Source organism: Heterodontus francisci, chromosome 4 (genome assembly GCF_036365525.1).
Source record: "Heterodontus francisci isolate sHetFra1 chromosome 4, sHetFra1.hap1, whole genome shotgun sequence".
Lineage (NCBI taxonomy): Eukaryota > Metazoa > Chordata > Chondrichthyes > Heterodontiformes > Heterodontidae > Heterodontus > Heterodontus francisci.
The window spans coordinates 173,968,046-174,027,096 of NC_090374.1; the positions used below are offsets into that span (position 1 = coordinate 173,968,046).

The 59,051-nt window shown below is 43.5% G+C and overlaps 1 protein-coding gene across 1 annotated transcript; it reads left to right on the forward strand.

Annotated features, from left to right (window-relative positions):
* The first annotated feature begins 1,435 nt into the window (after window positions 1–1,435).
* On the forward strand, window positions 1,436–34,052 carry LOC137368751 (cilia- and flagella-associated protein 95-like). Its single transcript, XM_068028942.1, has 6 exons — window positions 1,436–2,932; window positions 7,034–7,148; window positions 19,810–19,928; window positions 24,225–24,293; window positions 28,019–28,079; window positions 32,877–34,052. Exons 1-6 carry the CDS (start codon window positions 2,838–2,840, stop codon window positions 33,054–33,056), a joined length of 639 nt encoding a protein of 212 aa, XP_067885043.1. The 5' UTR covers window positions 1,436–2,837; the 3' UTR covers window positions 33,057–34,052.
* The last annotated feature ends 24,999 nt before the right edge of the window (window positions 34,053–59,051 follow it).

Sequence of the window (59,051 nt, forward strand, 5' to 3'; positions counted from 1 at the left end):
CAGCCCTGCTGGTTTAGGAAAGGCCTCGAAATTGAAAAATATAGCAGGTACTCTCCAATCCCCTCAAAGTCAGTCCTCACACACAGGCACATAAATTGAGACCAGCCCAACCATATCCTACCCTGCACAGTGGCGCAGTGGTTAGCACCGCAGCCTCACAGCTCCAGGGACCTGGGTTCGATTCCGGGTACTGCCTGTGTGGAGTTTGCAAGTTCTCCCTGTGTCTGCGTGGGTTTTCTCCGGGTGCTCCGGTTTCCTCCCACAAGCCAAAAGACTTGCAGGTTGATAGGTAAATTGGCCATTATAAATTGTCACTAGTATAGGTAGGTGGTAGGGAAATATAGGGACAGGTGGGGATGTTTGGTAGGAATATGGGATTAGTGTAGGATTAGTATAGGTGGGTGGTTGATGTTCGGCACGGACTCGGTGGGCCGAAGGGCCTGTTTCAGTGCTGTATCTCTAATCTAATCTAATCTAATCATCCCAGTGACATGCCAGTGAGTCCATAACGCAACAGGAATTTAGTTACCAGGCTGAAAAAGTAGAAGGCAGGGGGTGACCTGATAGAGGTGTTAAAATTATGAGTTCAATAGGTTCGAGAAGATGTTCCCACTTTTGGGGGAGTCCAAAACTTGAGGCCATAAATACAAGATAGTCTCTAATAAATCAATAGAGAATTCAGGAGAACCTTCTTTACCCAAACAGTAGTGAGAAGGTGGAACTTGCTCCCACATGGAGTAGTTGAAGCGAATAGCACAGATGTATTTAAGGGGGCATCAGAATAGGGGGGGGGGGGCCATTCAGCCTCTCAAGCCTGTTCCAATTCAATGAGATCATGGCAGATCTGTATCTTAAATTGCTTTATTATAGTTTTAAGACATTTAATATTAAAAAAGATGGATTTTTACTGTGGGAAAACTTTACTTTTCTACAAATGGAGGTACCCACCTTTGTGCTCATTTTATGAGAAAATTGTAATTTTAAAAAGTAACTATATTTGTTGTTTTATGCAAATAAAACACTTCTTATTGCTTTCAGACGTTTGATTATATTACTATGATAAACCTTAACTATTGTTTTTCTACAAACAGTGAAGTCAGAGCTTTATTTATATATAAAATGTTAATTTGTGTAACTTGCAGCCAACTTTCCAATTTTGGGGAAATAATCCGTCAGCGGAGGGATTCCGTTTATAGAGAGCCAGTGTGCACCGCCCCAAGCGTCCATAGCAACGGATTTAAAGTAAATGCAATGTGCGCAGGGTTTTGTTATTTTAACACAAGGCAACCTTTGTTTCAGTCACATGTGTTGCTTGTGATTAAACCCAGCCGTCGCCGTCGGAAGTGCAATGTAAAGTCGGTGCTACTTTCCAGGGCGGGCTGGTTCCTCACTTGACCCGAAGCAACGCGGCTCCTTAAAAGGGAAAGCGAGCCAGAAACAACTAAGATAGGAGACAATTGAGAGAGAGAAATAGGAGACAACCGAGAGAGAAACAATTGAGAGAGAGAACTGAGAGATAGGAGACAACTGAAAGAAATAGATAAGAGACAACTGAGAGAGAGAGACAGGACACAACTGAAAGAGATGAGAGACAACTGAGAGAGAGATATGAGATAACTGAGAGAGAAATAGGGCACAACTGAGAGAGATAAAAGACAACTGAGAGAGACGTGTGGGGGACAACCAAGCGAGTGGGATAGACATCAAACAGAGATAGAACTTAAAGAGATAGACAACTGGGAGAGAGATAAGAGGTAACTGAATGTTAGGAGACAACTGGGGGAGAGATAGACAACTGAAAGAGATAAGAGAGAACTGAGAGAGATAGAAGACAACTGAGCGATAGAGACCAAGCAAAATTGGAGAGCTACAGATAATACACAGAGGGTGAGAGAAGGAGGCATAGAGATAGAGACAACTGACAGGAGGAGAGAAGGAGGGGATAGAACTATGACTGAGATGTAGAAGGAGAAATAGAGATGACTGACAGAGATAATGATAGGGACAATTGACAGAGGGTGATAAAAAGGAGAGGTAGCAATAAGTAATAGACAGATAAAAGGATAGGAAGCGGTACCTTTCAGAAAGAGATAAAAAGTGAGTTGGAGCCATCTATCAGAGGGAGATAACAGGAGATAGATAGAAAAAGGCAACAGCTAGATACAACAACTGAGGGAGATAGCTTCAGAGAAAGAGGTAGCCAACATAAAGTCAACTAAAAGAAAGTAAGGACAGCCAAAAACAGAAAGCGACTCTAACACAAATGAACTGAGAGATGTTAACTGAATGAGAGTGAGAGACAGAGAGAAGGCAAAATATAACAACAGACAGGAAAGCAAGGGCAACAGATTATATTGACAGCCAGAGTGGTAAAGATACCCAACAGAGTAAGGAGAGAGGGAAAGGTAGCTAACATATTAGGCAGAGGAGGCACCTAATACAAAAAACCAGAACAAGAGCAAAGGGCAAGAAGAAGAGAGAGAGAAATAAGAGATATAGACAATTAAGAGAGAGAGAAGAGAGACCAAAAAGCAAAAATAGGGGAGACTGAGACAACTGTGAAAGAGATAGGAGACAGCTAAGAGGAGAGAGATAGGAGAGGCCAAAAACTGAGAGAGGGATAGGAGAGACTGTGACAGAGTTGAGAAAGGGGACATTTAGATAAAGGGGAAGGAATTATTGAGATAGGCAAATTACAGTGAGAGTGAGGTGAGGCAGAGAGGTGCAGGACAATAAAATAGTAGATCAGTGGATAGCATTTGATGTGAGTGAAGTGGACTGATAAAAGATAGTAAAGCAGACCAGTGTGGACAAACAGTTGGAAAAGTTGGAGGAAGATGGATTTTGAAATTAATTATCCAGATCGTAAAGGTTCTCTTAGTCTCCGCTCAACTCATAAGACGTACGGCAGGCCTGTGTTGGTCTGCAACTGGTGAGAGATCAATACCGAGATAAGTTTTATTAAACTGAAAATAGCTTTTTTCTATGTAAAAACTCTAGCCAGAATTTTACGCCACCCCAACAAGCCGGTTGGTAGCGGGGGTGGGGGGGTGGCATAAAATGGAGTGGGAGGCTCCAAGAGGCTTTCCCGATCCACTCCCGCCTCTGCCCCCTTATGTTGGGGAGGTGGGTGCGGTGTGGTGAAAAACAGCCCGCCCGCCCTGGGCCAATCAGACCCTTAAGTGGCCACTTAACGGCCACTTCAGGGCCTTCACCCACCTCCATGCGGATTTTACACATGGCAAGCGGGCGTCCTGGATTCAAGAAAAGCTGCCTGTGAAAACCAGGCAGCTGTGATCATCCTGTGGGGGTGGCCCTGCTCACCGGGCGCAGGGTACCCGATGGAGGGCCGCCTCCGCTACCCCAACTGTCCCCAGCACCCAACACGCCCCCCTTCCCCACAACCGACGATCCTTGCCTCGCCGGGGCCCAACCAATTAACCCGGCAAGGCAACCAAAACCTGCCAGTCTTCCTGGCGCCATGTCTTCGGCTAGGCTGCAGTCCCAGCAGTGGCCACCGCTCCCGGTGGCGCTGCTGGGACTAAGAGCTGCCGGCCCGTTGATTGGTCGGTAGCTAAATGAGGCGGGATTTCCTCCCTCAAGCGAGTGGAAGCCCCGTCTCGGAACAATTAAAGCCTGGGGACCCGTAAAATGCGGGTCGGATTCCCGGGCGAGGCAGAAGCGGGTTCACCACTGACTTTTCAGTCGGTCGCGGCTCCTGTCCGCTCAACGTGAAATCCCAGCCTCTATTAACCTCAATAGCAATTTCTTGCTAAATCAGCATTGAGTGTTCTGGGATGTTGTAGCTCTTTTCCCTCCGTCAATGCTTACAGTGATCCCAGGGGCAAGAGGAGAGGCAAGCTGTATTTATAAATGAAGACATTAAAGGTTTGGAGAAGAAAGAGAAAGAGGGTGATGGAGAAAAGGCTGGGTGCTTTTTTTATATATTCATTCATGGGAAGTGAGCGTTGCTGGCTAGGCCAACATTTATTGCCTATCCCTAATTGCCGAGTAGATGGTGGTGAGCTGCCTTCTTGAACTGCTGCAGTCCATGTGGGGTAGGTAAAGCCACAGTGCTGTTAGGAAGCGAGTTCCAGGATTTTGACCCAGCAACAGTGAAGGAACGGCGATATAGTTCCAAGTTGGGATGGTGTGTGGCTTGGAGGGAAACTTGCAGGTGATGGTGTTCCCATGCATCTGCCGCCCTTGTCCTTCCAGGTGGTAGAGGTCGCGGGTTTGGAAGGTGCTGTCAAAGGAGCCTTGGTACGTCGCTGCAGTGCATCTTGTAGATGGTACACACTGCTGCCACTGTGCGTCGGTGGTGGAGGGAATGTTTGTGGATAGGGTGCCAATCAAATGGGCTGCTTTGCCCTGCATGGTGTCGAACTTCTTGAATGTTGTTGGAGCTGCATCCATCCAGGCAAATGGAGAGTATTCCATCACACTCCTGGACTGGCTTTGGGGAATCAGAAGGTGAGTTACTCGCCTCAGGATTCCTAGCCTCTGACCTGCTCTTGTAGCCACGGTATTTATATGGCTGGTCCAGATCACTTTCTCGTCAATGGAAACCCCCAGGATGTTGATAGTGGGGGATTCAGCGATGGTAATGCCGTTGAATGTCAAGGGGAGATGGTTAGATTCTCTCTTGTTGGAGATGTCCATTGTCTGAAACATGTGTGGCGCGAATGTTACTTGCCACTTATCAGCCCAAGCCTGGATATTCTCCCAGTCTTGCTGCATTTCTACACGGACTGCTTCAGTATCTGAGGAGTCGCGAACGGTGCTGATCATTGTGCAATCATCAGCGAACATCCCCACTTATGACCTTATGATGGAAGGAGGGTCATTGATAAAGCAGCTGAAGATGGTTGGGCCTAGGACACTACTCTGAGGAACTCCTGCAGTGATGTCCTGGAGCTCAGATGATTGACCTCCAACAACCACAACCATCTTCCTTTGCGCTAGGTATGACTCCAACCAGCGGAGGGTTTTCTCCCTGATTCCCATTGACTCCAGTTTTGCTAGGGCTCCTTGATGCCATACTTGGTCAAATGCTGCCTTGATGTCAAGGGCAGTCACTCTCACCTCACCTCTGGAGTTCAGCTCTTTTGTCCATGTTTGAACCAAGGCTGTAATGAGGTCAGAGCTGAATTGCCCTGGCAGAACCCAAACTGAGTGTCAGTGAGAAAGTTGTTGCTGAGCAAGTGCCGCTTGATAGCACTGTTGACAACACCTTCCATTACTGTTAACGTTGCTTGTCTGTAACCAGAGTTTCTGTTTATTGGGCCATAATTTTCTGTCAAAGTAATGGTGAGGCTAATGCTCAAATGCCACAGAAACGTTAGGTGAAACTAGCCATGCAATTTGCATGGTTCCACTGTTAGCTTTGCGAAAATGGCATCTCGTTGTCTGCCTCAGCATTAACTTGGATTGAATGGCGGGAAGTTGCTATAATTGTACACTAGATGCGAGTGAATGGCAGAGCAGGCTCAAAGGGCCAAATGGCCTACTCCTGTTTCTTATGTTCTTAGGAATAAAGAGATGGCAATCAAGGGGTTCAAAGAGAGAGGGTAGATAGTTTACCTTGGCTGCTCTGGTGAGGTTGTTCAGCTTTTTCCTGCAGTTTCCTGGGCCTCTTTGCCATAGCCACCTCTCTCCACAAAATGCATCTCACGTTCTTGGCAGTCTTCAGTGCCCAATCACAAAGAGAATGTCCCACCTTCTCTTGCACTGTTAAAAGTGGGGAAGAAAGACTTGTATTTATATAGCACCTTTCATAACCTCAGGACATCCCAAAGCATTTTACAAGCAATGCAATACTCTTGAAGGGTAGTCACTGTTGTAATGTGGGAAATACAGCAGCCAATTTGCACAAAGCAAGATCCTACAAACAGCAATGGGATAATGACCAGATAATCTTTTTAGATGTTGGTTGAAGGATGAATATTGGTTCACGAGAACTCTTCTGTTCCTTATTGAAATAGTACCATGGGACATTTCAGGTCTAACAGATAGTTTATAGTCTTATCTGAAAGGTGATGCTCCCTCATTACTGCATTGACAGGGCCAGCCCAAATTTTGTTCTCAAATCTCTGGAGTTGGACTCAAACCCACAACCTTCCGACTCAGAGGTGAATGTTCTACCACTGAACCACAGGACAGGTCTGGCTCCCTGAGGTTTGCTGTGCTTTTCTTCAATGTGACTGCTATCTTTCTGGCCCAGGTTAACCACTTGCTCCAGTGCTGACACTGTTGGCCCTTTGATCAGTTGATGTTTGACCCCAGTGCTGCATCTCAGCTGCTGCTCACTGCACCCTCTGCTGCCCCTGTTCAGGGCTTGTGGTCGTGTGCTTTTCGAAACTGTGTAAACCTAACCATACTGTGATTCGGTATCCACCCTGATAAAACCTGTCTTTTAAATAAACACCATGAGTCATAGAATCAGACAGCAAAGAAGGAGGCCATTCAGCCCATCATGTATGTCTGTGCTGACTTTCAGAAATAACTATTCAATTCGTCCCACCCCACCCCCACCCCCGTCTTTCCCCACTGCCCTGCAATTTTTTTTCCCTTCAAGTATTTGTCCAATTCTCTTTTGACAGCTATTATTGAAATTGCTTCCACTGCCCTTTCAGGCAGCACATTCTAGATCATAACAACTTGCTGTGCAAAAAAAAATTCTCATCTGACCCCTGGGTTTCTTGGCAATTACCTTAAATCTGTGTCCTCTGGTTACTGACCCCCCCCCCTGCCACTGGAAACAGTTTTTCCTTATTTACTCTATCACAAACCTTCATGATTTTTAACACCTCTATTAGATCTCCCCTTAACCTTCCCTGATCTAAGGAGAACAATCCCAGCTTCTCCAATCATTCCACACAACCGAAGTCTGACATCCCTGGTACCACTCTCATAAATCTCCTTTCCACTTTCTCTAAAGCCTTGGCAGCCTTCTGAAGGTCTGGGTACCCAGAATTGGACACAGTACTCCACCTGGGGCCTAACTAGTGATTTCATATATTTTTCTTTGCAGGTATCAGCACAGAGAGGCAGAACCTAAGGATTATGATGTAGACACAATTCCAGAGGGACAAACGAAGAACTTACACCGCTCAACGTATAAACGGTTTTTAAGTCTTCCCGAAGGAGTAAGCAATTAATTTGAATTATTAAATGAGCAAATGGTTTCTATTTTGAAATTTATATTTAATTTTACCATTGGACAGAAAGGACCTGGAGCTATTGCTGAATTAAATTAGATTTTGACATAGCCCACTATATTTGATGGATTGGACAAAAGTCTGAATTGATTGATGAGCTAGCAGGAGACTCCTGGTTACAAACCAGTCTACTCAAGCTGATTGAAAAGGTTTCCCCAATTTAGCAATAACCTTGAAGTTGCAATGAAACTAATATTGATGCAGAACGTGGATTATTAGAGAGTAAATTGCTGCTTTGAAGATAACTTCACCTCCAATTTTCCCTTCCGTGGCTTAGTGGGTAGCACGTCATCCACTTGCAGAGTTAAAATCGGGCCTCGACGATCGTGGGTTCTTTTCTAGAGACTCGAGCATATAAACCAGCTGACATTCCCAGGGCAGTACCAAGGGGGTGCTACACTGTTCGAGGTACCATTCTTCAGAGGAGATGCTCAACCAAGGTCCTGTCTGTGATGTCCTTGAGACTTGAGTGAAGTTTAGCCACGTTTGGTATAGGGATATTGAGGCAAAGATAGAAAGACAAAGACTACAGCAGTTGACAATAAAGGCTTCTCCTTTTATTCTGTCTTTGTTTCACTTTTTCACTTTGCTGGCATGTGTGCTTTACAGCAGCCTCTAAAATACAAAATACACAATGTACTTGTAATTTCAAAATACTACAACACCACGTTCCTCCCCTTCTTAGTAAATGAAAGACATAGCATGTTTCAATGGTTTGTTGCTAAAAACGTAAACGATAAACTCAAACACAATAGTTCATTTCATAACATAGTCACTCAGGTATGGTGGCCGTTTTCTCTCATGAGTAGGATATCGTCTGACATCAGATGTGGTCTCATTTTACTCATGTTCTTTATCTGAGGTGTTGATGTCGGAATTGGATTCAATGCTTGTTTTCAGTGCTTTGAAGAATGACATGTTTCTTGTGATGTTTTGTATATCGCGCTTTGCAGTGATCATTGATCATTTTGTGTTGGTCACAACAAATGGTTGGATGTCCTTAGGAGCTGTTTGCTTTCCAATATGACAATCATGTTTCACAAGTACTTTATCTTCTCGCTTAAGCGGTGTAGCTCTAAATTTCATGTTTTGCTCTGCATGTACTTTCATTTGATCTTCCTGTTCTCGATCGCGTTTGTGTACATGTTGATCAGCTCCACAGGGTACCTCAGGAAGACGTGTGCACATAGCATGTGCACAGATGCGTGTAACTGCAGGTTTTCCAGTAGTCGAGTGGGGAGTCGCTCTGTAATTATGAAGAAAGTGATATAGCTCTTGCTCCGATGACTTGATTTCAGCTGTAGCTGTACGTATGACCTTTTTCAAGGTTTGCATAAATCTCTCGACTTCACCATTAGCTCTTGACTAACGGGGGTGTGATTTTCCTATGAGTGAACCATAGGTCGTTTGCAAGTTTACTGAACTCATCACTGTTGAATGGGGGTCCATTGTCACTTCTTACAATTTGAGGGATTCCAAACAAAGCAAAGATCTGGTCAACCTTTTGGATGACTTCTATCGTTGAAGTTGACATAACTAATTCTACAATTAGGAATCTGCTGCAGTCATCAGCGACAACAGGCAGGTGTTCATCTGTGAAATCAATGCTGACTTCAATCCATGGTCCTGGAGGTAGTTCAGACATCATGAGAGGATCATGAAGATTTGACATTTTGGTTGCTTGACAATGGCAAACTCTGACTGATTTTGTGCTCTACCATATGGTCAAATTCTGGGAACCATACCTTTTCCCTAAGGAGTTGTTTGGTTTTGACAATTCCCTCGTGTCCTTCATGTGCTATATCGACAACAAATTCCCTCTATGTGTGTGGAATGACAATACATTTGTTGCATAATACGAGATCTGATGTGGTTGTAACGATTAGCTCATTTCGAACATTGTGAAGACCTTGTAATGTGTGAGCGATTTCATTTGTAGATTCTTTCTCGATCATGTCTTTCCTGTTTTGTGATTCTGTAGCCTCCATTGCCTCTATTGCAAAGTTTCATCCTGTTTGTTTTTGCTGCTTTGATGTTGGCTAGTTTTTGCTACTTTGGCACCGTATTTAGGCTTTCGTAGTTAAGATGTTGTTCAGCAACCTTTTCTCACGACCATTAGGACTGACTATTGGCAGCAGATGTTGCGAAAGGTAGTCTACTGGGTTGAGCTTGCCTGGCTGATACTCAACTTGGAACTCGTACTCTTGCAGTTTGAGTATCCAACGTTCTATTCAAGTGGGTGGTTTGCTATGTGGACTGTTGAACAAGCTCACTAGTGGTCTATGATCGGTCATTCCTTTAAATTCACTTCCATATAGGTAGAGATGAAAGTGTAAGATACCCCATTTGATTGAGAATGCTTCTCTCTCTGTTTGTGAATAACATTGCTTTATGGGTGTCAACAATCTGCTTGCCATCGCAATGATTGATGTGTTACCTGTCTTGCCTTTCTGTACAAGAACTGCACCTAAGCCAAGTAGGCTTGCATCCACGATTAGCTGGGTGGTTTCTCAGGGCTGAAATAGGCATTTGTGCAGTTTGCTGACAAGTGTCGTTTGATCTCATGTACCATCTGTTTATGTGATTTAGTCCATTCCCAATTAGTGGTCTCTTTAGTCAGATCATGTAGGGGGGCAGATAGCGCAGCAAGCTCAGGAATGAAACGACTACAGTACGTGACGAGTCCTAGCAGATTCCGGACTTCTTGCACATTTATAAGATCTGCAGTGTTTGCAATGGCTTCAACGTTCCATGGATTTGGTGATACTCGTTCACCATTGAACACATGACCGAAGAATTCAATTCTGTTTTCATTAAACAAGCACTTGTCTTTGTTCAAGGTAAGGTTACATGCTCTGAGATGTTGTAGGCATGCACGTAGGCGTGTCTCGAATTCCTTTTTGGTGTGTCCATAAATGAGAATGTCATCACTGCCTCTACATTGGGGAGACCAAACACAGATTGCGTGACCGCTTTGTGGGACACCTCCGCTCAGTCCGCAAGCATGACCCCGAGCTTCCGGTTGCTTGCCATTTCAACACTCCCCCTTGCTCTCATGCCCACATTTCTGTCCTTGGCCTGCTGCAGTGTTCCAGTGTACATCAATGCAAGCTCGAGGAACACCACTTCATTTTCTGATTGGGCACTCTACAGCCTTCCGAACTCAACATTGAGTTCAATAAATTCAGAACGTGATTCGTCTTTTTTATGATATTATATTTTATTTTATTTTATTATTTTTAACCATGTGCCTGCCTTAAACTTGTTTTTTCATGTTTGTGCTTTCAGACAGAGCTGTTAATTATTCTGCCATTAACACTCTCTCTGGAGTAATGCTTTGTCTTTCACCACAACCATTAACACTCCTTTTGCCTTTGTCCCATGACATCTTTTGTCATTTAATCTCTTCTGCCCTCTGCCCGATCACACACCTTCCTTTTTGTTCCCTTCCCCCACTCCCCTCCCCTTCGCTTGTTAAAACCTAATTCTTTTCTAACCTTTGCCAGTTCTGATGAAAGGTCACAGACCTCAAACGTTAACTCTGCTTCTCTCTCCACAGATGCTGCCTGACCTGCTGAGTATTTCCAGCACTTTCTGGTTTTATTTCAGATTTCCAGCATCTGCAGTATTTTGCTTTTATTTTATGTCATCACTGATGTTTAGCGTGCCTTCAAGTTCTTGAAGTGCAGTTGAATCATGTGCTGAAATACCTCAGCTGCTGAGCTGACTCCAAAGTTGAGCCTCTTGTATCGAAAAAGACCAATGTGAGTAAAGAATACAGTAAAATATCTCGATTCTTCTGCAAGCTTGATTTGATGGTAGCCTGCATTGAGGTCAAGTTTAGTGAAGTGTTTAGCACCATTCACTTTCTCTATGATATCATCAATTTTGATGTCAAGTGCCTTTCTCATCATATGGCTTGGTTTGGTGATCGCATATAAATGCAGATTCTAATCTGGTTCTCACTCTTGGGTTTCTTGATGACTTCTATGGTTGAGACCCAAGGAGTAGGCTCATCCCCAACTTTCTCAATAATGTCACGGTCAAGTAGGCGTTGAAGTTGCTTCTCTGTTTGTTTCCTGACATGAAATGGTGTTCGTCGCTGTGGTTGCGCAACTGGAGACACATTAAGATCTACCTGCAGCTTGCATGTAACACCTTGCTGTTTGCCAATACAGTGAAGCGATCAGCAAACAGTTTGAGAACATTTTTGTTATGCGAAGGAATCGCGTATGTGACTGCAATCATTTGCAGATCTGTTGCTGTGTGGAAACTGATATGCATGTCATATTCTCCAGATATGACATAGAATAGAGCTTTCCTTCTAGTGTCATTGAATGAGACTGGCGTTTCAAATGTTCCAAGGATTTTCGGCGGTTTGTGACTGTTGCAAGGGAAAATTTCCGTATTCCCTGTTTTGCAGAGAATGGGGCAATCCTGAAGTTGGTTGAATGTTTTGTCTCCCATGACATTGACAGATACGCCTGTGTCTATGAGAGCATCTATGTCCAAGCAGCCAGTGGTCACTGTCATATGTGGCTGTTTGCTGTGTCTGAGAGAGAGGACAAAAGTATGTTCGGGGTCATCTGTCTTTTCAGTGGCTACATTGTCTCGCCCTTTTTCTGTGGTATGCATACGTGGCACCCTTCTGTTGGTATTAGTCTTAGTTTTTGCTGATGAGTGACAAACATGAGAAAAGTGGTTGGGTTTTCCACAGGCATTATACTGTTTACCAGTAGCAGGACACTGTCTGATGTGGGTAAACACAACTACAGTGGGAATATTCTTAGAATAAGTCACAGCTGTGTTTGTGAGATGGCTGTTGTTGCTTTGCAAGTGGTTTCCTGGCACGTGAGCGTTGAGGAGTGGTCACAGAAGTTGAGATTGGAGAGTGGTAGTTATTGTTAGCCTCAACTTCAGTAGCTCTGGACTCTGAGAAGAGTGATAGTGATCTTGCTAACTCCAGCAGCCTTTGACAGCTTTCTGTCTTTCTCGAGTGCTTTTTGGCATAATTGACTGGAGAGACAGCCTTCGATTATTTGTGTTTTAATTTCCTGTTTGACATGTTCAGCATCATCAGAGTCACATTTGGTTGCTAGTTGCCTCAAACGCATGCAATATTGGTCAATTGCCTCGGTTGCTTCTTGCTTAGTGCATCAGAAGGCAAAGATTTTGTATACAGTGTTTTTCTAGGACGCATAATAGTTTGTTCGTGCATTTTGTTTGCTGACTCGTAGTCATTTCACTCAGGCATAAGTGTCTCAAGGATTTCCTCTAATTCTTCACTTCCATAGTGTAGAAGCAAGGCCTTTTTCCTTGTGTCGTCTGTGATTGCGAAACCTGCCATCACGTCTTGAAACATCACAGCCACTTTTGCCAATGTGGGGATACATATGATGGCTCTGAAAGCACATCAAAAGGTGGTAGATTGGGCATAGACAACGCCATATTGATCAGCAATGCAGTGATAAAGGATCCGGGATCTGCTCCTTTCAGAGGAAACTTCTCTGCAGTGATCTGAGATTATATATTTTTTGATTGGATGGTTATTTTGGAGAGATCAGTATGCGAGTATGCATTGTACAAGCTTCCTGTGCATCACTTTAACAGAATTGCCAAGTTAAAATGCTGGGGTGTATTTTACAGACACCCCCCCTCCAATGTCGGGGGTCATGGCCGGGGTGGGGGCTAGAAAATGCCTCTGGGAGAGACCGGCCATGGGCTCAATGCAGGGAAGGACCGGCCCCATATTGCCAGCAGCAGCGAGGCCTCATGGCAGTATGCCCCCCGTGGCGGGATCAAAAGTTGATTATGTTAATTTATGTAAAGTAATGAATTAAATACTTATCAGCTCCTGCCGTCAGTCCTGGTGCGATATTTGTGCTGGCAGCCAGCACTCCATCCGGAGATCCAATGCTGGTGGGGAGGGGGGAGCAGGTAAGTATTTCAGTGCGGGGGTGGGGGGAGTGGGGTTACAACATTCCGATTGGCGTAGGGGATGGTGGGAAGGGGTTGAAGTGAAAAGTTCATAAACTTCGGGAGGGGAAAGGGCAGGTACACAAGCTAAGTATTTTGTGGAGGGAGAGGGCAAGGAATGAACTGCATGGTCATTGGGCAGGGGGTGGGAGAGGGGCGAGAAACATGAAGTTAATGTTTTTAATAAAAGTTAAAAGGCCTATATCTTTAAATATGTAAACTAAACTGAAGGGCTCGAAGCCCTTTAAAACTACCATTGGCGCCTGCACAATGACGCCTGACGCAGTTGCCGGGGACGGACCATCCGCCCCCTCCATTTCATCAGTTGAGGGGGGGGAGCGGTCCGCCCCGGCCATTTAAACGAGCTGCCCAGTTTAATATCATGGTGACTCTGCGACGAGCGGTCCGCATGGGCGGACTGCCATTTTGAAAGCTCACAACCAAGATCATTGGCAAGCTTATAAAATCCAGCCCGCTGTCTGTGAAAGTAGACAAAAACCTTCCAAAATTTTCATACCTTAAAGCCATGTTTCCATTTTTTTTTCATCCTTTTTCTGTTTACCACGTTGCCATTGTGATGTGCTTGGGTGAGTGAGGTTTAGCCGAGTTTGGTATAGGGTATGAAGCAACAATAGAGAGACAAAGACTGCAGCAGCTGAACATAAAGACTTCTCCTTTTATTCTGTCTTAGATTCACTTTCACTTTTCTAGCATGTGTGTTCTGCAGCAGCCTCTAGTATACATAATGCACAATGCAATTGCAGTTTCAAAACACTAACACTACACCATCTACCCTCTCAGGTAAAAGTTAAAGATTCCATAGCCATGATTTCAAAGAAGAATTTACCCATATTGGCTCCTGGTTCAGTAACACCTCAGATTTGAAATTATCATCCTTGTGTTCAAGTCCCTCTGTGACTTTGCCCTTCCGCACCTCAGGAACCTCCTCCAGCCCTAATCGCCTCTGAGATTTCTGGCCTCTTGAGCACCCAGATTTTAATCACCCCACCACTGGCAACCGTGCCTTCAGTTGCCTGAGCCCTAAGATCTGCAATTCCCTCCCTAAGCTTCTCTGACCTTCTACCTCTCTCTCCTCCTTTAAGATGCTCCTTAAATCCTACCTTTCTGACCAAGTTTTTGACCACCTGTCCTAATATCTCCTTATGTGGCTTGGTGTCAAACTTTGTTTGCTAACACTCCTATGAAGCACCTTGGGACATTAGACCGCATTGAAGGTGCTTTATAAATGCAGGTTGTTGTCTATGTAGATTGTGTGAGCAATGCCAGAAATAGAGACAGGGCAGTATTTTGTCCTGGTCTTGGAGACAGGAATGGAGGTGGTGGGGTGGGGAGGGGGTGGGGGGCAGAGGTGGCAAGCAAAATGGCAAAGAGTGCCATTCCTGATGTTTCCCGGGCCCCCTGCCATTTTGTCCAGGGCAGGGAAGTCCGAGGATGGCCTTCCCACCCCAGGCAAATTGAGGCCCTTAAGTGGTCAATGGGTTATCTTTAAGGAAGAGATGCTTCGGGTTAAGGTTCGGTACATTTCAACAAGAGCAAAAGGTAAACGAACCAAAAACAGGGCTCCTTGGATGATGAGGGAGATAAAGATTATGATGAAATAAAAAAAGAGGGTGTATGATGCATGCCAAGTGAATTCTTCAAATGAGAAGCAGGCCAAATACAAAAACTGAGAGGGGAGGTGAAGTGGAAAATAAACCTGGCAAAGAGACAATATGAGAATAGAATGGCAGTTAACATAAAGGGGAGCCCAAAAATCTACTACCAGCATATAAATAGTAAGCAGGCAGAAGGAAGTGGTGTGGGGCCTATTAGGGACAAAGACAGAGGCAGAGAGCAAGACTAGAATACTTTGTCACGAAGGTGCTTCAATTATTAATTTTTTGAGGACTCATGTTTAAAAGATTGTGAAAATTGGTTCATTTGAGGAGATGACTGGATTTGTTTTTTTTTATAAGGGTTACTGGAAGGGCACTTGTTAAAGGCAGGTTCCTTTAACACCCTAAGCTCAGGAAATATTGGTCTTTGTCACACCAGACAGTCTTTTCCAATGCCAAGTGATGCCATTCGGGCTAAAAGATGCCCCAGGAACTTTCCAGAGACTAATGAGTGGTAGCCAGTGTTCCTAACTATGTGGTTTACCTTGACAATGTGCTGGTATACAGTGACACTTGGAAGGACCACTTGGAACAACTCGAAACTCTGTTTAGAAAATTGCAGTCAGCTGATTTGGTGATAAAGCTTGCCAAAAGTGAATTCGCAAAAGCACAGGTAACCTACCAAGGGTATATAGTAGGGCAAGGACAAGTGTTGCCAAGAACAGCCAAAGTACAAGCATTGGTGGAGTTCCCTGCTCCTAAGACTAAACAAGAAATCATGAGGTTTTTGGGGATGTGTGGTTTCTACTGCAAGTTTGTACCAAATTCCAACATTATAGCAGCTCCACTGATGGCTTGCTACAAAAGAAAGCCAAGGTAGTGTGGTCAGGAGGATGCCAAGCATCTTTTGAGAGGCGGAAAGCAATTTTGATCAATGAACTAGTGTTGGCTGCCCCAAATTTCACTAAGCCCTTCAAGGTAACAATTGAATCTAGTAAACTGGGGGTAGGTGTAGTCTGTTACTAGAAGATGAATCGGTCATAGAAAGGCCAGTGGGATACTTTTCCAAAAAGCTAAATTAATACCAAAAGAGATATGTTACAGTGGAAAAATAAACCCTGGACTTACTACTTAAATGTTTTGAAGTATGTGTTCACCACGACTACAGAGAGACACAGGTATATTCTGATCATAACCCCCTAGCCTATGTGGAAAAATTCAAAAACCAGAATGCCAGACTATTTCGATGGAGTTTACTATAGCAGCCTTATCACTTAAAGATTATCCACATTGTGGGGAAAAACAATATAATTGCTGATGTTTTGTCCAGAAGTTAACTTTGCTCTGAGTTATCTGAGTACAAAGATGGTACAAGGCATAACTGTAATAGTTACAGATAAAGAGTGAATGAGAATGAGTGTGTAAATGTGTTTTAATTTTTTAATATATTTTTTTCCCCACACTTCATAATGAAATGCATTTAAAAATTGTGTTTCATTCCTCTAAGGGTGGAGGTGGCATGAAGGTGCTTCCATTATTAATTTTTTTGAGGACTTGTGTTTAAAAGGTTGTGAAAATTGGTTCATTTGAAAGACTGAGGAGATGACTGGATTTGTTTTTTTTTAAAGGGGTTACTGGAAGGACACTTGGGAATTTAAAAAAACACTCTGAAAAAGACAATGAAGTGCTAAATAAACATAAGGAGGCTTGCTGGTTATTGGAGGTGTTTACAGAGAAGTCACATGCCTAGGTTTATGGTTGTCAGGAGTTTTGGCTTTCTGATTTGGGCTTGGATGCTCAGTTGGTGTATCTTGATACAGAAACTTCCAAGCCTGTTTGTGAAGAAGACACTGAGACTAGGATGTTTTGGTGGAGATTGTTTATTGCTTGTCACAGAGCTTACCTCTGCACTCATAACAACACCCGCAGCCAGTGCTGGCTGGCTCTTTATATATACACACTTGAGTACAATTAACTAATTAACGCCCAACACCTGTTCACCTTATTATCTTGAACTACCAGGTATTTATCATCCATTAACAGAACCACAGACCCTAACATATCTGAGAATCCAGTGTGATAACTGAAACCACTGATGCAGTAATTCTGCTGAAAAGCCTGCAAATCTACTCCTTGACATCTCCTGAATGGAGCTGCTCCAGAAAGATCCCAGTGACAGTCGTCTACATGTACCCCGATGCCAGACCAAATGCCATCTGGAACATTGCATATCTTATCCTTTTTCTTCAAGAATTGACAATATCTTGGCCAAAGTATTTCTTTTAAGCTTTTAAACTAATAAAGAGCCATTTTTCAAATTTTTCTGTATTTTTCCTTTAACTGGTATGTGTGTGTGTGTGTGTGTGTTAGGTTATTTTAGAAGGATAGATATTTATACTTTCATATTTCAAACTGTGTGTTAATAAGCTTTGCATCTGTATTTAATAAGTCTTGTTTTATAAAAAAACAATAATTTTGTTCTTTATTAAAGAAACCTAGTTGACAGATTTTATTCTGAAACTAAAAAAGATAAACGTATATAATTGGCTGTATCGATAACTGGGTAAAACATTTAAATATATGTTGTGACCAGTGGAGTAGTGGAACTAGAGAAACACAGTGCATTCCTCCAACCTCGGTCTAACAACCTAATGAATGCTTTGTATCAGTGCTTACTAAGGAAGAGGAATCTGACAAAATATCGGTAGGAGCGAAGAGAGTAGAGGCAATAGACAGGGTAAAGGTTTAAAGGGGGAGGTACTGGAAAGGCTGGCTATCCTTAGGATAGATAAGTCACCTGGTCCGGATGGCTTGCATCCCAGGTTGCTAAAGGAAGTGGGGGTGGAGATAACGGAAGGGCTTGCCATAATCTTCCAAACTTCCTGAGATATGAGGGTGGTACCAGAGGATTGGAAAGTGGCAAATGTGACACGCTTATTTAAGAAAGGGTGTACGGACTGTCCTACCAACTACAGGCCAGTTAGTTTAGCTTCAGTGGTGGGTAAGGGAAAAAAATCACCAGGCACTTGGAATGGTTGGAGTTAATTAAGGATAGCCAGCATGGATCTGTAAAAGGCAGATCATGCTTGACTAATCTAATTCAATTTTTTGATGAAGTAAAAGATATGGTTGATGATGGGAACGCGATCGATGTTGTTTATATGGATTTTAAGAAAGCATTTGATAAAGTACCACATAAAAGGCTAGTTAATAAAATTGAGGCTCATGGAGTAGGAGAATCAGTGTCCAATTGGATAAAAAATTGGCTTAAGGACAGAAAACAGTGAGTTATAGTAAATGGTTTTCAGACTGGAGGATAGTAAACAGTGGTGTTCCCCAAGGGTCAGTGCTGGGACCTGCTTTTTTGCTATATATAAATGAGTTGGATCTTGGAATATAGAGCAGAATTTCAAAATTTGCCAATGATACCAAACTTGGTAATCAGTGAGGATGATATGAACTGCCGGCAACAGGACACAGATAGGCTAGCTGAATGGGCAGACAAGTGGCAGATGGAATTTAATACCAACAAGTGTGAGATGATGCACTTTGGCAGAAGGGATAGGAGTGAGGCAATATAGACTTAATAGCGCAGTTCTAAAGAGTGTGCAGGAACAGAGGGACTGGGGGTGCATGTGCATCGATCTTTGAAGGTGGCAGGACATATTGAGAGAGTGGTTAGCAAAGCATATGGGATCTTGAGCTTCATAAATAGAGGCATTGAGTATAAAAGCAGGGAAGTTATGCTGAACCTTTATAAAGCTCTGGTTAGGCCCCATCTGGAGTACTGCACCCAGTTCTGGTCACCACACTTTGGGAAGGATGTGAGGGTCCTTGAGCTAATGCAGAGGACATTTACCAGAATGGTGCCAGGGAAGAGGGATTTTAGTTACAAGCTTAGGTTGAAATAGCTGGGGTTGTTCTCACTGGAGCAAAGGAGATGGAGGGGAGATCTGATAGAGGTGTACTAGATTATGTCAGACTTAGATAAGGTAGACAAGGAAAAACTGTTCCCATTAACTGATGGGAAGGACTAGTGGACACAGAATGAAGGTTTTGGGCAAGAGATGCAGCGGGAATGTGAGAAAGAACTTTTTTACGCAGCGTGTGGTAATGACCTGGAAGTCGCTGCCCACGAGTGTGGTGGAAGTGGAGACAATCAATGATTTCAAAAGGAAATGGAATGGTCATTTGATGGAAATAAACTTGCAGGGCTACGGGATCGAGCAGGGGAGTGGGACTGATGGGATTGCTCCATGGAGAGCCGGCATGGATTCGATAGGCTGAATGGCCTCCTTCTGTGCCATAAATTACTCTATGACATTAATCCTATGTTTTTTCTGGCTTCTTATTTGTTGGGTTGAATTGGACATTGTACCTCAGGAAGGATCTATTGGCCTTGGAGGGGGTGCAGCACAGATTCGCCAAATGACACTGGTATTAAACGGGTTAAATTATGAGGACAGATTGCATAGACTAGGCTTGTATTCCCTTGAGTATAGAAGATTAAGGGATGATCTGATTAAGATCATAAGTGATATGATAGGGTAGATTGAGAGAAACGATTTCCACTGGTGGGGGGAGTCCAGAACAAGGGGGCGTAACCTTAAAATTAGAGATATGCCATTCAGGGGTAATATCAGGAAATACTTCTTCATGCAAGGGGCAGTGGAAATCCAGAACTCTCTTCCCTCAAAAAGCTGTTGAGGCTGGGGATCAGTTGAAAATTTTAAAACTGCAGTCGATAGATTTTTGTTGGATAAAGATTTTAACGGTTAGGGAACCAAGGTGGGTAGATGGAGTTAAGATACAGATCAGCCATGACCCAATAAAATGGCAGAACAGGCTTAAGGGGCTGAATGGCCTCCTCCTGTTCCTATATTCCATACTGTTGATCAGCATTAACACCAAAGTTGGGGATTAGTGGAGATTTGTTGGGGATGTTCAATGTTGGGAAGAGGCATGTGAAATTAATAGCTGACTGTTTTTTGTTACAGGATTGGAGTACCACAACAGAGTCATATATGTCTCAAATTAACTTAAAGGATGATTATCAACTAAGGGAAAGAAAACCACTAATGGCTCAGAAAACTTTGACAAAGGAATTTTTCAAGAGGTATGTCATTAAGACAATGCAAAAGGTTTGCTTGATTTTTAATAAGAAATTGTTGAAAACTTTGAGTGTGATTATCTACATTGGTAAATTAAAAACTCTGCCAGGCTATTTATTTGCTTTACGAAACCTGTCCTATTATCTTTCTGTTTGGCTGGGTGTCAAATTTTGTTTGATAATCACTCCCCTGAAACTCCTTGGGACGTTTTTCTATGTTAAAGGTGAGATATAAATGCAAGTTGTTGTTATGGTAGCACATCTATCGTATGAGCTGTAGTAGCAGTTGTATCAGTAGGTGGCAGTGTGGTTAGAGGTTTCAATGCCAGTCATTTACTCAATTAGCTTGAAGTGATTGTATTGCCCAAGAGAGTTCCAAACTACCTCTCCTTGTGTGTAGATGTGTTTCTTAATTTCACATGTTAAAGGTCTACTCTAATTTTTAAACTGTCACCTAGTCTGAGATTCCCCAACCAACGGAAATAATTTCCCTCTATCTACCCTATCAGTTCCCCATAATATCTTGAAAACGTCAATCAAATCACCCCTTACCATTCTAAATTTCAGGAAATACAATCCCAGTTTGTGTAATCTCTCCTCATAATTTAGCCCTTCAGTGTCTAGATATCATTCTGGTAAACCTACACTCCCTCCAAGGCCAACAAACCCTTCCTAAGGTGTAGTGTGCAGAACTGCTCCCAGTACTCCAGGTGTGGTCTAACCAGGGCAATTGTACAGCTGAAGCATGACTTCTACACCCTTGTATTCTAAGTACCAGCCCTAGCTTTCTGTGGCAGGTTTAATGGGTAATTAATGCATAAATGCAGCAATTTCTTGAAACCCACTGGGACACTGAGGGTGAGCTACTGTTTTTGCAAGGTAAATGCCAGAGCAGTGAAGATCAGCAAGGAACGTATGGTGATTCAGCACTCATGGGGAATCTCTCCTTCACCACCAGTTACTGAAGGTTTGCACATTAATAATGGCCACGCCATTAAACTCACCATTATTCTGACAGTTAAATCTGGCCCAATATCCAGTTCAGACCGAAAGGAAGTCCTATTGTTACATCTCTGGATTGTGAATATTGTGTAATTATGTACTTTGCAGTGTATAGAAACAGAAGGAAGCCATTCAGCCCTTTCAGTCTGTTCCACCACAGTTAGATCATAGCTGATCTGTATCTTAACTCCATGCATCTACTTTGGCTCTGTAATCTTCAATAGTAACACATATATTCGCACCACACAGGCAATGGCCATCTGCAACAAGAGAGAGTCTAACCATGCCTTCTTGACATTCAGGGGCATTAGTATTGCTGAAACCCCTCCCCTCCCCCCCCCCCCACCCCCTCCATCAACATCCTGGGGGTCACCATTGACCAGAAACTTAACTGGAGAGCCATATAAATACTGTGGCTGCAAGAGCAGGTCAGAGCCTGGGAATTCTGCGACGGGTAACCCAGCTGCTGACTCCCCAAAGCCTGTCCACCATCTGCAAAGGACAAGTCAGGGTGTGATGAAATATTCCCAACTTGTCTGGATAAGTGCAGCTCCAACAAGAAGCTCTTCCCCATCCAAGACAAAGCAGTCCACTTAATCGGTACCCCGTCCACCAGCTTAAAAATTCACTCCCTCCACCACCTGTGCACAGTGGCAGCACTGTGTACCATCTACAAGATGCATTGCAACAAATTGCCAAGGCACCTTCAATAGCACCTTCTAAACCCATGAACTCTACCACCTAGAAGAACAAAGGCAGCAGACCCATGGGAACACCACCATCTGCAAGTTTCCCTACAAGTCACACACCCTTCTGACTTGGAATTATATCACTGTTCCTTCACCGTCGCTTAGTCAAAATCCTGGAACTTCTTCCCTAACAGCACAGTGGGTGTACCTACACCACATGAACTGCAGCGGTTTAAGAAGGTGGCTCACCAGCACCTTCTCAAGGGATGGGCAATAAATGCTGGCATTGCTAGCAATGCCACATCAAATAATGAATATAAAAAAAATCCTTCAGGCTCAAACCCGAACATGGGATAGAGTTTCTGCTTTGGGTGAAATCAGAGATCTGGGCACAAATTGCATTGTGTTTTCCAAAGTGAAGTTAAGGTTTAAGTTTCTGTTCAAACTCATTTTCATAATCACGCATGTAAAATCTTACATGAACCAGCACAACTGGGCAGAGTAATAGAAGATAATTGTTTATTTTTTTCCTTTTGCTTTGTGAAATATTTCATGATATGTTTAAGAATGATAACCTGGAATAGTTTTATTAATACAGCTGAAAACAGGCTTATCGCAAAAATAAGCATTTTTAAGCCGAGTGGCCAGTCCATTACCTGTGAGTAATCTGATTTAAAATCACTGAAAATGGCTTTAAAAAAAAACTACATTGAACTATTTACTAGTTTCATTGGTGTACACTAGTCAGTTTCTCAGTAAATTAACCATTTTTTTTAATATTCAAAAGTTTTAAAAACGTGCCTACTACTGTCTGTGCATCCAAAACAGCCAGCTCAATTTGAAGAACTTCCTCAATGAGTAGCTTTTTAAAAAAATTCTTTCATGGGATGTGGGCGTCGCTGGCAAGGCCAGCATTTGTTGTGCATCCCTAATTGCCCTTGACAACTGAGTGGGTTGCTAGGTCATTTCAGAGGGGAGTTAAGACTCAACCACATTGCTATGGGTCTGGAGTCACATGTAGGCCAGACCAGGTAAGGACGGCAGATTTCCTTCCCTAAAGGACATTGTGAACCAGATGGGTTTTTACGACGACTGATATTTTACTATTAGTGAGACTAGCTTTCAATTCCAGATTTTTAATGAATTAATTACATTTAATTAGTTAATTGAACTTATTACTTAATTGAATGTAAGTTCCACCAGCTGCAGGATTTGAACCTGTATCCTCAGGGCACTGGCCCGGACCTCTGGATTACTAGTTGAGTGACATTACCACTACTCCACTGTCTCCCCGTAAACTTGCCAACCTTATTATCTCGATCTAGGATGTCATGGCCAGTTTTGTGGGTGGGGCCATCTTCCAGCAGCGCAGTTTTTAAACCAGGAAAATCGACCGCGGAAACTCGATTTACACTGGACATAATTTGCACTTGAAATTCCTTGCTCTTTTACACTCTTTTGTCTGATTTCAGACAAATTGCACTGATAAAACCAATACAAACTAGCAGAAACTGCTCGTGGGAATTACTGCTATCACTGTAATTTGGAGGGTGTTTGTAAGCTGAGCAACATTTCCTGGATGTACTGTTTAGATTTAGGTTCTGAATTCCTTTGTCAGCTAGTTGTGATATTTCCGCTGTGAGTGTTGCTGGAGTTATGTGATTGGGTGTTTTGATTTTCCTGCCAGCATGAAACTAACTGCTGGTGGAAATGTTTGTGTCATTGTGGTGGATAATTTGGCAGAGATTGCCGGAAGAATTTTTAATAAAAATCATGTTAAAAGGTCCATTCTATTAGTCCCATTTGGAAGACTCCCTCCCAACTCACCTTTCCCCCCCATAAAAACATCTGTTGAGGGCTACAAACATTTTATAAAACTGAGTAATTATATTAATGTGGAGAAACATTTATGTATAATAAAAACTTGCATTTGTATAGCATATTTAATGAAGTAAAATATACCAAGGTGCTTCAGAGGAGTGTAATCAGGCAAAATTTGGCACTGAGTCATATAAAGAGGTATTTGGGCAAGTGACCAAAAGCTTGGTCAAGGTGTTAGGTTTTAATGTGTGTCTCAAAGGAGGAAAGAGAAGTCAAGAGGTGGAGAAATTGAAGGAGGGAATTCCAGAGCTTAGAACTCAGGCAGCTGAAGGCATTGCCATCAATGGTGGTGCGATTAAAATCGGAAATGCTCAAGAGGCCAGAATTGGAGGAGCTCAGAGATCTTGGAGGGGGTTGTAAGGCTATGGAGGAGGTTACAGAGGTAGGGAGGGGAGAAGGCTGCAGAGGGATTTGCGTATGAAAGTTGATTAATTGTCATGCAGTTGAATTCTGGCATCCACTGTATAACAGAATTGGTTCAGAACATTGTACTGCTGGTTGCAGAGCAATCCCACCAATGCCGAGCAACGTAGTTAGACATGTAACCAATTAATTATCAGAGTAGAATGCATCCCCAGGTGATGTGGGGCTCGGTAAATGTGCCATGCAACAATGTGACTCTGAAGTGCCTGTAAATATTTGACCAGCAGTGGTTGTTGCTAGTGATGGTGTGCATAACGTGTAGTACAATATTTCTGTTAAACTGTACAATTTGCTTTTCAACTTGCAGAACTTCTGATTGCCCTGAAACAAAGCATAATGAAGTTCTACCAAGACATCCTCCAGAGCACTCAAAAATGTAAGTATTTCACTTCATGAGTAAGAAGTACGTGTGCAAGCCCGTTGGCAAAGATGCTGATAATTATTTGACGTAAAGGAAAATGAAGCAGTCCATGCCCACATGGACAACAGTCAGGCTTGGGCTAATAAGTGGCAAGTAATATTTGTGCCACACAAGTACTAGGCAATGACCATCTCCAACAAGAGAGAATCTAATCATCTTCCCTTGATGTTTGATTGCATTACCATCACTGAATCCCCCACCATCAACATCCTGGGGGTTACCATTGACCAGAAACTGAAGTGGACCAGCCACATAAATACTGTGGCTTCAGGAGCAGGTCAAAGGCTGAGAATTCTGCAACGAGTAACTGACTTCCTGTCTCCCCAAAGCCTGTCCACCATAAACAAGGCACAAGTCAGGAGTGTGATAGAATACTATCCACTTGCCCAGATGAATGCAGCTCCATCAACACTCAAGAAGCTCGATACCATACAGGACAAAGCAGCCAGCTTAATTGGCACAAAAACAAGAAATGCCGGATTCACTCAGCAGGTCTGGCAGCATCTGTGGAAAGAGAAGCAGAGTTAACGTTTCGGGTCAGTGACCCTTCTTCGGAACTTTTTGTTTCAGATTTCCAGCATCCGCAGTATTTTGCTTTTATTTTAGAGCTTAATTGGCACCCCATTCACCACCTTAAATATTCACTCCCTTCACCACCGACGAACAGTAGCAGCAGTGTGTTCTATCTACAAGATACACTGCAGCAACTCATCAAGACTCCGTTGACAACAACTTCCAAACCTGCAATCTCTACCACCTAGAAGGACAAGGACAATAGATGCATGGAAACACTATGACCTGCAGGTTTCCCTCAAAATCACACACTGACTTGAACTGCCTTGCCATTCCTTTGCTGACATTGGGTCATAATTCCGGAGCTCCTTAACATCACTGTGGGTGTACCTACACCACATGGACTGCAGCAGTTCAAGAAAGCAGCTCACCACCACCTTCTCAAGGGCAATTAGGGATGGGACAAATGCTGGCCTTTCCAGTGATGTCCACATCCCATGAATGAATAATAAAAAACCCCCCACAAATCCTTACCCATTGTCAGCATGTCATAATGTTTCAATGTATGCTGGTGAGGTACCAGTTGAGCCAAATAGCCTCTTTCTGTGCTGGACATGCTATGTAATTCAATCAGTATAAAATTCTATGTAAATGAACCTCCTCTGCATTGATTGTGTCAAGTCACTGGGATTTCCTTTAGTTTCATATCAGGTTAAAATTAAGAAAGAACACAACTCTGAACTACAGCAATCAATATGAATATAACCGTTATTAATATATACATTTCAATATCATGTTTTAAAAAAAAATATGATCCTTATGTCTAATTCATAATTTATTTAGACTGCAGGTTGCAGGTTGCACCATCCTGTAATGCAGACACTGCGCAGGGAATCTCTCCCAGGCTCTTGAACCTGCCTGGATGACTCACACATCATATTTATTTGCCCCTTGATCCTCTTTTTTATCCATTTCTTGTCCTTGCTATTTCTGTGCTGTAAAATTCAGTCAGCCTAACTGGTCTATGCCTGTGTTCATGCTCCACATGAGCCTCCTCCCACCTACTTTATCTCCCCTTATCAACATAAACTCCGATTCCTTTCTCCTTCATCTGTTTATCTAGCTTCCCCTTAACATGTCCCAAGAGCAGAAAACTTTTTTAAATTCATTCATAGTACACGGCTGTTGCTAGTAAGGCCCAGCATTTATTGCCCATCCCTAATTGTCCTTGAGAAGGTGGTGGTGAGCTGCCTTTTTGAATAGAACTGCATGTCTTGCTAGGCCATCTCAGAGGGCAGTTAAAAGTCAACCACATTGCTGTGAGTCTGGAATCACATGTAGGCCAGACCAGGCAAGGACGGCAGACTTCCTTCTCTAAAGGACATTAGTGAACCAGATGGTTTTTTTTACAACAATTGACAATGGTTTCATGGTTACCATCAGTGAGACGAGCTTTTCTAATTTCAGATTTATGAATTGAATTTAAATTCCACCAGCTGCTATGGTCCACAGCACCTCATGGATGCCCAGTTTTGAGCTGCCAGACCTGTTCTGAATCTATCCCATTTAGCAGTGCCACACAACACGATGGAGGGTATCCTCAGTGTGAAGATGGATCTTCATTTTCACAAAGATTGTGCTGTGGTCACTCCTACCAATACTGTGTTGGACAGATGCATCTGCAACAAATAGATTAGTGAGGACAAGGTTTAGTAAGATTTTGCCTCTTGTTGATTCCCTCACCACCTGCCACAGGCGCAGTCTGGCAGATATGTCCTTCAGGACTCGGCCCATTCGATCAGTATGGGTGCTACTGAGCCACTCTTGGTAATAGACATTGAGGGAAGGTACCTCTTTCATGATATGATCCTTAAAGATTGTAGCTATTTGCTCATTTCAGTGGGAAGTGATAGCCCCAAGACAGAAGGCTTGCTGGCTGGATCAGATACAATAATACAGCAGTGAATTGGAACCCTAGTTCAGTTCTGACAAACAAAGATGTTAAGTGTGGGAGGAGATATGGATCAAAGTTATTAAAACAATCCAGCTGTTCACTGTGTTTAGTTCTGGGCAACGGCATTTTCTATTTTATTTCAGATTCCCAGCATCTGCAGTAATTTTTATTTCAGGAACTCAGGCAGTAGACATGATCTCAGCTTCCTGTAATTAGGAGGCCGATTCATTTGGTAGTTAGATAGAGAAGGACAATTCCTTCTGGTGGGGGGAGTCCAGAACAAGGAGGCAGAACCTTAAAATTGGAGCCAGGTCATTCAGGGGTGATGAGAAGAAGTACTTCTTCACACAAAGAGTATTGGAAATCTGGAACTCTCTGCCCTAAAAGCTGTTCAAATCTGAGATTGCCAGATTTTTATCAGGTAACGGTATTAAAGGATTTGGGACCAAGGCAGGTAAATAGAGTTGAGGTGCAGATCAGCCATAGTCTAACTGAACGGCAGAACAGGCTCAAGGGGCTGAATGGTCTCCTCCTGTTCTCATGTTCCGCTGTCCCATTATACCTCCATCTCTGCAGGAATGACCTCTTCCTCACTCATCCCATTGAGAGCAGAGCAGAGATTCGGAACACACCACATGGGAATCAATTGGTTTTAAGGTGTGTACTGGAGCAACCAAGTCATGCAACATAATGTTGCAATGCAGCAACAACAACGTGTATTTATATAGCACCTTTAACATAATAAAACGTCAAAAGGTGCTCTGCAGGAGCAATTATAGAACAAAGTATGACATAGAGCCATGAAAGGAGATATTAGGTCAGATGACCAAAGCTTGGTCAAAGAGGTAGGTTTTAAGGGGTGTCTTAAAGGTAGAAACAAGGTGGAGAGGTGTAGGGAGAGTATTCCAGAGCTTGGGGCCAATGCAACTGAAGGAACGGTCACCACTGGTGGTTTAAAATCAGGGATGCACAAGAGACCAGAATTAGGAGAGGGCAGATATCTTGGAGGTTTGTGGAGCTAGATGAGATTGTAGAGATAGGGAGGGCCGAGGCCAGGGAGGGATTTGAAAATAAGGATGAAGATTTTATAATGAAGAAGCACCTATGAAGAAGCACAAATTACAAAGTTTCAGATTTTTTCTTTTGAAGATGCTAGTTATCATACAGTTTTCCTATAAATGTGCTTGTTGTGATCCATCTTTATCTCCTTCAGGTATCTAGAGACAACTTACAATTATGATTACATGCCTCCGTACCATTATATTCCAAATCCTGTAAGTTTGACTGCTTGAATCTACTTCTGCTAACTTTTTGCTGTAAATAATAACTTTAAGAAAATTTTCATGCAATGGCTTGCTAAATGTAGGACTTTTTCCCCATGTGCTCCACTGATGGTTTATCTTGGCATCCATTAGGGCTACCGTGCTTAATAGCTAGCAGACATTGGCTCATCATCATCATCAGACCACTATGACACAAGTGATTAGGCCCCTCTGTAATCTTTTCCATTACAGTGCTGCCAAATGGAACTTTTTATGCTTAAAAGCCAAAAAATAAGAAACTACAGTGGAGTATATATTTTTCTGATTATATTTCTATGAATATGGTTGATCTTATTGCATGAGTGCTGTTTTGGGTAGACAGGATGTTTCATTCGCATAAAATTTGCAATTTTCAGCTCTTCCAGTTTTGTTGTAATTTTTGTGCTACCTGTAAAATGCACAGCCATAACCTGGAAGGCATTGACTTGTTTTTATCAACTTTCCCAGTACAATCAATGAATCAATGAAACACGAGGAGCCCGGAACATGGTGAACTTCAATTGTCAGTCTTGGCTCAGTGGGTAGCACTTCAACCTCAGAAACAAAAGGTTTGTGGGTTTGAGTCCCACACAAGAGACTTGAATACAAAATCCAGGCTGACACTCCCAGTGCAGGACTGAGGGAAATGCCATCTTTCAGATGAAGTGTTAAACCGAGGCCCCATCTGCTCTCTCGGGTGGATGTAAAAGATCCTTTGATACTATTTCAAAGAAGAGCAGGGGAGTTTACCTGAGCTAATATTTATACTTCAACTAACATCACTGAAACAGATTATCTGGTCAATTTATCTCCTTGCTGCTTGTGGAAGCTTGCTGTGCCCATATTTGCTGTTGCATTTCCTAGATTACACAGTGGCTATACACTTAAAAAAAAAACTTCATTGGCTTTTAAGTGCAGGGATGTATTGATGTCACGAAAGGCGCTATATAAATGCAAGTCTGTCTTCCTTCTCTGTACCGCCCCTTAATGATAAACTCACATCCAGCCAGTATGCTTTGCCAGTAATGATTGAGCTAATTCCCAGATTGAGGTTAAAAATGATGCATGCTGCCATGCAAACTTGCTCTGGTAGAGTTACTGGTGCAATATCAATGAACTATTAGTTACAGGTGGAGTCAAAGTTCCTCCACCTCTGTTTTCTCCCCTGTGAGCCCCTCCCTCATCTTTAATTTCCCCGAGTCCCACCCTCGGTTTCTCCTCTTGGCCCCTTGGTTCTCGGGACGTCTCGCACAACAGCTGCTGGTGTGAAACCACGAGTAAAAAATACTCAACAGTTGGATCCATGAGGTAAATGCAATGACATTACATGATCAGAACGTCATGTGATCGAACCTCCAGGAATGCCTCCAACCTGAATTGGCATAGGAGCAGGAGGAGGCCATTCAGCCCCTCGCGCCTGTTCCACCACTCAGTGAGATCAGGGTTGGTCTGTACTTTAGCTCCATTTATTCACCCCAGTTCTGTAATCCCTATTACCATAGCAAAAACGTATCAATCTCAATTTTGAAATTTTCAATTGACCCCCCACATGACCTCCTAGTCTACGCACCTGTCCTCATAATTTAACCTTTTTAGCCCCAGTCTAATGTTGGTCAGGTTCTAGGATAGCAAAGGGAATTGCCATGTTATTATAATTGTTGAGGGGGTCAGTTAGCTAGAGTGCGATGCGGAAAGACGCCAACAGTGCAGGTTCAATCCCCATACTGGCTGTGGTAGTTCATGGAGGCCTGCCTCCTTGCCTTGTCCCACACTTGCTGGGTGGTGACCCTCAAGCTATACATTACCAACTGTCTCTCTCTAATGGGGAGTGATGCCTATGGTCCTTTGGGACTACAGTCAGAACATTAATAATTGTTGACATATTTTTATAGGTATGAATGAGGTCAGAACAGTCAATTAGCCAGCTTCCAAAGTTATTATTTTGTATGAAATTGGCAAGTACCCTGAGGCTACCGAACATACAAAATTAACGGGCAGGAAACTACCTGCTGGTCCAGCAAGCCTGCCCCACACTTTATTATGGCTGCAGCATCCTGACTAAATACTTCCAACTAACCCTACCCTCCTCTTCACATCCATGGAATCTCCTGGGAGACTGAGAAAGCAGAGAAAACCCAGGAGAAGAAATTACTGTGGAAAATTCCTCTCTGACCCACTCAGGCGATTGAAATCAGCCCAGGAGGTCACATTGAATCGTACAGCATAGAAAAAGGCCATATGGCCCATCGTGTCTGTGCAGGCTGCCTGTAAAAGCTATCCAATTAGTCCCATTCTGTCCCCATAGCCCTGCAATTGTTTTTCTTTTTGAAGTATTTATCCAATTCCCTTTTGAAAGTTACTATTGAATCTGCTTCCACTGTCCCTTCAGACAGCACATTCTAGCTCATCACAACTAGCTGGGTAAAAAAAAATTCTCCTCATCTCCACCTTTGGTTAATTGTGCCAGTTATCTTAAATCTGAATCCTCTAGTTGCCGCCCCTTCTGCTATGCACCAAGTGTTCTCCAAAAAGACACTTAACTTCTACATGATGTGATTTCTGTCCCAGTCAAGAACCAGCACCCTCATGAAGGCAGAGAGTCAGTGTACCGGTCAGTATTGAAAGTCTAGGGGGGTACTTAAAAAAGCAATTAGGAGAGCGAAGAGGGGACATGAAAAAACACTGGCGGGCAAGATAAAGGAAAATTCTAAGGCGTTTTATGTATATTAAGGGCAAGAGGATAACCAGGGAAAGAGTAGGGTCCATTAGGGACCAAAGTGGCAATCTGTGTGTGGAGCTGGAGGACATAGGGGAGGTTTTAAATGATTACTTTTCATCTGTGTTCACTATGGAGAAGGACGATGTAGGTGTAGAGATCAGGGAGGGGTATTGTGATATACTTGATCAAATCAGAATCGAAAAGGAGGAAGTATTAGCTGTTTTAGCGGGCTTAAAAATGGATAAATCCCCAGTCCGAGATGAGATGTATCCCAGGCTGTTATGTGAGGCAAAGGAGGAGATAGCAGGGCCTCTGACACAAATTTTCAAATCTTCACTGGCCCCAGGAGAGGTACCAGAGGACTGGAGGACAGCGAATGTGGTAGGTACCATTATTCAAGAAGGGTAGCAGGGATAAACCAGGTAATTACAGGCCAGTAAGTCTAACATCAGTGGTAGGGAAAATATTGGAAAAAATTCTGAGGGACAGGACTAAATCTCCACTTGGAGAGGCAGGGATTAATCAGGGATAGTCAGCATGGATTTGTCAGGGGGAGATCGTGTCTAACTAACTTGATTGAATTTTTTGAGGCGGTGACAAAATGTGTAGATGAGGGTAAAGCAGTTGATGTAGTCTACATGGACTTCAGTAAGGCTTTTGATAAGGTCCCGCAAGGGAGATTGGTTAAGAAAGTAAGAGCCCATGGGATCCAGGAAAAATTGGCAAATTGGATCCAAAACTGGCTTAGTGGCAGGAGGCAGAGGGTGATGGTTGAGGGTTGTTTTTGCGAGTGGAAGCCTGTGACCAGTGGTGTACCACAGGGATTGGTGCTGGGACCCTTGCAGTTTGTAGTGTACATTAATGATTTAGATGTGAATATAGGAGGTATGATCAGTAAGTTCACAAATGACACGAAAATTGGTGGTGTCGTAAATAGTGAGGAGGAAAGCCTTAGATTATAGGATGATACAGATAGGTTGGTAAGATGGGCGGAGCTGTGGCAAATGGAATTTAATCCTGAGAAGTGTGAGGTCATGCATTTTGGGAGGACTAACAAGGCAAGGGAATATACACTGGATGGTAAGGACCCTAGGAAGTACAGAGGGTCAGAGAGACCTTGGTGTATTTGTCCATAGATCACTGAAGGCAGCAGCACAGGTAGATAAGGTGGTTAGGAAAGCATATGGGATACTCGCCTTTATTAACCAAGGCATAGAATATAAGTGCAGGGAGGTTATAATGGAGCTGCATAAAATGGTAGTTAGGCCACAGCTGGAGTACAGTGTACAGTTCTGGGCACCACACTATAGGAAAGATGTGATTGCACTGGAGAGGGTGCAGTGGAGATTCACCAGGATGTTGCCTGTGCTGGAGCATTTCAGCCATGAAGAGAGACTGAAAAGGCTAGGGTTGTTTTCCTTACAGCAGAGAAGACTGAGGGGAGATATGATTGAGGTATACAAAATTATGAGGGGCAGTGATAGGTTAGATAGGAAGAAACTTTTTCCCTTAGTGGAGGGGTCAATAACCAGGGGGCATAGATTTAAGGGAAGGGGCATGAGGTTTAGAGGGGATTTGAGGAAAACAATTTTCACCCAGAGGGTGGTTGGAATCTGGAACGCACTGCCTGAAGAGGTGGTAGAGGCAGGAACCCTCACAACATTTAAGACTTATTTAGATGAGCACTTGAAATGCCATAGCACACATGGCTATGGGCCAAGTGCTGGAAAATGGGATTAGAATAGTTAGGTGCTTGATGGCCGGCACAGACACGATGGGCCGAAGGGCCTGTTTCTGTGCTGTATGACTCTGTGACTCTATGTACCAGCTGGCAACACATTCTAGAGGCAACATCAGGTGGACCTATATAACTCCATGGGCCTCAGGCATTCCTGGCAACAGGAGCAATTTCCCAAGCACGACATTGGGAGTCGCCCCTTGGATTTTGAGTCTACATCCTGGATGTGTGTGTTTTAGTAAAATTGAAATGTAGAAAAGAAGAGTAATAACCTTGAATTTTCCTTTCTTCTCCCTTCTCTCCTCCCCAATAGCCTGAGGTTCCTAAGGAAGATGGTGATTACAGACTATGCCAGTCACAGTTTGTTGACACGGATGATCACCGTCGCCATGGCCGAAACACCTGGATGGATGAGAGCGGTATATATGCCAATTCTGAACTCAAGAAAGTCCTCTTCCCGCCGAGCAATCCAATAGCCACTCGCCTGAAGTAAACCTGCAATCTTCACTGTGGAGAGCAAACATATTTACAGAGGAGCTTTCGTTTTTTTTTTGCTTTTTGTGTGAGAGTGTGCTTCCGATTATTCACATTTTTTTCTAATACATTTGCTCATGTACTATGATTGTTTGTTGAGAATAGCAATTAAGACATAACCTACTGCTTCGCAAGTAGTTTTTGAAAAAGAAAACACTCTTAAAATGGGAATGAATCAAACTCAATGTGATTTCCTCTTCCTCCATTTGGCTTTATGACTACGAAAGCACAAGTTGTATAAGTTGGCTGACAAACTAACATTTACCTGGCTGAACTTGTTAAAAATCAAGTCGAAATCACCGTCAAAAATTATAAATGTTCTGGAACATTTGTTGCTTCAGTTGCCGCTAATAATTAAACAAAGGTCCGCTTGTAGTTTGGAGCAATGCGTTATAAATAGAGAAGTACAATAGGTACACACAAAATGATATCTTTGCAATTAGCACTTCCGAATCAATAGCTGTGCAATGATTGATCGGTCTGTGTGTTCAGAAGATATACTGTCTGTCATTTTTTAAAAATCATTTAACATTTTGATGCATACTGTATAAAAAAATATGGACCACGAAGGGGGTTTATGTTCTATTTGACTTAATTAAGGGCAAATCTGAATGTAGGACACTTCAATTTATAGAAATATTGTGAAAACATTGGCAGACATGTTACGAAGTCACGTAATCCAAGTTAATCCCAGTGCCAATCATATGCCTGAGAATGTATAATCAGGTGAGTAACCGATCATGGGTCTGTTTCTCTCCCAACGTTAGGACATGGACATGCTGCAGCAAGGTAAATGTTTCAGCATTCTCCTGGCTGGCCTGCCATCTTCCTCTGCCTGCCTCTGTAAACATGAGCTCATCCAAAACTCCACTGCCCGTATCCCAATTCACACCAAGTCCCATTCGCCCATCACCCCCTATGTTTGCTGACCTACATTGGCTCCTGGTTAAGCAACGCCTCCATTTTAAAATTCTCATCCTTATTTTCAAATCCCTCCCTGGTTTCGTCCCTAATGATCTCTGTAACCTCCTCCAACCCCACAACCCTCAGTGCTGCTGCCTCTTGCACATCCCAGATTTTAACCGTTGCACCATTGGCGGCCATGCCTTCAGTTATCTGGGTCCTAAGCTCTGGAATTCCCTCCCTAAACCTCTCTACCTCTCTCTCTTCTTTTAAGACACTCCTTAAAACCTACCTCTTTAACCAAGCCTTCAGTCTCCTTATGTGGCTCGGTGTCAAATTTGTTTGATAATCGCTCCTTTTTACTATGTTAAAGCTGCTATATAAATATAAGTTGTTGCTTAGTGCAGTACTCATTCATTACAGCTTTTCATTGCATTGTTTTTATTGTACTTACTGTGCTGGTTTCTGTTAGGGAGCTTCCAGACCCACAGCGATGGGATCACCAACTCTGTCTTGGCATCTTAACTCACCCAGTCATCAACCCACAGCCACCCATTCTCAAGAAATTAGTTAGCTGGGTTGGCACCAGATGTATCAGTGACCACTAGTGAGAATAAAGCCCCAAGAGTGGAAGTGCAGGAGATTATTGTTCTGTCCCAGATGCTGAGGAGCCCAGGGACACAGACAATGGGGTGAATTTTACAGACCGCACCCCCTCCCCCCCCCCACCACCCGATGTCAGGAGCTGTGGCGGGGGTGGTCGGGGGGGGCGGATAATGCTTCCGGGAGAGGCTCACCACCAGTTTCGATGCCAGGAAGACCCAGTCCCCTATTGCCAGCGGCGGCGAGGCCTCATAGAAGCCACCCCGCCAGTCGGCGGTGGGATCAAAATTTGACTATGTTAATTTATTAAAGGTAATGAATTAATTCCTTACCCACTCCCGCCGTCGGTCCCAGTGCTATATTCGTCCCACTGGCCATGCAATCCCGTGTCTTTGGATCTCCGTCCGGGGATCCGAGGCGGAACACTGGTGGGGGAGGGGGGGAGTAGATAAGTTTTCAGGGCTGGGTGGGAGTAGGGTCAAATGTATCTGTTTGGTCTGGGCATGGTGGGAAGGGGTAAAGGTTAAAGTTTTTGAACTTTGGGGAGGCAAGTTCACGAGCACAAGTTAAGTTCTTTTACGGGGGAGAGGGCAAGTGATGAATCTGATGGTCATCGGGGGTGGACAGTGGGAGAGGGTCAGGATAACTTTATTTAATTTTTCAAAGTCATTTCTCTTTAAAAACTCAAATTGTAATGGAGGGCTGAAAACCTTTTAAAAATAGCGTCGGCACCTGCGCAGTGGCGCGTGACACCATTGCCAGGTCCGGACCACCCACAATTCCACGTCATTGGGGGGTGGGGGGGTAGAGGGCGGTCTGCCCCGGCCATTTAAATGAGCGTTCAATATTGCAACGGCTCCGCAACGAGTGGTCGGCACAGGTGGACCGCCAGGTAGCGGACATGTAAAATTCAGCCCAATGTTCCCACTAAACTGCGCGTGTGCATTGTCACACAGCAGTCTGGAAGATACCACACAGGCCATGTTTCATTTAAAGGGACCACGCATTGAAAAAACTGGCCGCACAGAGGCCTTAGGGGCCCAGTCTTCGAAGGAATGGTGATTCAACAGCATTGATCACGTGTGGAGACAGTTTCCACTGGCTGTGGTCATTTTTTCTCTGGAAAAGAGAAGAATAAGAGGTGACCTGATAGAGGTCTTTAAAATTATGAAGCGGTTTGATAGGGTAGAACGAAGAGAAGACGTTTTCACTTGTGGCAGAGACCAGAACTAGAGGACATCCATAGATGAGTCACTAACAGTGAATTCAGGAGAAACTTCTTTGCCCAGAGAGTGGGAATTATAGGTTAGGAACTAGAGTAAGTAGAATCATAGAATGTTATAGCATGGAACAAGGCCATTTGGCCTATCGTGCCTGTACCGCCTGTTTGAAAGAGCCTCCAATTAATTGTCCTCTCCTACTCTTTCCCCATAGCCCTGTAACTTTTTTCTCTTTGGGTATTTATCCAATTCTACTTCCACCACTCTTTCATGCAGTGCATTCCAGATCATCATAACTCGCTGTGCCAAATAAAAAGGTCCCAATGTTACTAATCATCTTAAATCTTGGTTGTCTGGTTACAGACCCTTCTGCCACTGGAGACAGTTTCTCCCTATTTACTCTACCCAAACCCTACATGATTTTTAACACCTCTATTAAATCTCTTCTCTAAGGAGAACAATGCCAGCTTCTCCAGTCTCTCCTGGGGTGGGACTTAAAGGGGCTGGCTAATTTTTTGGGGAAGGGAATTCAGGGGCAGATCTTTCCGTGTGAAGGATTTGAGTTGGTAGCCTTTAAGAACACATTCTCCTCTGCTTACCAGTCCAAACAATTGGTGTCTCAGAGGGTAATCTAGGTAATTTTGTCTGTAATGCACCGGTCCATAACACTATCTGTGTGTCAAAGGCTCCTGGACTACACTAATCTTGAGCCTTGCATAGCAAAGCAAAATATTCTCCATTTCCTCAGTGGAAAACTTACTTCATTTCTTTGGTAACCACATCATTGGAAAGAAATAGATTTTCAAGGAATGGATCTGCATCTTTATTTTATTAAGGTTAACTGTAGTATTTTTGCACCATGTCTAGTTGAAATTTTCATTTTGAAAACATAACTAATATCAACTGTTTTCTATTTTGTCTTTCCACAGGGGTTTTCCCACTTGTTCGTCCAATTCACCCCCAATTTCCTTCACCCCATCGTTGGCTGTCGTGTCTTCAGCTACCTGGGCCCTAAACTCTGAAATTCCCTCCCTAAACCTCTCTGCCTTTCCAACTATCTCTCTCCTCCTTTAAGTCGCTCCTTAAAATCTACCTCTTTGACCAAGCTTTTGGTAACCTCTCCGACTATCTCCTGATAAGGCTCTGTGTAATTTTGAATGATAATGCTTGTGCGAAGCACCTTGGGAAGTTTTACTGTTAAAGGTACTATATAAATACAAATTGCTGTTGTCTGCTTAGCTTTGGCACAAGAGCCATTGAAATAAGGGAAAAAGAGCATTATAATGTTTGTCCCATTTTTATTGTGTTTCCATGCCTCTTTGGCAGAAATCCTGGCGGGTGAGGGAGAGAGCATCCATGAGAACTCACCCACAATATTTCCTCAACTTCACATCTTTGCTTGCCGTTCATAGTCCCTCGAATCAGCATGAATTGGTATGGAATTTGCTGGAATGGGGCATTGTTGGTTAGACAACCTTTCCTCAACAACAACAGCATCTTGCATTTATATAGGATTGTTTCCAAGAGGAGCACCGCAAATCCAGCAACTTGTGGGTATTCGTACGTCATGGGGAATCTCTCCCACGCTACAAGTTGCTGGACGATTTACACATTAATCACGATGAGTGCTATTAAACTCACCCATTATTTTGGTAGCAAATTCTGGGCTAAAGAAGTCCTACCATGGCTTATATGGAATGAAGATAGGTCACTTCTTCCATAAACCATCTGTAATGTGCCAGGCAAGATTTAGATGGTGTTAAAAATTTTAGGTCGATGACTTTTCATCAGAACTGGAAAATGGTCATTGACCTGAAACATTGGGCTGAATTTTCAAGGTTGCCCGAAGTCAGGATGGAGGCAGGGGTGGTGGAGCTGGGGGTGGGGAGGGAGCGGGTGGGGTGCAATAATACTGACGCCAGGAGGCATGTCAATTTCCCAGTACTGTTGGGACGGTCTTCACCTGAACTGTGCTGAGACCAGTGTTCTGACGAGTTGTATGTCTAGGGCTTTGAATTAAATAGTTGGCGGGGTAGGATCAAGTGAGGGGAGATGTGGTAAATTAAGGGGAAAAGACAAGGCAATAATGGAGGGTAGCGACATGTAAAGGCCTGCTACCTGACCCGAACCCAACGGGACCCGACGACATGTGTCGGGTTGGGCCGCTCTTCCGGCTCCGGCTATCGGGCTCGGGTCGGGCCGGGTCGGGTCTGGGTTGGGCCAGGTCCGGGTCGGGCCAGGTCCAGGTTGGACACACACAGTACTACCTTTTGCACTGCTGGGACCAAAAGGGAAGTTGAATAAGCGTCAAAATTTGAAAAGCCTGCCTGAACTGGGAGTCCGGGACATCAAGGAGGGAATCATGCATCTGGACTCCACAGACTCTGAGTCTGCACAGTGAGCGTCTCTATGACGTCATCGCGCTGATGCTGCAGCTTCCTTCCATTCCATCCATCCAAACGTTGTAAGTACAGTGAGTGCACTATGGATGTAAAACGAATGCTGTCAACTGGAGAAAGTGAACATTCCGGTGGTCGGGTTGGGTCGGGCTCGGGTCGGGGTGGACGCGGGTCGGATCGGGCGCAGGAGAAAATGGAAGGTCTCGGGCCGGGTCGGGCTCGTGTCCGATGTGGTTCTGTTGGGTTCGGGATGTGTTTTTTCCCCCAGACCCGAGTAGGCCTTTAGCAACATGGCTAATGATAACCAGAGTGTGGCAGGAAGGGATAGAGCATACAAACGTAAGAGTGCACCAGCAGATAAGGCCAGAGTTTGCACAAATAATAAAAAGACAGAACAGAAGGCTCTGTATCTGAATGAATGCAGCATTCATAACAAAACTGATGAATTGTTAGCACAAATAGAAATAAATATCTATGGCCTGATAGCCCTTATAGTGATATGGTTGGAAGGTGACCATGGCTGAGACCTGAATATTCAAGGGTATTTGACAGTCCAGAAGGACGGGAAGCCAATCAAAGCTGGTGGGGTAGCTTTGTTAATTAAGGGTGACATTAGTACATTAGTGAGAGATGATCTTAGTTCAAAAGATCACAATGTAGAATCAGTTTGAGTAGAGATAAGAATAGCAAAGGAAAGAAGTCACTTGTGGGAGTAGTTTATAGGTCCCCTAACAGTAGCTACAAAGTAGGACAGAGTATACAGGAAGAAATAGTGGGGAATTGTAAGAAAACTACTGCAATAATAATGAGTGATTTTAATCTATGTATAAATTGGACAAATCAGATTGGCAAATGTAGCCTGGAAGATGAGTTCATAGAGTGTATTCAGGACAATTTCTTAGAGCGGTACATTCTAGTGCCAACCAGGGAGCAGACCATTCTAGACCTTGTAATGTTCAATGAGACACGATTAATTAATGACCTCATAGAAAAGGAGCCTCTAGGCAACAGTGATCATAACATGATAGAATTTCACATTTAGTTTGAGGTTGAGAAGTGTGGGTCTATGACTAGTGTTTTAAAATTAAATAAAGGCAATTACAAAGGATATGAAGATGGAGTTGGTCAAAGTGAACTGGGAAATTAGGTTAAAAGATGGGACAGTATAGAAGCAGTGGAAGACATCTAAGGAGATATTTCATATCTCTCAGCAGATATATTACACTGAGTAAGAAATACTAGGAGAAGGATGCACCGTCCGTGGCTAACTATGGAAGTTAAAGATAGTATCAAATTGAAAGAAAAAGCATACAATTCTGCAAAGATTAGCGGTAGATCAGAAGATTGGGCAGATTTTAAAAACCAGGAAAGAATGACTGCAAAAAAGGGAGAAATTAGAGTATAAGAGAAAGCTAGCTAGAAATACAAAACAGATAGTAAGAGTTTCTACATGTATTAAAAAAGGAAAAGAGTAATCAAGTGAGCATTGGTCCTCTAGAGAGTGAGTCTGGGGAATTAATAATGAGTAACATGTGTCATGCAGGCCCCCACCTGCCAAGCATGAGGCATATTAATTTCGCCACATGGACATTAAATTTCAAACTGTTGTTGAAGTGAAGAAAGGACTTGCTTTAGAAAATTGCCAGATCTTGGCTGGAAAGACATTTGTATATTAGCAGACAGTGTTTGGAAGGACAAAGCAGCCATTCCCTGACACATTCAACCTACAATGGACCATTGGCTGGAAAGATATTTGCATATTAACAGACAGTGTGTGGAAAGGCCAAAGGATCATTCCCTGACACAATGAACTTTTGATCACCAGACGTTGAAGTTGGGGGAGCTCGCATTACAGGTTGACTGCTAAGATGGCTGATTACAAAACAGATATGGTCAAACCAGCTAATCATAAGACTAACCTGCTGGACAACCTGAGAAAGTCTGTTTGCTCCTGGACAGAGAAGATCTCTCCTGTCTGCTCCCATCTCTTTCTCACAAGCTTCTGAATCCACTGAAGACACATGAACCCCAAGAGAGAAAAGGCTTCTACAGCAAACAAGGTTTAAGAAGAATACTGGGCCCCAACGAAAAGCAAGATCTACCTACAATAAAGGACTCTACAGTGAGCTTGAAGAACCTTGTAGGCGTCAACCGAATTAGAGTTTAAGTTTAAGATGAATAAATTTCAACTTTTCTTCTTTAAACCTAAGAAAGCCTGTTTGTGATGGTTTCTTTGCCTTATAATTGGAAAGTGGTGATCAAGGATTGACCAAGGGGGAGCTAAAAACACGGTGTGTTTAAAATCAAACCCTGTTACAGTAAGACCAGGTGAAGACTGAAAGGGAACCCTAGACACCTGTCTCACCTGGTCATGACACAAGGAAATGGCAGAAGTGTTAAACAGGTATTTTGTGTCTGTCCTCACTGTCAAAGACACAAAAAACATTCCAAGAATATTTGAAAAACAAGAGGTAACAGGGACATACGAACATACAAATTAGGAGCAGGAATAGGCCACTCAGCCCCTCGAGCCTGCTCTGCCGTTCAATAAGTTCATGGCTGAACTGCTTATTTCACCTTACCACCTACCCCCGATAACCTTTCACCCCCTTGCTTATCGAGAATCTATCTACCTCTGCCTTTAAAATATTCAAAGACACTGCTTCCACCACCTTTCGAGGAAGAGAGTTCCAAAGATTTATGACCCTCTGAGAAAATATTTCTCCTCATCTCTGCCTTAAATGGGCGACCCCTTATTTTTAAACAGTGACCCCTAGTTCTAGATTCTCTCAGAAGAGGAAACATCCTTCCGATATCCACCCTGCCAAGATCCCAGGATCTTATAAGTTTCAATCAAGTCGCCTCTTACTCTTCTAAACTCCAGCCGATACAAGCCTAGCCTGTCCAATCTTTCCTCATAAGACAACCCACCCATTCCAGGTATTAATCTAGTAAACCTTCCTTGAACTGCTTCCAATGCATTTACATCTTAAATAAGGAGACCAGTACTGTACACAGTACTCCAGATGTGGTCTCACCAATGCCCTGTATAACTGAAGCATAACCACCCTACCTTTGTATTCAATTCCCCTTGCAATAAACAATAACATTCTTTTAGCTTTCTTAATTACTTTCTGTACCCGCATACTAACCTTATGCGAGTCATGCACTAGTACACCCAGATCCCTCTGCATCTCAGAGCTCTGCAATATAAAAGAAAGAAGAACTTAAAACAATCACAATCACCAGGGAAAAGATACTGGGAAAATTATTAGGGCTAAAGGCTGACAAGTCCCCAGAACCTGATGGCCTACATCCTAGGGTCTTAAAAGTGGCTGCAGAGATAGTAGATGCATTAATGTGATCTTCCAAAATTCCCTAGTTTCTGGAAAGATCTCAGTGGATTGGAAAGTAGCTAATGTAACACCTCTATTCAAGAAAGGAGGGAGACAGAATGCAGGAAACTATAGGCCAATTAGCCTAACATCTGTCATGGGGAAATGCTCGAATCGTTATGAGGGAGGTTATAGCAGGACATTTAGAAAATCATAATGCGATCAGGTAGCATCAATTTGGTTTTGTGAAAGGGAAATTGTGTTTGACTAATTTATTGGAGCTCTTTCAGGAAGTAACAAGCAACATGGATAAAGGGGAACCTGTAGATGTGGTGTGTACTTGGATTTCCAACAGGCATTTGATAAGGTGCCACATCAAAGGTTACTACAAAAAATAAATGTTCATGGTGTAGGGGATAACATATTAGCATGGATAGAGGATTGGTTAGCTAACAGGAAGCAGAGAGTAAGGATAAATGGGTCAGTTTTGTGTTGGCAGGATGTGACTAGTGGAGTGCCACAGGGATCAGTGATGGGGTCTCAACTATGTGCAATCTATATCAATGACTTTGATGAAGGGACTGAATGTCTGGTAGTTAAATTTGCAGATGACACAAAGATAGGTAGGAAGGTAAGTTGTCAAGAGGACATAGAGTCTACAAAGGGATATAGATAGGTTAAGTGAGTGGACAAAAATTTGGCAGATGGAATATAATGTGGGAAAATGTGAACATGTACACTTTGGTAGGAAGAATGGAAAAGCAGAATATTATTTAAATGGAGAGAGACTGCAGAACTCTGTGGTACAGAGGGATCTGGGTGTCCTGGTACACGATTCACAAAAAGTTAGTATGCATGTACAACAAGTGACTAGGAAGGCAAATGGAATGTTGTCATTTATTGCAAGGATACTAGAATATAAAAGTAGGGAAGTTTGCTACAGGGCCTTAGTTATACTGCATCTGGAGTACAGTGGACAGTTTTGGTTACCTTACTTAAGAACAGATAAAATTGCATTAGAAGCAGTTCAGAGAAGGTTCACTCGACTGATTCCTGGGATAAAGGGGTTATCTTATGAGGAAAGATTGAACAGGTTGGGCCTTTACCCATTGAAGATTAGTAGAATAAGAAATGATCTTACTGAAACATGTAAGATCCTGAGGGGACTTGGCAGGGTGGATGCTGGAAGGATATTTCCACTTATGAGTGAGACGAGAACTAGGGGACACTGTTTAAAAAATAAAGTGTCTCCCATTTAAGATGGAGAAGAGAAATTTTTTCTTTCCGAGTGTCTTTAGTCTGTGGAATTCGCTTCCTCAGAGAGCAGTAGAGGCTGGGTCATTGAAAATATTCAAAGCTAAGTTGGATAGATTCTGGATAGACAAGGCAGTCAAGTGTTATGGGAGACAGGCAGGAAAAGATCAGCCATGATATTATCAAAAGGCGGAGTAGGGTCGAGAGGCCGAATGGCCTAATCCTGCTCCTAATTTGTATGTTCGTATGTATGTAGGGCGGGATAGAAATCACAGTTTCCTCCTAATTGAGGCCAGTTAAGGCGGTTGAATAGCTCATTAAGAGCTTGTCAGGGTTACAAGTTTTAAAAGGGGTGCACAGGTTACCTGTGCCTTCAGAAACAGATCATCTGAAGGGAGGGGTTACAGAATGGGGGGACAGCAATGGCTGCCCCAGGGCATCACCCAAGTCTCATAAGAGGATCAGCAGCACAAAGAGGGAACTGGGCACTTGGTAAGGAGGTGCTGTTGGAGCTGCACAGGTGGCATGAAGAGTAGGCACTCAGTGCCTGGGCTTTGAACAGTGTTGGCACCCCCCTGGCATTTTGGGGAAGAAGAGCAGGGGGAAAGGCTGCCAAGTACAATTGGGAGGCCACCTGCCCAGAAGGAAGACTACAGCTGGCAATGGGGGCACGACTGTCAGTTTTTGTGCCCAGTGGAGATGAAGGGCAACAACCTCTGCAGGAAGGGAGGAACCCTGAGCAACAGGAGGGTACTGGAGAGGAAAGAGGGGCAGAAAGGCAACAAAGGCCAAATCTTCACCACAGGATCTACCGCTGAAGATAGAGCAACCTGGAGATGACCGAGAACCAGTTCCATGGGAATCCGCAGCTCTTTAGGCAAATGGTCACAGATATCTGTGCCTCATCACAGAAGACCATGCACATCATAGCACTGCTTGCCATGCCCTGTCAGTAGCTGTCACTGTGGCCTTGAACATCTTCACTTCTGGCTCTTTCCAAGGATCAGCTGTGGACATTAGTGGTATCTCAAAAATGGCTGCACACCACTGCATCTCTCTGGTCACTGATGTACTTTTTGCCGGAGTTGGACAGAACATTCACTTAACAATAGACATGTCCTCGCAGGGAAAGAGGGCATTGGGTTTCACCTCCATCTGCAGGACATCATCGATTGTAGCCATGTGACTGTCAAGGTACCCAGCGAGTACCAGCAACCTGAAGGGCTTCCACACCAACATCTAACTGGTCTGTGACCATAACAAAAGCTTCCTCCATCTGTCCACTCGCTTTCATGGCATCTGTCATGACTTCTTCATTCTCCACCAGTCCAGACTTCCTCAGATCTTCACTCCAATCCTCAAAGTGCGTGGAAGAATCCTAGGGGAGAAGAGAAATCCCTTGAAGAATTGGCTACTCACCCCTCCTTGGGACCCCAGACAGAGACATAGAGGCGATACAACCAAAGCTACCTGTTGAGCAGGTCATTGGTCTGCTGAAGATGCAATACCTTCTTGCAAGGATATGTCTTTGTACTCATCTGCTGCGCTCTCCATTACATGTCCATCCAGACAGGTTTGGACCTTGAGAACAAAGAGGCTCTGGAAGGAGGCAGCTCATTGAGGGAGGAGGAGGAGCAGGAGGTGAGAGAGGGGAGGAGGAAGAGGAGGCAGAGGGAGATGACACTGAATAGAGAGGTGCCTTGCTGTAAAATGAGGTGGCCACACTCTGAGTAGAGGACCTCCCTCCTCTCTTCACGGCCTCCAGCATTAGATCCAGGTCGGCATCGATGAAGTGTGGGGCTGCCCTGCCCCAGGTGCCAGGCCTCCAGTTCCCCTGTGACATCTCACTCTCTCTGGTGCAGTGGAAGGCTTTGGCACAAACTACAGATCTCTCCCTCAGGATAACCAACAGCCTCCATGATAGCTGCCATGGGGAGTCTAATTGAGTCCCATATGTCATCTGACCCACATCCGTTCCTGGTCCCACTGATGCTAATTGGACGGCAAACCCCTCCGCGTGCCAATTAAGGCCTTCCCCTGCCAAAAATCTTAACTTTAATTATTTTTCCCCAGGAGACAAGTTTCTGCTTTTGTCCCCTCAAACAGAGATCACAGGGAGTTGGTTTTTACAGAATATCCTTGAATTTGAGCATCCTGAAGGAAATATAGGGAGAAGAACCGCAAGGAGGGACAGGCTCAATATGAGATATTGGACTGTCTTTGCCTCCACTGCTATCCCCACTTCAGAATTTACTAACTGAGGTACCCCTACCTCCACCTGATCCAGGAGGAGTGCTTGAGGAGTGTCCACATCACAATACAAGCCCTCAATAACTGGTGCCAATTGCTGCAACACAACTTGTAGCCCCCCCACCCTCTATTGTATCCCTTGCACTACCAGTGGTTGCCAAAGCTACCAGAGCTGTCCATGTTTACATAACAGGGAAATATGGTAGAGGAGATGTTTCCATTTGTGGGAGGACACCAAAGCTAGAGGCTACAAATATAAAACAGTCACTAATAAATCCAATGGGGAATTCAGGAGAAACTTCTTTACCCAGAGAATGGTTAGAATATGGTACTTGCTGCCACATGGAGTGGTTGAGGCAAATAGCATCAATGTATTTAAGGGAAAACTAGATAAGCACATAGAATCAAAGAATCATAGAATGGTTACTGTAATATTACTTGTTCCTTTGGTGTGTGGTTTATTGTAAGATTCACAGGACTACAAGTAATATCCAAAGAAAACATGGGTTTTATTATACTTTAATGGGAACATATATATACATACAGCTATTGCACTAGTATATCTAAATACGTCTTTCTCTGTTGAGCTACACCCACAACTGGCTGGTCATGTGTGACATAACATCACTTCCTCTGGTGATCTTCATTTACAGTGCCTTAAGGTAGTCCGCTCTTAAGGTGGTACTTCTTAATGTCGTCCCATGACATCCCCCTTTCTTCCAAAGATAAGAACATTTGTACAATAAACAATGATTTTTTTTATTTGTTCACGGGAAGTCGGCATTGCTGGCTATGGCTAGGCCAGCATTTATTGTCCACTGCTACCACTGTATGTCAGTGGTGAAGGGAGTGAATGTTGAAGGTGGTCGATGAGATGCCAATCAAGCGGGCTGCTTTGTTCTGGTGGAGGGAATGTCATTGATGAAACAGCTGAAGATGGTTGGACCGAGGACAAAACCCTGAGGAATGCGGTTCGGACTAACTATACATGATTAAAACAAAATGTTATTTACAGTTAAGCAAATTTAACATTCTCTAAAATGTAGAGGAAGTTTGGTTGTTCATCCCAATGTGGTTATCGTAAACCTCCTCCCTTGTTTGGAAAGCTTAGAAATATGATGACTGGCAACATCACTAACCACTGGCGATTCCTCTGGCCTCCGGGTACTTGCTACAATAAACTGAAGCGTGAGGAGAGACTCACAGCCATATCGCCCCTGTGTGTCAAGACTCCCAGTCTTTGTGTCGTCCTTTACATGGACCGACTCAATACGCTGTACCTGGGTATTTACAATCATCTTCGATGTGTTACTGACTTCATGTATTGTGACAATTTGTAAAGCTCAGCACACTGGAAGTCAAGCGACAGCTGGTCCAGTTGTGTCCACAATATAACACATTTGTGGTAGCCATAGCTGCACTGTAAGGTTATTGTTCCAATGCACTTGATTGGAGAACCCTTGTAGACAGTCAGCCTAGCTGTGGTGGGTTCCACCAGAGATTACCATTTCTTTAGATACATGTCCTTCAGCATACGGATGGGCAGAATATTTGCACTTGCTCCGGTGTTGATTTTCATTCTAAGCTTATGCATGCCACTCTTCTGCAGACATATAATCCCAATCATGGCGAATGCTTCAGATTATGTGACAGCATTGACATGTTAATCCAAATTAACTATGTGTAATGCTTGCTCGCTGTTCGCACAAGTGCCTTGTTCTCCTGTGTCGTCTTGGCAATCTGTCTCTCTGCTGAGCTGATGTACCTGCTTGGGCTTTTGTTGTGTCTTGGAATCCTGTTGTTGCTTTTGCCATCATCTCTTGCAGATGCTCTCTCTGCATGTGATCTGCCCCCATTCCTGTGTGCAGTATCTGAGCTCGACCTTCTGCACTGCTTTGCCAAATGTCCTCGGATACCACAAGCTTTGCACTGGTTCTGCTACACAAGACAACTGCGAATTGAGTGAGTGAGGCCACATTTGCCACAAGGTTTAGCAGATTTCTGAGCCTTGGTTACCAAATCAATTGTCATAGCTGCCCCCAACGCTTGTAACTGTTGGCACCCAGTCATGTTGGCTTCAAATTTCCTTCCATCATTGAGTAGTGCATTTATGGCATGCCCTTTCTTCTTTTCTAGCAGGTCCTTTTGGAAGACCTCTATTGGGGTAGATGCGGTTACTAGCTCTATAACCCATTCTGACAATTCAATAACTGCAAAGTCACAATGTTGACATTTGTCTCATCACCTTGCAACAAATGGGCCAATAGACTCATCGTGCCTTTGCCATTAGGTCATAAGCTCAAGCCTATGTACTCGGATCTTTACCTTCACTTTGAGTTGCTTCTCTAGCAATGTCCATAGCTTGCTAGGGTCCTTTTGATCCTCAACTGACAATCTTGACATATTGATCACCCAGTGCGATCTTAATCTTGATAGCTTGTTTCGCTGGCTCACTCACTTCTTGATCCAGGAAACACAGTTCCATTCACTGTCGAAACAGTTTAAATTCGGACACTATGTCCAAAGCCTTCCAATCTATAACTGTATATCTGAAAGCCGTTGGCTTAATGATCCTTTTTATAAAAATAAATATAGGACTTTTTACAGGTTTACCTTTTCACAGGCACACTTCTTTCTTCTTGTTTAGACAGATTTGTTTTCTGCAGGTCTACCCCTTTAAGAGTGAGACACAGCTACTTTCTGTTTGCACAGCTTTTTAAAAACTTTTTTTTTAAACTTGGGTTTTTGTTTTCTGCAGGCAGTTGCACCTTGCAGTACTGGCAGCTGCCACAACCAGGCTTTCTCTCTCTGCCGTGGACCTCCAGTGGTGCTGTTGGGTTCTTCCCACTCATTTTGGCTTAGGCCCTGCACAAAAAGCAAAAATAACCAGGGAAGCTAAAACAGTAAGGGCTTCAGCTATTGCTTTTCAAATTTGTTGACCCACTGCCAATTAGATGAAATCTCCTGGCAAATTGCCTGCTGTACTCATAGTGTTTCAACACATCCCACGGTCCTTACTGTAGCCCAGCTCACTGCACTGTTGTGGGGTCTCCTTTCAGCTACTCCCCTGCCAGATTTTCAGTCACTCCAGGTAGGCAATCTGTTGTTCTTTGTTCTTTTTTGGTGTGTTTCTCAGAAAAAATCAAATGTTGCCATGATGTACTATTTGGTGGTCTTCAGAAAAAAATATATCCCACCACTGCCACCATGTAGTATTACTTGTCACTTTGATGTGTGATCTATTGTAAGACTCACAGGACTACAAGTAATCTCCAAAGAAAATGTAAGCTTTATTATACTTTAACTGGAATATATATGTGTGTGTATATATATATATATATATATATATATATATACAGCTATTGCATGATCACATCTAAACACTTCTTTCTCTGTTGAGCTCCACCCACAACTGCCTGGTCATGTGTGACACAACATTATTTCCTTTGGTGATGTTCAATTACAGCTCCTTAAGTCGGTCCACTCTTAAGGTGGTCTCTTCTTAAGGTCGTCCCACAACAGTTACAACACAGGAGGCCACTTAACCTATTGTGTCCGTGCTGGCTCTCTGCAAGAGCAACTCATCTAATCCCACTCTTCTGCCTTTTCCCCATTGCCCTACCAAACCTTTTCACTTCAGATAATTATCCATTCCCTTTTTGAAAGCTATGATTGAATCTATTTCCACCATACTCGAAGACAGTGCATTCCAGATCCTAACCACATGCTGCCTAAAAATGTTTTCCTCATGTCACCTTTGGTTCTTTCTCTAATCACGTTAAATTGATGTCCTCTGGTTCGTGACCCTTCCACCAGTGGGAGCAATTTCTCCTTATTTAGTCTGTCCAAACCCATCATGATTTTCAACACCTCTATCAAATCTCCTCTCAATGTCTCTTCTCCAAGGAGAACAGCCCCAGCTTCTCCAATCTATCCTCGTCCCTGGAACCATTCTCATAAATCTTTTCTGTACCCTCTCCAATGCATTCACATCCTTCCTATAGTGTGGTGCCCAGATTTGGGCACAATACTCCAGTTGAGGCCGAACCAGTGTTCCGTGCTTTTGTACCCCATGTGTCTACTTAAAAAGCCCAGGATCCCATAATCCTTGTTCACCGCTTTCTCAACTTGCCCTGTCACCGTCAATGGTTTATGCACATAAAGCCCCAGGCCCTTCTGCTCTTACACCCCCTTTAGAGTCGTATCCTTTAGTTTATATTGCCTCTCCTTGTTCTTCCTACCAAAATGAATGACTTTTTAAAATTTGTTTCATGGGATGTGAACATTGCTGACAAGGCCAGCATTTGTTGCCCATCCCTAATTGTCCTTGAGAAAGTGGTGTTGAACTGCCTTCTTAAACCACTGCGGTCCATCTGGTTCACACTTCTCTACGTCAAATTTCATTTGCCACATGTCCGCCCGTTCCACCAGCTTGTCTATGTCCTCTTTAATTCTATCACTATCCTCTTCACTGTTCACAGTACATCCAAGTTTTGTGACATCTGTAAATTTTGAAATTGTGCCCTGCACAACCAAGTCTAGATCATTAATATAGGTCAAGAAAAGCAGTGGTCCTAATACTGATCCCTGACGAACCCTACTATATACCGTCCTCCAGTTGGAAAAATAACTGTTTACCACTGATCTCTGTTTCCTGTCACTCAGCCAACTTCATATCCATGCTGCTACTGTCCCTTTTATTCCATAGGCTTCAACATGAGGAAGAAAGGAATAGAAGGATATGTCGATGGGATTAGATAAAGGAAGGTGTGAGCATAAATACTGGCATGGACCAGTTGTGCCAAAGGGCCTGTTTCTTTACTGTGAACTCAATGTAACGTGATGTAATTTTCCACTTGATCTGTAAACAGCATTAAATATTGATAATGGTCACTGCACGATCACTAAGGCAATATAATTTTTCCACTGACTGAATTTTCATTACTGTGGAGTCACAAATCTAATCAATTACTACAAAACACATTGTTCACTACATTGTTAAATGAATTCCATTTTGTGAGATATATTTTATCAAAATGTAGAAGTTATGTTAGGTTCCTCTCAGCTCTTCCCAATAGCTCGCGAAAACAGAACATGGGCGGCCTGCTTGATGGGCATGTGTGTCGTCAACTGCATAATGTTGGTACTGTCCTGAGAAGCGGCCTGGAAAATTCCCCACTGTGTCTTACATGGACAGCACTGGTTTGCCTTTAGAGCCACTGATAGTGCAAGGGATACAGTAGGGGTGGGCGACAAGTCAGGCTGCAGAAAGTGGCAACACTTATTGAGGGCTTCCCTTGTGACGTGCAAACTCCTGAAACACTGCTCCTGGGTCAGCGGAGCTAGGGGTACCTTGGCCAGTCAGTTCTGAAGTGAGGGTACCAGTGGTAGGGAGGAGTTGCCCAATATCTCATATTGAGCTTGTCCTACCTCATGTTCCTTCCCAATACTCAAAAATAAAGATATCGCCAATAGGTTCCCATCAGTCATCCCCAGAAAAATGAATTTAAAAAACACCAAAATGCCCCCGATAAATATCTGGTACCAAAATATTGAGTCGTCAAATATTTTTATATCTTCACTATTCTGCATGTTACTGCCAAGTATCATCAACTGATCCTGAGGCATTTCTGATGTCAATTAGTGGTTATGTGTAGGGGTAGGAGAGCTACACAACTCTGAAAAGAGAATGAGGAGCTCATTAATGGTGCACAGCATAAGAGATAGCAGCTAGGAGGATACAGATAAGAGAATGGGATTTAAGGAAGTGGATCAACAAGCAAATTAAGGAATGTGGGTGATGATACTTTATAGGGGCCCAACTCTAATCAGTTTTTTTTTATTCTTTCAACATGGATGTCACTGGTAAGGCCAGCATTTAGTACCCATCCCGAATTGTCCTTGAGAAGGTGGTAGTGAGCTACTTTCTTGAACCGCTGCAGTCTATGCGATGTAGGTACTCCCACAGTGCTGTTAGGTAGGGAGTGTCAGGATTTTGACCCAATAACGATGAAGCTAATGTATTTCCAAATCAGGATGATGTGTGACCTGGAGGGGAACCTAGTTCACATGTACCTGTTGCCCTTGTCCTTCTAGGCTGTAGAGGTTCAGAATTATCAACTTTTTGAATTTATGGAAGGAACATAGAAACAGGAGGAGGAGGCCATTCAGCCCCTCAAGTCTATTCTGCCATTCAATTAAATTATGGTTGATCTGTATCTCAACTCCATCTATACACCTTGGACTGGATTTTACTAGCCGCCTGACGTCTGGGGGCATGGCGGTGGGGGGGGGGGGGGTGCCCAGAGAATACCTCCAGGAGAGGCCTGCCAAGGGCTCGACGCCAAGAAGGCCCTGCCCCATATTACAGATGGCGGTGAGGCCTCGTGGCAGCTGCCCCCACTGCTTGGCGACAGGAGCCTAATTAAAATATTTTAATTTATTTAAATAAAGGAATAAATACTTACCTCGTCGCGACGGCCATCCCACTGCGATATTCTGGCCGGTTGCCAGAACTCCCGCGCCTTTGGATCTCCGTTCCTTCAGATCTCTGTTTGGAGATCCAAGGCGTAACACTGGTTGGGAAGGGGAAGCAGCTAATTTTCCAGGGTGTGGTGGGTATGCCTGGGGAATGGGGAAAACTAAAGCAATTGGTACATGGGGATGGTGGAAAGGGGTTGAATGTTAAAAGGTTTTAAACCTTGGGGGTGGAAAGGCTGGGATTGCAAGATTAGTTTTTTTGGGGGGAGAGGGCAATTAATAAATTGATTAGTCATTGCGGGGGTGGGAGAAGGGATTGAAACTTTGAATACATTTTTAACTTTAATTTTCTCTCCCCTATAACTTTAAAAATTTAAATGATTCAGAAGGGCAGGACGCCCTTTAAAAATGGCTCCGGCGCCTGTGTGGTGGCGCCAGACGCTATAGCCAGGGACAAAGCGCCCGCCCCCTCTACGTCATCGGGGGCAGGCTGACCGTCCCGGCTATGTAAATGAGCTGCCGGGCCAAATATCGCAGCGACTCCACATGCACATCTCGCACGTGCGCCGTGCCATTTTCGGCAGCGAGCTGGAAAAATCCAGCCCCTTGGTCCCTTAACCCTTAATACCCTTGCCTAACAAAAATCTATTAAACACACTTCTGAAATTTTCAGTTGAAGCCCCCAGTCTCAACAGTTTTTTTTGGGGAGAGAGTTCCAGATTTCCACTTATCTTTGTGTGAAGAAGTGCTTCCTGACATGACCCCGGAATGACCTTGCTCTAATTTTAATGTCATACCTGCTCGTTCTGGATTCCCCTGCCAGAGGCAATAGTTTCACTCTCTCTGCCCAATCAAATCCTTTAATCACTGTAAACACCTCAATTAGATCACCCCTTAATCTTCTATACTCAAGGGTTACCAGCCTACTGTATGCAATCTGTCCTTCCAATCAAAAGAAAAAACAGACCTGCATTTATCTAGTGTCTTTCACAACCACCAGACATCTCAAAGCGCTTTACAACCAATGAAGTAATTTTTGAATGTAGACACTGTTGTAATGCAAGAAACACAGCAGCCAGTATTCGCACAGAAAACCCCCACCAACAGCAAAGTGATAATGACTAGATGAACTGTTTTTTGTAATGATGATTGAGGGCTAAATATTGGCCAGGACACTAGGGAGAACTCCCCTGCTCTTCTTCAAAATAGTGCCATGAAAACTCCAGTTTCCAAGATAAATAATTCTGCAGCAAACTCAATGATGTGGCAACTCTTAACATTTCTAATGGTGACATGTGGTTGAGGTTTGTGTGGGACCCTTGCTGCAGACAGTGTTCTACAGACATTAACGACTTCCCACTTGACCTGTGCACACTTTGGATACTGATAATATTTACTGGACTAGTACCCAAGTGACATAATTTTTCCACTGGCTGAATTTTCTGTATTGTGCAATCACAAATCTAATCTGTTCCTACAAAACATGCTACTCACCACTTTGTTCCATTTGGCTGGACACAACATTTTAATGGATTTGATATCATAGAACGATACAGCAGAGAAGCAGGCCATTCAGCCCATCACGCTGGCCCTTTGAAAGAGCTATCCAATCAGTTCCACTCTCGTGCTCTTTCCCTGTAGCCCTGCAGTTAAAAAGTAGCTCTCTGGAGTGAGACAGAGATCACAAGAACGTCACAGAATGAAAGTCTAGCCAGTGGCTGTGGAAATACCAGCCAAAACAAGAAAGGAGCACTGTTGTGAATTCTACACTTCAACTTGGTGCAGCAGAGAACTGAAAATGACCACCGCCTCCAGTCTGAAGTCTTAGCCACCAGAATACTACAAACACCTAGACCAGCAACTTTAAAAAGAAACTGTTGAGAATATTCAGCAGGTTTACTGTGAACCCCGAACAACTACCTCACTCCAAACCATTTATCCTTTTCCTCTCCATCTATCTATTCTTTGTGTGTGTGTGTGTGTGTGTGTGTGTGTGTGTGTGTGAATGAATGCAAGCATGGGTGTGGTTGCGACCATATCGCGAATGAATATTGCTCAATAAATAGTTAATCTTCTGTTTTAAATCTACAAGAAAACCTGTTACTCTCTGTTTATTTGACAAATAAAACACAAAGGGTAAAACCTTAGTAACAAAAACACTTTCTGTGGTCAGTTGGGAGGTGAACAGTAGGAACAAGCCATAAATAAAAGCAAAATACTGCGGATGCTGGAAATATGAAATAAAAACAAGAAATGCTGGAACCACTCAGCAGGTCTGGCAGCATCTGTGCAAAGAGAAGCAGAGTTAATGTTTCGGGTCAGTGACCCTTCTTCGGAACAAGCCATGGTTGCTTTTCTAGATTTAGGCTGGGTCATGGTATGAAAGGATATGGAGCAGAGGCAGGTAAATGAAGTTGAAGTGTTGATCAGCCATGATCTAATTGAAAGACGGACAGATTCGAAGGGCTAAAATGGTCTCCTGTTCCTAATGTTCTAAAGGTGCTAATTATATTATGTTATGAATAAATAATCTAAGCCAAAAAATGTACAAAGTTTTTTTAAAACTGGTAATACTTTGGAGGTTGTTTCTGCTACTTTGGAGATATTTTTGCCTTTTGATCTGCACAGCAGCATGGGAGCAGTTTCTGCAGCTCTACTTTGGACCTCTGATGAGGAACAAGAGGAGCAGCAGCAGCAGGAGCAGCAGCAACCTTCTACTCAACCATCTGCCACTCTGCAGGACAGAGGGGATGAAGACAGAGCTCCAGCTCACAGGAGGCAATACCCCCAGCACAGGGTATACAGGCACAGGATCCGCTTTCTTTACAAGACTGTGCACCAGTGCCTCAGGAGCTTTAGACTTTCCCGTCAGGTAGTTGCTGACGTTTTCAGCCTCCTGGAAAAAGATCTCCTGCCAAGTAGACATGCATTACAAGTGATAGTCAAGACCAACACAGCCCTGAATTTCTCCACCTCTGGCTCCTTCCAGGGATCTGCAGGAAATATTTGAAGAATCTCACAATCTGATGCCCACAAGTGCATCTTGCAGGTGACTGATGCTATTTTTGCTAGGGCCGGCACTTATGTACACTTTGCTACTGACAAATGCAGTCAGATTGAGTGGGCGTTTGGATTTGCTGTACTGGCTAGATTCCCACAGGTTCAGGAAGTCATAGATTGCACCCATGTGGCAATCAAGGAACCCTCAGATCAACCAGCAGTCTGCATCAACTGAAAGGGATTCCACTCCATCAATGTTCAACTCATCTGCAACCACCACGAGATCATCATGCATGTCTGTGCACGATACCCATGGAGCAGCCACGACACCTTCATCCTGCCCCAGTCAAGTCTCCCACATGTTTTTACACCTCCAAGAAGACTCAGCAGATGGTTCCTTGGAGACAAGGGCTACTCTCTAAGGATGTGGTTGACCTTAGAGGAAGCCAGGAAAGGTACAACCAAAGACAAATGAGCAGAAGAGCTGTCAATGAGCAAGCCATCAGACGGACAGAATCACAGAATTATTACAGCATAGAAGGAGGCCATTTGGCTCATCACGTCTGCACCGGCTCTCTGAATGAGCAATTTACTTAGTGCCATTCCCCCACCTTTACCCCATAACTCTGTACGTTCTTCATTTTGCAATAACAGTCTAATTCCCTTTTCAATGCTTCAATTGTACCTGCCTCCACACATTCTCAGGCAGCGCATTCCAGACCTTAACTACTCGCTGTGTAAAAAAGTTTTTCCTCATGTTGCTTTTGCTTCTTTTGCCAAATACTTTAAATCTGTGCCCTTTTGTTCTCAATATTTTCAAAAATTGGAAACATTTCTCCCTATCTACTCCGTCATAACCTCTCATGATTTTGAGTACTTCTATCAAATCTCCTCTCAGCCTTCTCTTTAAGGAAAACAGTCCCAACTTCTCCAATCTATCTTTGTAACTGAAGTTCCTCATCCCTGGAACCATTCTCGTGAATCTTTTTTGCACTCTCTCCAATGCCTTCACATCTTTCCTAAAGTGCAGTGCCCAGGACTGGACGCAATACTCCAGCTGAGGCCGAACTATTGTCAATGTTATTGTTATACAACTTCAACATAACTTCCTTGCTCTTTTACTTTACCCACCCCAATTAATAAAACCCAGGATACTGTATACTTTATTAACCACTCTCTCAACCTGTCCTGCCGCCTTCAATGACCTATGCACGTACACATCCAGGTTTCTCTGCTCCTGCACCCCCTTTAGAATTGTATCCTTTATCTTATGTTGTCTCTCCATGTTCTTCCTACCAAAATGAATCACTTCACATTTCTCTGTATTGAACTTCATCTGCCACTTGTCCGTCCATTCCACCAAATTGTCTATGTTCTTTTGAAGTTCTACACTATCCTCCTCACAGTTCACACTGCTTCCAAGTTTCGTATCATCCACAAATTTTGAAATTATGCCCTGTACACCAAGGTCTAGGTCATTAATATATATCAAGAAAAGCAAGGATACCAACACTGACCCTGGGAAACTCCACTACAAACCTTCCTCCAACCCGAAAAACATCCATTGGTTCAGATGAAGGGTCACTGACCTGAAACATTAACTCTGCTTCTCTCTCCACAGATGCTGCCAGACCTGCTGAGTATTTCCAGCATTTCTTGTTTTTATTTCAGATTTCCAGCATCTGCAGTATTTTGCTTTTATTGCCCATTAATCATTATTCTCTATTTCCTGTCACACAGCCAATTTCGTATCAATGTTGCTACCGTCCCTTTTATTCCATAAGCTATAACTTTGCTCACAAGCCTGTTGTGTGGCCCTGTATCAAATGCCTTCTGGAAGTCCATGTACACCACATCAACAGCATTGCCCTCATCAACCCTCTCTGTTACCTCTTCAAAAACTCCAGCAAGTTAGTTAAACACAATCTTCCCTTAACAAATCTGTATTGGCTTTCCTCAATTAACCCACGTTTGTTCATGTGCCTATTAATTTTGCCCTGAATTATTGTTTCTAGATGTTTCCCCACAACCAAAGTTAAACTGACTGGCCTGTAGTTGCTGGGCTTATCTTTACATCCTTTTTGAACAAGGGTGTAACATTTGCAATTCTTCAGTCCTCTGGTACCACCCCTGAGTCTAAGGAAGACTGGAAAATTATGGCCAATGCTTCTGCAAATTCCACTCTCACTTCCCTCAGTATCCTTGGATGCATCTTATCTGGCCCTGGTGTTTTATCAACTTTAAGTATAGACAGCCTACCTAATACCTACTCCTTATCCATTTTAAATCCTTCTAGGGTATTAATTACCTCCTTTCTCACTGTGGCCTGGGTTGCATGTTCTTCCTTAGTAAATACAGATGCAAAGTATTCATTTAGCACCTCAACTGTTCCCCCTGCCTCCATGTGTAAATCTCCTTTTTGGTCCCTAATTGGCCCTACTCCTCCTTTTACCACCTTTTTACTATTTACATACCTACAGAAAACTTTGGGATTCCCTTTTATGTTAGCTGCTGGTCTCTTTTCGTACTCCCTCTTTGCTTCTTTTATTTGCATTTCCACTTTCCCTCTGAACCTTTTATATTCAGCCTGGTTCTCCATTGTATTATCCACCTGACATCTGTCATAAGCATACTTTTTCTTCTTCTCTTCATCTCTACTTCTTTTGTCTTCCAGGGAGCTCTGGATTTGTTTGCCCAACCTTTCCCCTTCGAAGCAATATACCTTGAATGAGCCCGAACCATCTCTTCATTGTTCAGCTACTGTTTTTCCTGCCAACCTTTGATTCCAATTTATTCGGCCCAGATCCATTCTTGCCCCATTGAAGTTGGTTTTCCCAAGTTAATTATTCTTACTCTAGGTTGTTCTTTGTCCTTTTCCATTGCCAACCTAAACCTTATGATACAATGATCACTGTCCTCTAAATGTTCTCCTACTGATATTTGATCCACTTGGCCCACCTCATTCCCAAGAACCAGGTCCAGCAGTGCCTCCCCTCTCACTGGACTTAAAACATACTGCTGAGGAAAATTTTCTTGAACACACTCTAGGAACTCTTGTTCCTCTCTGCCCTTTACACTACTACCATGTCAGTCTATATTTGGATAATTAAAGTCCCCCATTATAACTACTCTATAATTCCTGCACCTCTCTGTAATTTCCTTGCAAATTTGTTCCTCTACATCCTTTCCACTAGTTGGTGGCCTATAGACTACATTGAGCAATGTAATTGCACCTTTTTGTTCCTTAGCTCTAGTCAAATAGATTCTGTCCTTGACCCCTCTGGGATACCCTCTTTCCAGCACTGTAAGATCGTGAGCTTAGCTCAGTTGGTGTGTCAGTGTGACTTAGTTGACAGAACTTTTGGATGCTGAAAGAATGTTTCCCCTTGTGGGAGAGAGCAGTAGTTGGGGACACAGTTCAAAAATAAGGGGTCGCCCATTTAAGACAGAGATGAGGGGAAATTTTTTCTCTCAGAGGGTTGTGAGTCTTTGGAACTCTCTTCCCCAGACAGCGGTGGAGGCAGGGTCATTAAATATTTTTAAGCCAGAGGTAGATAAATTTTTGACTAACAAGGGAGTCAAAGAGTATCGGGGTGTGCTGGAAAGTGCAGTTGAGGCCACAATCATAACAGTCATGATCTTATTAAATGACAGAGCAGGCACGAAGGGTCCGAATGGACTACTCTTGCTCCTAATTCGTGTGTTCGGATGTTTGTAATGCTCTCCTTAATCAATACTCGTCCCACCTTTTCTTCCTTTCCTATCTTTCCTGAACACCATGTATCCAGGAATATTTAACACCCAGTCCTACCCTTCTTTGAGCCAGGTCTCTGTTATAGCCACAACATCATATTTCCACATGTCAATCTGCACCTGTAATTCACCAATCTTATTAACCACTCTCCATGCATTCACATACATGTACATTAACCCTGACTTAGACTTTATTTCTTTCTCCCTTATTCTGCCCCCACCTAAAAACTTACGATTCCCTACTGTCGTGCTATCTATCTCTCCTAGTATTCTGTGCACCTTGGGATTTCTCTCTGATATTTCTCCTCGTTCCCACACCCCTGACAAGTTAGTTTAAACCCTCCACAATAGCACTAGTAAATCACCCTGGACAGATCCGGAGAGGGGGGGGGGGTCCTTCAGTATGCACTGACCAGGGTTTCCAGAATAGTAGTTGTCTGCTCTGCCTTGCACAACATTGCACTGCAGAGGGAACTGGAGCAGCAGAAGGAGGGAGGTGATGACCACTCTACATCCTCAGACCAGGAGGAGGAGCAACAGCCTGATGTGGTGAAGGCATCAGTAGTCACTCTCTTAGCTGCCAGGGATGCCCAGGACAGCCTGATTCAACATTTCAGTAAATCTGAGTCTGTGCAGCCATCTGACATGCCAATTCTGAACCCAGTGTGCACCTCCCATATCACCCCGCACCCAACCCCACCACCACCAACAACCACCTCAGCCTCCAGCACAAAGCAGTCCCACAGTCAGCAATCCA

Coding starts and splice junctions, on each gene's coding strand:
- LOC137368751 (XM_068028942.1), top strand. CDS start 2,838: ATGGATTTTGAAATTAATTATCCAGATCGTAAAGGTTCTCTTAGTCTC. Junction 24,294..28,018: donor CCTCCAGAGCACTCAAAAAT/GTAAGTATTTCA, acceptor TATCTCCTTCAG/GTATCTAGAGACAACTTACA. Junction 28,080..32,876: donor ACCATTATATTCCAAATCCT/GTAAGTTTGACT, acceptor CCTCCCCAATAG/CCTGAGGTTCCTAAGGAAGA.